The sequence below is a fragment of the Sparus aurata genome, chromosome 23 (genome assembly GCF_900880675.1).
Source record: "Sparus aurata chromosome 23, fSpaAur1.1, whole genome shotgun sequence".
Lineage (NCBI taxonomy): Eukaryota > Metazoa > Chordata > Actinopteri > Spariformes > Sparidae > Sparus > Sparus aurata.
In genome coordinates this window covers 20133298-20194245 of record NC_044209.1, presented here as the reverse complement: position 1 = coordinate 20194245, position 60948 = coordinate 20133298, and the positions used below count along the sequence as shown (strand labels likewise).

At 44.1% G+C, this 60948-nt stretch overlaps 1 protein-coding gene across 1 annotated transcript; it reads left to right on the top strand.

Moving 5' to 3' along the window:
• The first annotated feature begins 2131 nt into the window (after positions 1–2131).
• ngfra (nerve growth factor receptor a (TNFR superfamily, member 16)) lies at positions 2132–29672 on the top strand. The gene is made up of 6 exons (XM_030408330.1): positions 2132–2612; positions 5841–6003; positions 13284–13646; positions 21414–21645; positions 23237–23439; positions 29524–29672. Exons 1-6 carry the CDS (start codon positions 2571–2573, stop codon positions 29574–29576), a joined length of 1056 nt encoding a protein of 351 aa, XP_030264190.1. The 5' UTR covers positions 2132–2570; the 3' UTR covers positions 29577–29672.
• The last annotated feature ends 31276 nt before the right edge of the window (positions 29673–60948 follow it).

Below are 60948 nucleotides of genomic sequence, written 5' to 3'. Positions count from 1 at the left end.
AATGTAGAAACGAAGTCTTGAACTGTGGTCGCTGGCCTGGCCAACTCCACCACCATCCCCTCCGCCTCCTGATGTGATAGTCCTGGTGACTGGGCTGCACTTGACAAGCAATACAGGAGTAACCACCAGACTCCAGAGCAGCTTCTCTCCTTTTCATCCTCTGCACCCAACCTTTTATAATTAATTTTGAATTTTTTTAAAATCATTTGATCATCCATTTATATAATTTTTTGTTGTACAGTCTTAGTATGATAAAGTAACACTGAACCTCAGTAAAAATGAAGCCTTTTCTTTCATGATGAAGTGAGTCCTCTTTAGAGAGGAACAACCTCATCCTTCATTGTTAAGCTCGGGATCATCACACACAACCTGAGTGTGCTGCTGCTGCTCTGAGCTCAGCCGAGGCGCCCTCCTGTGGCACATGATGATAATGCACCTCGTAGTGTGTAATGTGTTTGGACTTTGCTGCAGCTTGGTAATTAGCTCAGACACACAGGCTTTTGTGTCGTAAAGTCACAGAGCTAATTCAAGCAGCATGAAGCGTCTTACATCAGACATAGGAGAATAAAAAAAAGCAGATCAATAGAAAAATAGAAAACACCTGTTATCCCTGCAGTCCCTGAGGTTTCTTCAGATGTGTGTGTGTCGACCCAGTTCTCAGGGTAGGTTCTATGGCTCTGCCTTGCGGTGGTCTCTTTTGTTTATGAAAAGGTGTTTCTAATGTTTTGACCTTCTCATTTGCATATGTGAAGAATAAAACAATATTAGAAACACACGTAGATAAAAATGCACTCGGAACAGCTTTTGGCAAAGTCTCAAGAACAATTAATTTAGATTAGGTGTCAGAGCTGGACGCCATATTGCCAAATATATGTTGACACGCTAACATTACACTCATATGTGATTGTTAGACATGTAGTTCTTGTTATCTGCTGCTGTAACAACCTCAGCTCCACTGGCTGCAGGATGTCCACCAGATTGCAGGGATTAGTGAGGTCAGCCTCTGATGTTCGGGGATAAGACCGAGCTCAGAGTCCAAGTTTCAGTTCTTCCCAAAGGTGTTGGATCAGGTGGAGGTGAAGAGCACTGTACAGACAAGTCCAGGTCGCCCACATAGAACAATGGACTGTCGTATGGAGGCACATTTCTGACAGTAAAAGAAAAAAAAAAGGTGAAAACTAAGCTTGATGAACACATATTCCCATGGTAACTCTAAACAAAGAGATTGGAAGTCACGATTAGGAGATAAAAAGTCAAACTTTCTGAAAAACAGAAGTCATAAATGTGAGCTACAAAGTGATGATTATGAGATAAACAGTCGGAATTATGAGTCACAATTATGTGATACAAAAGAAAAATGATAAAATAGCAAGTAAAGTTTATGAGATAAAAACAGTCATGAATATGAGCAAAAAAAATTATAATTATGAGATAAAAAAAGTCATCATTATGAGATAAAAGTAATAATTATGGGAAGAAAATGTAGAAGTTATAACATAGAGAGTCAATTTTGAACTGAAAATAGATAATTACGAGATAAAATGTAATAATTATCAAAACTGTCGAATCAAAAATCATAACCATGAGAAAAAAAATTTAATTATGAGATTTAAAAAAAAAACATAATTATGAGAAAAAAAGTCGAAATTATATATAAAAAAGTCGTGATCTAAGATAAATATCTAAATTCTTAAACAAAAAGTCAAAATTCTGAAATATAAAGTCAAAATGATTTTAAAAAACGATATTAAAAATGATAGTCAACATTTATCTCACGACTTAACTTTTCATGTGATGATTTATTAATTTCTTTCTATGACTCACCACAAGAAGACGTTTGTGTGTCGAGTCTTTGAGTTTTTCATCTCCGGAGTGCGCAGGAGTGCACGAACACGGAGTGTTTGTTTTTAAATACACAGAAGTGGAGCTGATGTGACGCTGCCGCGTGTGTCGGACATTGATGTAGAACAATACATTGTATAAATCATGTTTATGTCACTTCTTCTGGACCGGACCGGACCTCACGTGAGTCCGGCGCACGAGCGAGAGAGAGAGAGAGAGAGAGAGAGAGAGAGAGAGAGAGAGGAGCAGGTTGTATGGTGTCACTGCGGGAGTATCAGGGGTAATAAACCGGAGGGTGGACGTGCCCCCTCTTCTTCCTCTTCTTCTTCGCTCCTCACGCCTCCTCCTCCTCCTCCTCCTCCTCCGCAGTGCACTTGCAGCTGAGCAGCACTCCGGACAGGACGGTCTCCTCCTCCTCTTCTTCTTCTTCTTCTTCTTTCTCCTCCTCCTCCTCTCTGTGAGCTGGTGCGTGGTGGTGCTGCTGAAGCTGCACCGACAGTCGCATCTGACTTCAGTCCAGAGGGTCCCGGCCGGGCTGCGACGCGTGATGGTGCGTACTCATTGATAAAATAAAATAAAAAATAAAACAAATAAAATAAAAAAACATCGCTGGGATTAAAATGAGCACTCCTGCTGAGCGGCTCTCCTCCTCCACCTCCTCCACCTCCTCCACATAGCGCTGCCTTCTCCGCACAAGATTTGTTTTATGCGACTCCAGCAGGCGACGCATGATGACTTCTACCTTACCTCTGGTGATTCTGTGCGCTCTGGTGAGTAGTCTGCACTGTACTGAGTGTGCACGCTGCTCCATTAGACCTTTTTACACTTTGTGGTGTTAATTTAATTTCCCTGATGTTTTCTATGTGCTGCCTTTAATGTCCCCAGTTGAGCTCACTCTGTCATATTGCTGACTGATAATCTTTCCAGGACTTTTGTGTTTGAGTTCTCGACTACAGAGCTTCTTCGTGCCATTTATGATGCCTGTGATATCATGAGCAGGGGGAAATGCAGAATGTGTCAGCTCTGTGGTGTTTCCCTCTAAAAAAAAAAAGAAAAAAAAAAAGTCCCATTAAAGGACCAATGCACCACTTTTCCCCTGCTGTATTTAAAAATGCATGTTCCACTCGCCTCCTTTCTTGGTTCTCATCCAGGGAGGAAAAGTTAACACCGTCATGCTCGGATTAGTTTCTGGAAAAAAAAAAAAAATCCTCGCTTCACTGTGTCCAGCTGATAGGGCGCCTGGGCTCAAGACTTTTAACAGCATTAACATTTAAATCAGGGAGATAAAGATGCTGCGGCTTACAGGAAAGTTAATTGATTCATTAAGTTCTTATCCAGTGTTGTTTGGCTGTTTTATTGTAAACACGGACGAGGCTCTTCACTGATCTGATGATGTTGAAAAAAAGTTGATTTATGGTTGAGCGGAGGGCTCCGGTATGTCCACAGCAGCTGGTCTAATTGGGCCGTGCACAGCTCAGTCGTCACGTGAACAGCCCTGGATGTGAGGGGACACCCTGTTATGACAGCTGGTTGGAAGGGTGGCGATGGTCGGGTGCACTTTGGTTAGAATTAAATTTAGAAATAAACTCACAAATTGACCATGAAATTGGGGGAGAATACAAAGCAAGCATATCACAGCTGGGTCACTGTATGTCTTTTTTTTGTTTTTTGCGAGTGTGTGTGTGTGTGGATGCCTCCTCCTGCTGCTGCTGATCTCGCCGTTCATCTGTGTTTGAGCTGAGTGATATTCCAGGGAGATGTCACAGGAAAAGGGAGTTGGCGCAGGAGTCAGGGACATGAATCCTCCTGCTGCAGTTTGGAGAGGGAACCCTCTCGAGGTTCTGGGCTGCGTCCAAAGTTCACTTTTGCAGACGACATACGTGACTTTAAGGCTGATAAAATGCTTGGAGAGTTGTGCAGAAATGCGAGGAGAACAGGTTGAAGGGAGTCAGGAGAAAATGGAAAAAAAAAAAAAAAAACCCACACCGAGAGCTGAAAAGTGGAAGGACGAGAGGAGGGAAGTGGTGAGCAGGACAAATGAGAGTGAGAGTGAGAGCTTGCTGCTCAGTACATCTGTTTCTGAATGAAAGCAGGGACGGCGAAGAGGAGAGGGGGGGGAGGGAGGGGAGGGGAGCGACGGACGCGGGGGGAGGACAGACAGACAAGATTGAATTGACGCCTCAGCAAATGTGAATCAAAGTGGAAATGAGTGTTTTTCTGTCGTTGCATAATAAAAGCCACAGGACATGAAAGTGTTTCAGTAGAATGATTTTCTTTGTTCTGAAACGTCAGCGCACAAATTCCTTTTTTTAATTCAACGCTGTTGTATACAAAAAACCAGTGGAACAAGCCTCAGTTCTTTCGCCAGTGGCTCTGCGATCAGAGAGGACCGAGAAAATGCAACAAGAGGAAGAAGGGTGAGGGAGATAACTGGAGTAGATTAGAGCGATTAGAGGGGACGAGGGAGGAGCAAACTGTGAATGATCTGACCATCTAATGTTATGTTATTACTTAAGTGTCGGGCAGAAATGAAAACATGCGGCAGAGTAATTAACAATACAGTAGCTGCAAGATAAAAACATGTGATTGACATGCAAAGTAGGAGTCAGACTCCCGAACAACTTGATTACCTCAGAAGTGAGAGTGAAGAAAGTCCCTACAAATTAAAACATTAAGTTGTACTATTTAGACTAAAGTTAGGATAGGTCAAGTCGTCACTACTTTGAGAGCCGGACTGATATATAAGTGTATACGTCGACGATATTGGCCTTTATGAAAGAACACCGTAGAGATAACGATGCTTGGGGTCATTTCTAAGTATTAGATTCTGGGCAAGGTTTATTGTTTCAGTGCACTTATGTCATCTGAGATAATAACGTTTATTGTTAAACTATAAAATATCATGCCCCTATAACATATTGTTGTCTGACAAAAGATGTGTGCTTACAAGCCAATCAATCAATATCGGGATTTCTTGCTACCTTATATCGCCATCGGCCACAAAAACTACGTATCGGTTGTGTTCTTTGTATTGCTGTGAGTTATTGCCGTATGTTCACACCCTTTAATGATCAAAAACAAAGTATTTTTTTCATAATTTTCCCTCCTCAAAAGCCAAGTCTGCTCTGATTGGCCAGCTCTCACAGGCCTGAGCAGATCACTTTGTTTCTGTGTCAGCTCTGTTGGTGGTTTTGCAACCACAGCCTTGTGAGGGCGGTGACTGTATAGTTGTGACATCACAAACTGGGGGAAGTCCCGACGGCTCGTTTGAATAAAGAGTTTCTGAATACAAACTGTTTGGATCGAGCGCTTCGATTTTTTCACAGATTTTATGTAGCGCCTAGCCCTACTTTATAATCAAAAAAGATGTGGACAATGTTACTTTATACAACATGCGACCCTTTAAGATTTTCTGTTATCATTTAGGCTTACAGTTCCACTTAGATTTAGGCTCAGGTGTGGATTTAAACATCAGAAAAGTCAGGAATTAGGTTGTAACGAATGCACAAATTCCTCACAAGTATAGAAGAAAGGGTGTGTGTGTGTGTGTCGCTCTGTGTGTGTGTGTGTGTATGTGTGTCAGCGCAGGTCAGAAGCAGAGGTAGATGTTCACAGCCTGTCTCACCTTTAGACGCTAATTAGGAGAGGCATGTGTATAATGTCGTGCACACATGATTTTATGGTTACTGCCTCGACTGGAGCGTGTCATGAGTTTACTATTAGAGCTGATGTGCCTTCAGGGGAGCTATTAGGGCAGTTTAGACGACTGCCCCTTTCAAAGTGTGTCTAATGTAGATGGAGACAACATGATTTATGATGAATCCCGATAGTGCTTGGATTTAAGGAACAGGTTAGACACCTGGCAGCAATTTTCATCAATTTGTTTTGCTGTGTATGTTCGAGTCACAGCGGCACTGCAAATGTGTGTGTGTGTGTTTGTGCATGTGTGAAAGTTTGCTCTCTGTCTCATGTACTCTCCTGCTGTCCCGGTGTGCCAGGTGGCCTTAGCGTCGGCGTCGAAGACGGAGCGGGCCGTGGAGCTCCCCTGTGAGACCGGCCAGTACACCTCCAGCGGAGAGTGCTGCCGGGAGTGTCCACCTGGAGAGGGAGTGGTGAAGAAATGTGGCGCCACGCAGACCGTCTGTGCCCAGTGTTTGGACAGTGAGTAGACATTTTATATTGTTTTTATCATCTAACCCTCGCAGCAAACGACTTAATAAAAAGTTTATAAATCATGAAGTGATGCTTTACAGGTCAGAGAATAAAAAAACAGCTTCTGGGTTGCCAGTTAATGAAAAATGCCATAGGATTCCCTCTTAAACAGGCCTGTAAAGTGTCTGGAACACAATCCATGTGTATCCATGAGTAACAACTGGTATAATATGTTATTTAAATAGTCGCAATGTGACATTATAGTTTCTTTGCCAAAATCATTCGAAGGAAACACATCAGTTTTGTCATGCTGTCCAGTTCTGCGGCTCTACTCTGTTTTAGCTCCTTTAAGCCTTTCAAGATCTTTTACATTGAGCGGGACATAACACACTCAAGTTCTTTAACCTCATTGTCAGCTCAAAATACGTATTTTGTTATCCACACTTTAGCGTAAGAGTATAAAACAGTAGAAACCTCGCTGAGTAAAAATCTTGGAAACAAGATCATCTATTTTGGAAATAAGTAAAATGTTATCACCTCTGTTTCCCACTTTTCATACGGACAGGCAAGATTTTGGGCTTAATACTTGGCATGTTACAACTTATAACAGGTCCCATATTAGAATTAGGAGGCAAAACATTTTCCATTTCCTTACATCAGTTTTATGCTCTGAGGTTTTGAGATTACCGTCTAGAAAGTTTCCACTGCCCTCTCCGTTTGTGGTGTTCAGAACGCTGAACAACAGGTTTTTCTACAAGCGTAACAAATGCCAACAAACCAAACTTTTCATCCTTGGCGGTTCAGACGTGGTTCCTGCTGCCTTCAATCTGTTCTCCATCAGGTCGAAATGTGTTTTTATTTAATGCGTTGGAAAAGGCTTCAACACTAGGATGCTAAAACTTTGCAAAAATGACAAAAAAATCCACTTCCTGTCAAATGTAAGAGGATTAAGATCAATCTGGAGACAATCAAATACAGTATAAACACATGTGAGTGATGCACAGCTGCAAACTCCATGTCATCATCCGCATTACACACACTCCCAACCCCCGATTAGTGCAGCGTCTCCGCACTTACATCATCCTTATTTATAAATTCACTTCAATTTGGGTGCTTTTAATGGTAGCGCGGGCGCTGAACTCCAAACAGAAAGGACGCTAAAGCCAAAACAAACTCCCACTGTCCAATTTCCTCATTTGTATGAAGTGTCTGCTTTGCCTTTATCAATTTTCCTGAGAAATAAGGCAGGGCTCCGCATGTTTGATGGTGTAAGTGGGTCCAAATGTGTTGCAGCTCGGCTCAGGCTGTGAACCATTAGCACTCGATCTACAGACCAGAGCTGGGAGGGGTGCCAACACCGCAACATCACGGAGAAGAAGGAGAAGAGGAAGAGGAAGAGGAAGAAGAGGAGGAAGAAGAAGAAGAAGAGGCAATGCTGCAAACTAATGTGTTGCCCTTGATTCGGGGTGGGGGGGGGGGGTCTTTCTGCGTCACGCTCCTGCAGCTCTTTTTGCCCTTTAAAGATGTCAGGGTGCTAAGTAACCGCCGAAGTATAGGTCACAAGCAACCGCTGCAGAGTTCAGGAGGAGCTGAGGATTACATCGCACTCTGCAGCGTTACCTTTTAAAAAGCACATTCACATGCTCATTGTGGCAGTGACAGAGCGACGCACACCAGAAACCATCTGTCGAACACTGACTGATTGCATTAATTCATCAAGACGACGCGTGTCAACGCCGGCAAAACGGTGGATGCAAACAAGGACTGAAATTATTAGATTCTGGAGGAGCACTCTGGTTGAGGAGAGAACCGATCCTCCTTGATTATCCTCGAACTCGTGGAACTCCGTTGCTCGACAGATGCTAATCTCCGTGTTGTGTTGTGTTGTGTTGTGTTGTGTTGTTAAGAAAACCTCAAGTCTGGCTAATTTCACCCTCCTTTTGAAGTTTTTGATTCTCCGCCTCGAGGAAACTCAAGAGCTGCAGCAATGGGTACGGGGGCAGGGAGCCAATTCTACACATGGCGAGCGCGACAGTGCCACAGGGCAAAAAAACAACAAAAAAAAAGCATAAAGGTACCGTGAGTCAGTTTCTCTCCGTCAAACAAAGTCAACGTGACAAAAGGTGGAGCGTGAAATTGCAAAAAAAAAAAAGGGTTTTCGTGCGCAATGAAATAAAAGAAATTAAGAGAACTAAATTTGACTTCTGGTGACGTAGGTGAGGAGCGAAGGAGCGGGGTAATTAATAGTCGCCATCAAACGTTGGCGCAGGAAGCAGGCTGAGTGGAGTACTGGTGTCTGGAGTCTGCAGAGGAGCACATCGCAGCTCCACGAGCGTCTGGACTTTATCTTGGGTTTGACGTCAGGTTCCTCTTCATATTGCTGCCGTAAACAGTGGCAGACAATGCGAGGATGGTATAACCGCTTTAATGTGGGCCAGGCCCTCAGGACTGCACTTCTGATGAGTATTTATTTTTCTCCTCGCTCGCCCCTCCGCCCGAGTGAATCCCACCAACTCTTGTCGTGTCTCCTCTCTTCCTCACGCAGCATCCCCCCCTCCTCCCTGTTGCTACAGTATGACTCATCGTCTGTATTAGCAGATAAAATGGTATTAGAGAGCCAGGCACCAAAGGGCACGATCTGCTCATTCATCATGCATACTGTTACATCAGTGCATCTTTACTCATTTGATCCAGCTAATTAAACCATATTGAAAAGCCTATTGTGCGTCTAACAGCGAACAATTATCTCAGCTCAGCAGCACGGGAACTGTATTCACCGCTGATAAACACTCGACGATTAAGCTCAAATACCCCGGGAGGTTGCGCTTAATTTCCGGCGTGGATGCATTTTCATCGGTCTCAATATTGTTTCTCGTTTCGCCGGATAAAATCTTAACGTACCCGAGGCTCAAGGGAGCACGCAGCGCTAAAATAAGGCTGAGCTGGGATTTATATGGAAAAACACTGAGCTCACCTGGAAGAACTACAGCTATAAATACATTTTTTCTTAAGTGCAGAAATGAATAATTGAAGAGTCAAATTCAACACATGCATTTCCTGTTTCATGGTAAATATGGGTGAATCTTTAGTTACCATGACCCCACTTCCTGTCAGTGCACCCCCCCCACCTTCACGGCCTCCCGATCCCGACTTGGGACGACTGCCAGCGTCAGCAGCCCTGAAATATTTATCAGTCTCCTCCACTTTTCTCTGCTGTCGTGGGAGACGAGACCGGCCTCACTTAGTGAACCATTCAGAAAAACCTGCTCTGCAAACCCACTGAAGATCTGAGAGAGAAAAAGAAGAAAAAAACAAATGGCACAGGAGTCAACGTAGCGTTTAAGGAGAGCCCCGCTGGCCGACTGGAACCGCGGCTCACTGGGGATTTGAAGGAGGGAGGAAAGTGGAATCACAGCCTCGTCTGGTGGAGGCTGAAACAAGAGCATCGAGAGTCGCTTCCAACGCTGGATCACGAGGGATGAGGAGAGGGGAAATGGAGATTTGTTTTCCCTCTGTGGCAGTGTAGGAAGCTTCTTCACCTTAGCACGGCTTGAAAAAAAAAGCACGGGATGCAAGACAAACTGTTGATTGTTAAATTATAGCTCACCTCCGTTGGTCCCTTTTAATAAAAGCGTTGAACACCTGTTTCAAATCAGGAGGGGAAGCTAAGTGGACCAATGAAGCGGGGCGATAATTACACACAAAAATGTTTCATGGTCTAAAACGCAAATAAATCTGTCTCGCAGCGTTTCAAACGTTGGGTAATTTATCCACAGTCAGCGAAAGGTCAGGGGGAAAACGGTGTCTCTTCACTGAAACGTGGACCCGGACACGCCACCACCCTCGCTAAAAGCTTACACCTAAAGTGCTGATTGTGGAGATCATCGGGCAGTTTCAAGGCCATCCAGAGCTACATTATTGATGACACTAATGGGGCAGTGTTTGGAGGGGGGTCTTCACGGGCTGATGTGGCACATTTTAAGTGCATCATCCCCCCCGCGGTACACAGCCACGCCTCCCTTTAGCAATGTTCCTTTTTACTGCCGGACATGAAAAAAAAAAAAACGACTTTAGAGATGCTCCGATCATCGCTCAAGTGGGGACAATTAGACTAAAGATCATATTTTATTAAAGAGGACACTCTCCAGCTGATTCCTGATGGCCTTTTTAACTTTCTTTTTTTAGCTCCCAAAAGACTACACACATGCACACTTCCTCCAGTGCATCTGGTCGCGTTTAGGTGTGTTTACACACAAGGAGTGGAGAAGGGGGCTCATGCATGCGAGTTAAAATTAGCGGGGAAGCCTGCGCCGCTGTGGGATAATTGAAATGAATGAGGAGAGCTTTTCCCGGTTGAGCCTGACTGCAAAGAAAAACAAGGGCTTCGAGCTCACAAATTCAAATGATCGTTCAGCTCAGAGGTCTGTTACTCGTCGGGCTCTGGATCGCTCAGTCAGTGTCGCTCTCTTCCCAATGCTCCTGCCTCGGGACGGTAATGAGAGCGAAGGGTTATGACAGATAGATCAAGGAAAGATCTGATTGTGTGTTTGTCACCCCAAGAAGGAAACTTCAACCTCATTTCCGCTCACGCTTCCCCTTCCAGCCGTCAACACTTTGATCCCTCTATCATGTTCTCAGGACTCAGGCCGGACTTACGAGACCACCCTCAGAGCTTCCCTCAAGTGAATCAAGCGACACACTCCTGCCCGATCACTCTTTCCGCCTCCCTCCCTACCTGTCTCTGAATCATTACCTCCGTCTGCTCCGCCCGCTCGTATAATGTGACAGCCTTCATCTCACGGCTGCGTAGCGGTGCGGCTGTTTACAAGGTGTTTAGAGCTTCAGTCTGTGCCAGTGTTTACTTACAGAGCAAAGCCAGCGCCGGGACATTGCTGAAGGGCCTTTTTCACACCGACAATATGCTGTTGCTCAACGCGACACCCACTAAGCACTTCTCAAGAAAACACACACACACACACACACACACACACACACACACTCAGACATATGCATATGCAGATAAGAGTTGCGCAAGAGTCCCACACATCCATGTGGCTCTGTTTACAGTCACACCCAGTCTCGAAGATTAATATCACTGTATGGAGCATTTAACCACTGAGGGGAGTTTTAAAAAGTGTTCACTTGCTGCGTGCTTCATTTTTTGTCGAGAGTGAAACATGCAGCCTCTGGTGTTGATTTCAGAGTTTACAAAGCTGTGTGGTCATGCATTCTTGTCTCATAATCTCATTGTGCGAAGTGTTTGTTCTGGATGGATGGATGCTAAACTTCCTGCTGCACTCCGCCAGCCCTGTACTGCTGTTTATATGTGGCGTTGAGTAAACTGCTCAGCGTTTTTTGGACAATGGCGCTCATTCCTAAGGAAGACACTAGATCAGACAATATGATGTACATACGACCATTTTCTGTTTTAGTGTTCCTTTCCTCTCCTTCCGTGTGTTATTTTGCATGTAAAAGGTCTTTAAAGTTAAAAAGACCAAACTCCATATCAACTGGAGCTCTTTTCTCCCACAGAAAACACTGCTCCTGAAATGCCTCGTTAGGAGAAGTCTGTGACTTCTTGACATCACAAGTCATCACCAGGTTATGTATTTGCATAATTAATGCCTATTTTCACAGTAGAAGTGAAGTTTACCGCAAGCTGAAAACACGGTGAGCGGTTCTGGCTCAGGCGTGTCGGAGCTGACCAATCAGAACAGACTGGGTTTAAAGTAGGTGGAGCCTTAAAGAGACAGGAGCTAAAACAGAGCGTTTCAGACAGACAGAGGGATTTCACATGGACTCATCATTCCTTCCTCTTCTAGAATCCATCGCTTCATCTCTGTTTTTCATAAACGCTGAGAAAAAATTGTTATTGCAGCCTGAAAATCCACGAAAAGTAGCTGGCCACCGACAAGATTTCCTCCTCGCTGCAGTTAATAGCATTAAAGGGGGTGCGTTATCATCTCAAGACAAGCACGTCATCAGTTAAAGATGTGACGTCATGTGGGCAGCTCTCTCGCTGATATGCAGAGTCAACTGAGTCGAGTCGAGCCAGTGCATGTCGGAAAAAAGGGGCCATTGTGTCGCTTCTGTCTGAACCGCAGCTCTCGCAAGGTGACCTCTGGTGTTAAGTACAGCACAAAAAAAAAGTAAAATGGGATTTGGAGAACAGTGAAGCTGCGAGTCTGAGCTTTTTTTTTTGTTTCAGCCGCCCTACTCCACTCCCATCTAATTCAACCACTAAAACACACTCGTACGAAACACACACACACACACACACACACTTACAGACGGCCCTCCTCTCTCTCTGTATGCATAATTCAGCAGGCGTCCAATTATATCTGAAAATAATTCTATATAACCATGCAATATTAATAGATTACTTTGTGCCCCTAGGAACTCTCAGTGTACGAACAAGCTAATTTGAGGTCATCACTTCCTCAGTGATGAACTCTCTGCCGAATCCTCCTGATGGAAGCGTTCCTGAGAGCAAATCCGAAATGTTTGAAGTAATTGAAAAGCAGCAGGCAATTAGTCAGCACAGCTTTTAGCTCATTATGTTCGACACCGTAGTCTGCTATCTCTCTCGCTGAAAAAAATCAATTTAATGCAGCGGAGTTGTTCTTTAAAATGCATTGATTTGTGAGTCAATTTTGCTGAGTGACACGCGTCCAGGTCCAAAGCAGCGTCGCAGAAGGATCATCACATTTTTAAAATTCTGTTTAATTCATGTTTTACTCATCAGAACTTTTGGGTAGGAAGTAATGAAGTAAATTAGATAAAAAAAACGTAAAAGAAAGAAGTAAAAGCCCCTCTGACAGAATGACTCGTTAAATCCCTCTAAAGCCTTTAAATATGCCCCAAGTGATCGCCTGTTCGCGTTCAAACACAGCTTTTTTTCATCATCTCTTCATCAGTGTGAGGGTGTCGATGCACCTGCACCTCACTCTCAGATTAAAGCAGTTTACTCGGCGCAGCACAAACACACTGGGATCGATATCGTAATGAGCACAGCAGCTTTTGACTCGCTCCCCAACAAGAGCACCTTTCTTGTCCCGGAGCACAAATCACTAAGAGCCCGGCGGATCAATGTGTCCTCCCTTCTAATGAATGTGCAGTAAACATGATTAATGTCATTAGACTCACTGTTTATCCTCCTGTTTATCTCCTCTTATTTTCTTGCTCCCACCATCTTCTAACCTCCTTCTACTCTTTGCCCCTTCTCCCGTTTCCCCCCCCCGCTCTCGCTTTTCTGTCTCGTCTCCTTCGACCTGTCCTCCTGTCTGCAGGTGAGACCTTCTCAGAGAGCTACAGTCTGACGGAGCAGTGTCAGCCCTGCACCGAGTGCACCGGACTCATGCGGATGGAAATGCCCTGCACCGACTCCAACAACGCTGTCTGCTTTTGCAACTACAACCATTACTTCGACACCGTGTCAGGCCAGTGCACGCCATGTACGGTGTGCCCGGCAGGTCAGGGCGTGTACGCGCACTGCGAACACAATCACGACACGGTGTGTGAGGAGTGTGAGGACGATACCTACTCTGACCGAGAGAGCTCCCTCGACCCCTGCCTGCCCTGCACCATCTGTGAAGACGACATCGAGACGTTGGTTGCTGAGTGCACGCCGACCAGTGACTCTGTCTGCCACAGTAAGTCCACCACATGCACAGGTCACTATCACACCTTCACTCCAGGTAACTTGGTCCGGAAGTAAAGAGAAGAGATACATCCGTGTTTTAGCTTTGGTCCGTTTCGTTTCAGACCAACTGCCAACAAACAAAGAGTTACGACTGGACAGGTAAATCATTCGTTGGACAGTTTTGGTATCCTCAGCGTTGTATGTAGACTCATCGTGTAGGGGAAATCTAGAGCTGTTATTTTGTTTTTAAACAGCTGGTTGAACAGAAATAATCATTTGAAGATGTCACGTCAGGTTACCAATTGAACTTCTAAAAGATCATTTCCTTTACGGTTTGCCACAGTCAGCACATGGATCAAATAAATGTGGTTTAGCTTTTGTAAATCATGCTAAAATCACAAATATCCCAAAGTCGTGCTACAAACAAACCCCGTTTACTTGGGTTGTTTGCATAGCTGTGTTGGTTGTTCCGGTTGCATCAGACTCTCTGGTTCATTTCCCCCCTTCGCACTGTTTGTTCAAGAAATATGGACACATAATCATACTCAGGTGCATCTACAAGCCGCGCTCTGCAGTCTGGTATTCGTCCTGTGCCTGCTTTGACGTCTAACCAAATGAACATTCTCACGTGGCTTTTTGGGATGTATTTAGGTTCCTTTTAATGTTTTTTTTTTACATGTGAAAAGTAGCCCAAACAACGGGAAAACAAGTGTACCAATATATCCACTATTTCGGACAGACTATGGGTTTGAAAAGTGTGAATGCGCTATTTGTGTGGCCATCACATACGTCTCGATCACAGTCAGAGATTGTCGCTGACCCGGTCTTTAAATGGCAGGAGGTTGAAAAGTGTGAGCATAAAAAAGGTCAAAGACTACTACAGGGTCAATGAATAGCCTACTCTCCCACAAAGCAGAGGGCGGACTGCGAGGAGCAGAGTGGAGGCAGCTTGTAACTAAGGAAGCTGTAAATTTTCTCCGGCCGGATGAGGCATGAAATCGAGCTCATCAGGGGAGCAGCAGAGCTCAAATCTGGGAGGTCAAATGCCTGAGATGGCTTTGCTTTTAGTTTCCTTGATAGAAATCAGCTATCGGTCATTAAAGCATTATCAGAACGGCGAGGACTGTGGAGTGAGCTCGCCGTCCTCAGCACTCAGATGAAGTTTGTGGTCGCTGTCTGTTTCAGGGAAATGCTCTTTTCCTTCCACTCGGGTTATTTTAATGCAAACTTTGACCAAAGAGGCACTTACGTTGTGGAGTGATTAAATGCGTCTAAGAAAGCACTTAATAGCAGGGGCACTTGCTACAGTAATGCAGGGCCTTTTCATCGATCTCCTGTGTGCATTAGAATTTTCAAATGAACAGTTTAATGACGGCTTTTGATCTGAATGTTGGGATTTAGCTCCGAGTGGTAATATTTCCTTTTGTGAGGCTGGCACGTTTGACACGGCCTCAGACGCTGGCAGGCTTTTCGATTTACTATGTTAAAGTAGTCAGATACACCTTGTTGATGCGGCAGCACTGCATGGAGGGTGTAAAGTCCTCTTTTAATAAACTCTTAGAGCGATGACGGGCAGTGGAGAAATAAACTGGGGATAGGATAAGAGCAGAAAAGGTAGATGAGGTCAGAGAAGGGCTAATAACATAGACGACTTTATGAACTTTACCTCCGCAAGCACCAAAACGCATCCAATCGACTACATTTTGATTATTTTTTCATCAATCAATCATTTCCATCCAACACAAAAGAAGGCCGTTCAACAGTGACCTCTGCCTGGCTCGGCTAAATTGCGTGCCACCGGGTCACTTTTATTAAGAAATCTGACAGATTTATTTACAACAGGAAGATGGCACGAAGAGGCAAGAAGGCTATGTTCTTTCTAATGAGCGGTGTGGTTCTAATGTCAGTCTGTCGGTCGGTCTACCCTGCGATATCGGAACAATTATTGGATGCACAGCCATGACATTTTGCCCAGATGGTGACGATGAATCCCTCTGACACTGGTGATCCCATGATTCCCCTGATGCCACTGTGAGTTTGACATTTGTGGTGTAGAGGTGAATTTGGTACACGCAGTCAGGATGACCACTAATAATTTAGGTGATCCTAACATTTAATCTAGCACCAATAATTGGTGCTGAAGTGGCAAAAGTTGAATTGGTCCAGTACTTTGGTTTCTGACGAGACGAGTCGGACTTGCTGGATGTAGACTGTTGTGATGAAGCTAGCTTTTGGCCCTATGATTTCAGTCTGCATTGTCCTGCCCTTTCCGCTAGCTGTGTATTGGCGTTTAATCCCCATTTCTACCAAAAATGGCGAGTTACCCTAACCCTAACTGCTAACGGCACAAAGAGGAACAAGTTAGCAACTGTTACCAAAAGAAAACCCTAACCCGTAAGCCTCATCTGTACTTTTAGCCAATTAGCGTGTGAGCACGCCATTACTGTCAGCTTAGACAATACGACTTTCAGGAGTTAAAAAATTAGCCTCATGTGAGCATTTAGCTCATAGGACCACTGTGGCTACTTTTCTGCCACGCAGCTGCTGACGTGGCAGAAGAGCCTTTGTTTACAGCAACAGAAACAGAGAGATTATTATATTTGTTATCTTCCATCCTTCTTCCCCTGCGGAGTACGAGCCAGTGTCCACATCTGTGCCAGCTGGAGCTAAGATCAGAGCTACGCCAAATTGATTTTCTTCTGTAATGCAAAATAGAAACAAGGACACGAGAAGAGAAACATCCCAGACTCATTTGGAGGAGTCTGTGGGAGTCATGCGCATATCAAATCCCACGTGGCGAGAAGCTAGAAAGGGCTGTTGTCCAGATTCCACGTGTGTCTCACCACGATTTACTCAGACAGAGCCGCTGTGAGGCTTTAATATGGCCGAACTGACAGCCGTCAAAACAAACTGCACGCCGTGACCCTGAAACACACCGTATCTACTGTATTCTCCGCATGTCTGATGCACAGTAGACCACAATGAAGCCTTTCGCCGCCCCTCCAGTGCCCACCCATGCAGCCGTTCTCACCTTTGACCCGCCTTGTCCTGAGTAATAGTTTCATAACGGCGGCGACGGCAGCGACTGGAGATGGCACGATAAGTGACCTTGTGGGACGTCTGTTTGAAAGGAGAGCCCTGTCACGCAGCACCGCTGAGCCTGTGGGTAACAGTCACATGTGGCGGTGATGATGTTTCCTGGCCCCTCCGAGGTGGTCTACGATGACTCTGCATGCAGATATGTTTTCTGCAGAAAACAGGATGCCGGCTCACTGGGACTCTCATCCCGTCTGTGAGAAGAAATATTTTTTTAATTCCTGCCCTGCTGTCGCTCTCTTTGCTTTCACGTGGGTTAAAATATATATATATATATATATATATATATATGTATGTATATATATATATATATATATATATATATATATATATGTTAGGGGGGTATTTTCAAGCCCCTAAGTCCCCGGCTCATATCCAGCTGTCACCAAGTGTCAATTACACGATACAATGACAGGGACAGAGAGAGAGAGAGGGAGGGGGGGAAATAGAGATGAAAACAGACAGAGAGAGCTGCAGCATATGTGCTGTGCTGGTATTCTACGGTGAGTGGTCGATATGAGTCCTGGGATTTCTGCTGCTCGTGCTCAGGTTTCGCTGAATGACCTCTATGAGCACCCACACTCGACTGCAGGAAACACACACACACACACACGCACACACTCAAGCTTCCGACACACAAACACCCGCGCGAGCATTCTAAAATCAATACCGCTGATAGCAGCCTAACGCAGGCACGTGCACGCTCTTCCTCCTGGCCGAGTGCCCTTTAACTTTCTACGTTTTTCATTAAACTCTGGACATGTGCAAAGGTCTTTGATCCGAGATTCGAAACGACTCCCGCGTCTTTTTATCGAAGGTCCCTTCCTGCTCAGCCTCCGGTGGAGGAGATCTGCATTAAACGTGAAGTGACGATTGGAGTGTTTGTCCTCGAGAAACAAGGGGAGGGTAAGATTAGAAAAACAGATAAAAGCAGACTTCTTCTCCTCTTTATTAGCCCCGCTCATCACTCTTTCTCCCTCACTCCCCTCCTCCTTCTGCTCTATCTCTTCCCACAGTGGCCCTCGAGTGGCGGGGCTCGCCGGGCGGTGGAAGGTGGCCAGCGTGCATTCAGCGCCTTCACCGCCGCAGTATAATTACTCCTGCTAATCAGAGCACTTTACAGCAGCGTCTCTGTTCATCTGCGCCCCCTCCCCGCTCCCCTCTAACACTCTGCCTCTCTGTCTGCCCTCCCCTCCGCTCTTCCTATTAACCCCTCCCGACACAGAAGACAGAGCGCTCACTTGAATTACCCGCGGTACGTGTGTGCTTGATGGATGTGTGCGCGCCAGGCCACAAACACAGATTGAGATAGAGGCCGGGCTGAGACAGAGGGAGAGTGTTCGGGGGCTGATAAAGAGGTCATTGTGCATGTGCTGCGCCTGATAGCTGCTCATCTCCACCCCGAGCTGGCAGCGGCCGAGACGCCAACCTCAGCACAGGACCCCGGGGTTAACTTCACCATAAAGACCTCGATGGCTCATAAAAATTAAATCTTTTTTTTTTTTTTCTCTCCCCCCTCTCGTCCACACCCCGCTAATAAACACATCTCCCTGCGCACACAGCCCCGCGCTCATAAGAATCCCGGGCTACTTTTATTTGTTTCATGAGTGTTTTAAACCCACAAAGCCAAAAATGAAATTGTTAAAGCTCCACCGCCGCCGCCGCTGCCTTTAAGCGCCCATTCTTGTTCCAAGCAGAGGTATGCAGCCTCTGGAGCACCAGGTTTATCATTTTGGTCCACAGCCATGCGTGTTCCAGAGAAATAGAGAGAAATGGGTGGGAGTTACGATAAAGATGTAGTATACTGTACTTAAGCTGGAGCCGCTCTGTGTTGAGTCAGTGTTATGTGAAGCAGACTCCCGGGGGAGCTGTCATTTCAGCTCGGAGTGAGAAAGACAATTTGCAGAGAGTCGTGAGGTGCGACTGCTGCATGTGTTCGTCTGCACGGAGAGAACACTGATTGCATCAAAGATATGGCTCTTACAGTAGCAGTGCCGGACGACTGAAAGGAAATGCCGTAAAGATTACAGCTTCTCTGACAGACCGTATATAAAGCCGGACCGACGGCACGCTTTCGCTCACTTTCACACCTTCCATTCACAATTTATTCCATTTGCGAGCTCGTGTTGCATTGCTAATACCATTAGCCGGCCCTGCATTAGCCGGATGATGTATGGCGGGGCTGAGGAAACCTGACTACATCCCAGCAAAGGTCAAGAAACGCTTGTAACGCGCACACACACACCCAGAACGCTCCCTCCTTTTAGAGGGATCCGAATCAATAGCGCGGCTTTAAATAGGCCTCTGCATTATTTCTGTGTTTCTAAGTATGGCACGCACATGTGCTATGTTTCTTCTGCCCGCGAAAGATATTTTCTTCCATTTCAGTAAACTAATCCCCCTCCCGCGGGAGACAGGAATGCCCCATCATCACCATGCAGACAGACAGACAGACCAATGTGGACTCATAACGACCAACAGAAGTTTTTATTCTAATATGTCCACATAAGTTGCCCATCAAGGTCCCAGCGGACTATTAGAGCGAGTAACCCTGCGTAAATTATGCAACAGATCAATGAGGAGAAACTTGACTATCTGCCATGTCAGAGAAAAGAGAATATATGTGTGGACAGCCTTTAGCCTTTCTGATGGTCCACTGGATGTCTGGTTTTTATTCTTGACTACAACACTGGTCGAACCGATCAGTTAATCAGTGTTCACTCACAAAATTGCTTATTATATTTTTGGGGAACTATATACTTTCTTGTCCCTGTAGGCAAATTTGTCATAGACACATTTGTGCTGTTCTATCACATCATTTAATCAACAACATCCCCTGCTACTCCAAATGATCCACAGAGAGCTACGGACTATTCATACGGACTGGTTCCTCGGTTCGTAGCTCCGATGGAAACTGTGATGGACAGCGAGCTCTGCGGATTATCCACAGTCACAAGGAACATTGTTTCTGGAAAGACTCACTGCTGTTGAATTTTTAAAATGTAATTTTTCAACGCTGCGAGCAGCACAAATGAACCTTCATTCTCCTCCAGTGAGCTGGGGTAAAGGCCCAAATCTAAGAGGTGGATGTCTCCAACCCAGGACAAATAAAGTAAAAGAGAAAATGTACAGATAATGTGAGACATTCGGATACAGTAAGTAAAGCATAATGCAAGGTGTCCGTTTAGCAGGAATTCAAGATTACGGACACCTCGAAGGGCATTATCCCACGGTCACTTGCGAAAGACAAAACATTGAGACCATTACCGTTTATTTTCATGTGTTTTGCGATCAAAATATAATGGCATTTTCTGTGAGTGTTCAAGTTAGAATACATGACTCCCGGTTAGCCATCTGATTTCTGTCAGTGTAATCACCATGTTGGGTGTAACCATCAAAGACAGAACAATTGTAAACTAGGACGACCCCTGAAGTATTTGGGATGGAGCATCCCCAGCCTCAGGGGTCTCTGCGGGGTTAATCCTGTGAGTGCCAGGACCAAGCTAATGAGGAGCAGTCCAGGGTTCTGCTGGGAATTACAGGCTCAGATCTGAACCAGGCTGCACACTCTCCATCCCCACCAGGCTGCTGCACTCAGAGGAGTTTTTTTTTTTTTTTTTGGCTGGACGGGCCCTCTCCTCAGCCTTCTGTACTGTACCCTGAGGGAGGGAATTATGTGCAGGCAACTCTCTGAGCTTCTCCGCCGTCTGACGATCACTGCAGCACAGCCCCTTTCTCTACAAACAGAAGCATAATGTGACGGGGCTGTAGGAGACATTTGATGGATGAACTGTGTTGTCAGGACAAGCTATGCCCGTCATCGTGGGCACGCTGCTGCTGCAATATGGAGAATTACACTGAATCATTAATGGGGCTCACAAAAGAAGGAAGAAACAGGACAATTTATGAAAATGACTCTTCTCTCCAGGCTGTGCTATGATAGAAACCAGACCCATCCAGTAGCACAGAGCCTTCCTGCCTCTCTGGCCTCAGCAAAGGCTACACTCAAAGTGATGACCTCCCTAAAGCCCCCGACTTTGTTCTACATACGTCCATATGGCCTTAATGTCATGCAATGAGCAGAGATCTCATAGACGGGGACGTGGTGAAAAGAGACCTGGTGTGCAAGACCGAGGCTTGGTGTGGGGCGGGCTGGTGGGTGACAGATATTCGCCCCCCTCACTGAAGAACATTTCTTTTCATTCTGCGCACAGCAACTCAGCCAGAACCCCATCTGTCTATCAGAAACAGCTGCCACATGTGTGCAGTGTATCAGACATCTGGTTGGGGACCTTGTGACTACGTCCCAGAAAACAAGCTCTCAGAGATTAGACATGGAAGTGTCTCGTCAAGATAGGATTTTCTATCAGCCATGCTAGCGTCACGATGCCCCGAAGATGAATCTGAAGAACTTTAGCGATCCACTAATGTTTCCTCTAGCCAGGGCACGAGGATGACGTCTGAGGTTTTGAGCTATTGGATGAACTTCCATAAAACAGGGTTGGGCGACATGTTGATGTTATTATCATGATGTGAAACTTATCTATCCAAATTTTGTTATATTGTGATCACAGCCTCACAGAGCCGCTAGCATGGCCGCAGACTAATTGTTTGGTTTCTGTCTCAGGCGTTTCTAGTTGTGTTTCTTTTCTCACAGATCCTCATTTTTTCTCCCATACAGATCCTCTCCTCCCAACATATTTCACTCCCATGTTTGATATGACTCCACCCTCCTTCACCAATTACTTCCTCCCTGAGGGCTCAGAGAGCCCGTTGCCAGGAGAGACGACCACGTCCAGCTCCGGCTCTCCTCGCTTCCTCGGTCACGGCCTCAACGAAAACCTCATTCCCATCTACTGCTCCATCCTGGCCGCCGTGGTGGTGGGCCTGGTGGCCTACATCGTTTTTAAAAGGTCAGTTACTAGAAAAGGAATCGTGTGAAAGCTGCTTCTCGGTTAAAGACATTATCACAATTGGGTTTTGCACCTCGGCCACGATAATCTAGGACAAAGAGGGTGATGGAGATGATGGTCTAGTGGGTGGTGTTGGGTAAAGTGACAGATGTGGCCCCGGGCTAAAACATGATGGTAAGGTCGCTTGTAAAATATTCAGGCCTGCTATGGTTAAAAGAGGTTTTTGACCCAGTTCTAGAGAATCACTCAGTACCACAATGAGTTTTTACAAAAAGGTCCCAACACATAATTCCTTACAGAGGTTACGCACACGCACAAACACATTAGCGAGGACACGCAACCACACATGCAAGCCCTCATACGAGACTCAGGAACAACACATTTGAAACAAGTAAACAAGCTCATTAGAGGCATTGATTGTTTGAAGAGTGCCGACCAGGGGAAATTCAAGTGCCAGATTTATCAGCAGAGTCACGCACACATCTGCGTAGAGCTCCTCGTGTGCTTATCGTCAACCATGAACTGACTCCTTCAACACACAATATGTTATATGTCAACACTTGGAAGTGTTAACTGTAGCACTCAACACATCATGAATATTAAAGTCGTTCATTTGCGAGTTCTTCTATCTCCTTGCTTTCTGAATGTTTTATGAGGATCTTCTTTAAGTTTTTATTGTATTCATTGGCAAATATGTAGCACATATTCAGTTTGCCATGATCTCAAATGCTGTTGTAGCCAGCCAGCTAATTAAGCTAACGTTGGCTCCAAGTGCTGTTTGAAAAATGCTGTCTCAACTTAAAAAAGCTTGTTATAAAAAGTCTTATATGCTAAATAGGTGTCATGATATTGTGCTAACAGACTTGGGCAACGGTGCTTTTCTCAGGCTACAAGATAATCATGGAAATAACAGAAAAAAACATTGTCTTGCAGAGCAAGTTAGTCCTAGTATTTGAAAGTCACGCTGCCATTTTGTTCTGCTAACTAAGTAAGCAGCTATTTTGGAAGCACCTGGTCACTATGGCTGTTAAGCTAATTAGCTGGACATGTTAACAATTGCAGCTTTTATCAGAGCAGACAGACTTGTTTCATTGCGTAAGTGGCTGATCAAAACACACAACTCAGAACTCGTAGGGCTGGTCCAACACATTAGCTAGCTCACAAGCTCAACTGGCTAACTCTTCCTTTTGCTAACTGCAGCTGTCAATATGCCCATTTAATAGTGTTATCTGTGCTAAGTTGACAGCCAAGGTGGTCTTGGCGACAAAATTGTCTTTAAATTCAAAAACATATGTGTAATTCTTGGCACAGATCAAATGGGATCAAAACATTATTTGTAGGAATCAGACTCTATTTCTTAATCCTCTTGTGTTTTTTGGTTTTAGAAAAGACAAAAGATGTGATTCAGTTTAGGAAATCGCTTACCCACTGAGATTTTTTTTTTTTTTACCACTACACGTCCTCTGAATATCTGACATCCATTTTCTGTTTTGCTTCATAGCCCGTAACTGCTGTGAAATCCAAACGTCTATAAATCAGGTATTACATCGAGCGGATCCTTATCTTCCTTTAACATGCCCCTTCTCCACAGGTGGAATAGCTGCAAGCAGAACAAGCAGGCAGCTAATAACCGCGCAGCTACAAACAACCAGATGGTGACGCCGGAGGGAGAGAAGCTGCACAGCGACAGCGGTATCTCGGTGGACAGTCAGAGTCTGCAGGAGCAGCAGCAGCAGCAGCAGCAGGCCCAGGCTGAAGTCCAGGCTCAGCCCTCACACTCACAGGAACAGATAGGTACGCGTAAAACTCACTCTTATTAAATGGAAGTATGCACATTTTTTTCAGGACGGAACCAGGAAGGGCGACAGTCAAATGCAGTTGTAGTGCATCAGGTATTGAAGGAGTTATATTGTAAAATCGGAAACAGCCTTTTTTCAGTTTGTCAGATGGAATTTCTGCCATCATTTTTTATGGATATATTACACTGGATATCTTATTGTGATAAACAAAGGACAAAAAATTAGAAACTACGACTAGGACTTAACGATGATGATGATGATCAGCTTCGTCATACGGGCGAGTCCTAGCATCAGTTAGCCAAACCATGAGATGCGGTAATGGGGAATTCTAGTATTAAAATGCGTTAGTGATTAAAACCTACGAAAGGTTTTGCCAGTAGCAACAGGGCTGGACTAAAATCTTGCGAGAGATGAGTTGTTGTAGGAATACGATTGGGGAAAGGTGAGTCACAGTTGGACAGAAGAGCTCGGAGTATTTATTTCCAGAGTCGCGTCTGTATATTTTACTGATTCGGACGCTCTAGATGAGGCAACAGCTATAGCAACTCACGTCATGAGGTTTCAGAGCCAGACATCATCTTGAGTGAGACACTTCTAGTTACAAAAACGATTTTATCATTTGACAGATGTTATTTTCTTAGCAACTGGTTCCGTAATGCTGTCAGATACTTAGAGATCAACCTCAAAATAAGCACTTTTTAGTGGACGTACTTTGACTGTCACAGTTGCCCCAGAGGATTACGTTGCAGCCAAGTGATCTACAGGACAGATTCACATGAATCAACACAACAAAATATGTACATATAGGGAGCTGGTTTAAGAACACCTGAATTCCCATTAACCTATTTGCGTCTAACATCTGTCAGATATGAATATTTGATCCGTCTTAACCTACAGCTTTAAACTCTGAGCCACTCATCCAAGTCAGAACCTGTCCTGCTTCACACCCTGGCATGCTAGCTGCCAGAGACAGTCACTGTCGATTACATCAAGATACTCTGCTCGAACATGTGCGGTGGTTTTTCCCAGCACTGTGCGAACCTTTTATCTCACAGCACAGATAGAAAATTTTTTTTTGCGGTCGAGATCAAAAACAATATATCACCTCGGCGCGGGACAAACACCTCGCTGCCAAGAACAGATAGGTGAGGCCAAATCTTATATGCACTGATGATGTATTAGACTCCAGGAATGTAGAAAATATTGATTTTGAGGCCCTGCAGCAGCAGCAGCAGGACTGTGAGGCAAGTTGATATATAGATTTGATTCAGTGCTTCATGTATTAGTTCGGCTGTATGCCTCCTGATAACAAATGTTTAGGAATAGCATCAGAGTGAGGATAAACTATTCAGTGCTGACAGACATATGACACAGTTTCTTTTTTTACAGCACATGTAAGACTTGTGTTGTATAAGCAAAGTATGTAACTGCATCTGATTGATCTATCTTTGCCTTTACTACTCTTACTACTCCTCTATCTGTATTTGTCTCCGCCTGAAACATGAAGTAGTTTGAATTTACGCCTGTTGGAACGACTTACATGTGTGGACTTGCAAGCTGGACGAAACCTAAAAGGTTTTGTGAGATTAACTCAGTAGATCATATCTGGCTTGGAGAGATAACGACAACATTAGGCACTCTACTGATCTATTATAAAGCAATTTACCAGGAGCTTAATTTACTCCTTTCAGTCTGGTGCTCCGAGGGAGTGTTGAGTCCATGACTGGGCAGCGTGTACAGTAGTTTGCACATTTTCCTTTCTCTTGTAATCAATAATAACAGGTATGTTTTGTAAATGAACCCTACGTTCACTGGTTCCAACTTAAGGAATAAGTCTTTTAAAACAGGTGAGAAACATTTTGTTGGGTCTTTTAAAACAGTGCTACAAAGCTTCTAAAAAATAATGGGCATGGTTTTTTTGCGAGTGTGACTCAAAGCAGAGGAAATGTGTGTTTCTTGGGGACTCTTTTTAGCCACGGATTAATACAAATTTGATGCTCTATCAAGTATTTATGAGCCCAGAATGCGTGAGTGGGTTTGACTCAGTTTTCTAGACAACAGACGAGGTCTACAGCACAGAGGAGTAAGCCGTAACAAAGAGAATACCTGTAAGTTTGATCAATGTGCTGTTATTTTAACGGGATTTTTTTCCGTTTGTCGACTTTCAACTCTCAAAATGTACCGATGGGATGTGAGGCTTTGACTCGCCGCTGGGTACTGACGCACAAAAACGAGGCTCGTTGCACACGGCGAGGAATCTGCACAAAGTGGCAGCAAAAATAGGATAACCTTTAAACGGCTCGGGAAAAAAAATAGAGGGAAGTGCTGCAGGATGAGATGTGACCTCTGTGGAGCAGTCTGCCTTCCCTTTATACTCAAATAGCACTCACATTAAAGAGATGAAACCAGCATTCTCACCCGATCTATACTCAAAAAGCGGAGAGGCTTTTTACCTGCAGAAGATGTCTCGTGTTCAGTCATGATCTTGTTATTCATTCAGTCATTCATGCCCCCCCCCCCCCAAACTTTTTCTCTCTAAGGATCTCATATGTTTCCTTCTTAGTATTATTGCAAATAAGCCTTAAAATTGGTTATACAGGGACGATAATGCGCTAACAAACCACACAGCTGATAAATCCTCCCTCGAAAAACAATCCCCCACCACTGTGTCTTCTCTGGGATAGCCATTACATTCTAATGAGGCTTGGGAAAAAGCTCATTTTGTTTTTGTGTTTTGTTGGAGTCCCTTCCATTCTTCCGCTCAACAAATGCAAAGCCTGCTGCATGTCGAAGAAAGGAAGGAATTTCTTTTGGAGGAACGGCTCGGCATTGGTTCATTGAGAAGATGGCTGTCCCGCTAACCCCGTCGCCTCTTTAACTGATTGGCTCATTAGCAGGTGTTACGAGATGGGACCCAGGCCCACTCGAGCTGCCTTTCAAAACCCGATCCGGCATCAGCGTTTAGCACCTGCTAATTGGCATTAGCGCTGACTGCGGGTGCGGAAGCCATTAAAAAAAGCAAGCAAAAGCTCTCGTGCTGGGGGCGGCTGGTTCCTCCACAGCCTACTGGGTTTGTTAAAATACACGAGAGGGTGAGAATATGCGCCATAAATCCACGATAATCGCAGGGGGTTTCCTGTTTCCAATGAACCATATTTTACTGGCGGCTGAAATAATGGGAACACCTCCAGTCAAAACAAGTCAAATAAGCCTTTAAAGGGGGAAATAGAGCAATGAAAGTGTCCCGTGTTTTGACTGACAACAATCAGAGAAAGGTATTCCCTGCATGAGTCACCGGTGAGGGGCGAGAGCTGCTACGTGAGGGATGCTCGGCCTCGTTTCGTTCCGCTCATCTCCATTAAAAGGAAACGACTATCTGTGCAGCACCTCCCCAACACAATCTCTTTTGCTGCCTGCCCGCCTCCCCCTCCTCCAAATCATGTGTTTAAAATTTTAACAAAACTCTTAAGCCCTCTCTCACATCGCCCATTCCTGAATCTCTGTCCTGTGTTTGACCTCACAGTCCGCACAAAGTGGCGTCAAGGCGAAACGCTGGTCCAGAAGAACAATTGCAATTTGTGCAGCAGTCGGCAAATTGATATTCAACAGATTAAAGAGTACAATCAGTAGACTGGTAGACCTTCAACTGAAGGCCAAAGGGAAATAATGATCAAAATAAGCCCTTTATTGCGGCAATTATTCAACAACTATCGAGGGGTCGCAGCGTAGTTTTGCTGAACGTTTGTGATCCTGTGTGTGAGCCCGAGGGAACTGCAGCAGCTGAACCGCACAACTTTGAGCGTGTAACATCATCCTGCAGCAGATTACAGTAATAACGTGATGCAAATTCAATAACAGCAAAATGGATGACTCATAATGTGTTGTCATTCTCCCACATGAAGGAGTTTCAATTAAACTTGTCTATGTGGAAGTATTCCCACCATTATTCGATGACTGCAACGTTAGTCACAGGCAATATCAGTTTGCGAGGTGATGATTTGTTCTTCTTTCGAACCGGTATCCGGTGCGCACACCCTTTTTTAAGGCTCAAGGGTCCCACAGAGCTTTGTGACAAGAAATATGGAGCGCATAAAACAAAAAAAACCCTTGCAAACAACAAAACAAACATTCCCGTGAAATCTGAAGAACCATGAAAATGAACAATCTGATGCGGTATCATTTGTGTTTATTTTGCCCCAAACAGTCAGACTACTTTACTACACAAGCTAGCAAGCAACGTCACACGCCGAGGGTGCATGTGTGAGTGTTTGAATTAAGGTCAACCTCTAACTGAATTCAGCACTCACCTGAGTTCTCTGTCTTCATCTTCCCCCTCTTCTCCCTGTAATGTCATCTGTGCAGGAAAGTAGAATTTCCTGTCCATCTGTAGTCGGAAGGCGACATTAAAGATAACAGAGGTGACTTCTGTGGACCGCTGCTACACTTAGGTTGATAAAGGGGAATGAAGATAAATCCAAAAAGTAATCACTGAGCTCTCCTCCTGTCGGTAAACAGTGTCAAATAAGAGCAAAGTCTGGTGTGACTCTGGGTGTTTATTCCTCCTGAAGATCTGGCTCTGAACCTGACTCTCTCCTACAGAGCTGGCCGGCTCTGACCAGCTGTTCTGTTTTAATAGAAGTTAAACATTGTGCATTTTTAAGCATCGAACATGCAACCTGAAAAGGTGCAAAATGACTGTACGGAAGGGGCTTTTACATGTCTCTGCCCAGGGATCTATTGACTAACAAGAGGTTCAACTGAGGATTTAAATGAAAAACTAATAAAATAAGTTATGCAATGAACCACTGCCCTCAGAGAGACATCAGTTCAGCAAGCAACATGGAAACAAGAAGTTTGTTTCAAATTAGTGAAACAGTCCCGATGTTTTCCTGGGAGTTCTTTTGATTATCGTGAAGCCATCTCAAATTTCTCCACATTTTTAACGCTTTATCACATCTAAGGGTCCAATCAGGATTGCCTGTATGTGCTGATTAAAGAAAGACGGCGGACCAGTCATACAAGGTCCTGCCAAGATTTAGAGTTCACATTTCAGAAAAGATTGAAAACTGGTTTTGCTGAAAGACAGCTTGTATTGATTCCTGGAATGAGGTTGGACTCCATAAAACATCGGACAGCCATGTGGCCGTCATTATCAAACGCTGCCTCCAAAAATGAGCTGTGATGCCAGTTTGGAGCCAGCTGCACTGAGGTAGAAGCGTAGGTGCGAGCCACTGTGGGGGTGTGTGTGTGTGTCTGCGTTACAGATGGCTTTGCGCTGGCCATCATCAATGTCTCCCTGCTCATTGTCACTGATGATGCCTGTAGAGTGTCTGTTTAAACAGGAAGGAAGAGAGAAGAGTGCCATGCATTTCGGCCGTCACTGGACAGAATCAATGCGGATAAAAGCGGTGAACAGAGAAGCACGGCATGGCTGTCCAAGTGTATCTTATATCACTAAAATATGTTGAGAATTATTAGTTTTTAGAAAGGAAAGGGAGTGAAAACAAGGGGAGGGGATGACGCTATAGGCAGACAAAAGACTTCCCCCTCTTTTGAAGCTTTAAAATAAACCCTCTTGTACGACACTTCCCTGGCACAAGGATGCATTTATAAAGACGAGAATACACCCACCGGACTCGGAGGTCCTCTCAGGAACGCCTCTACATTCCCGAGGCATCACCATGGCTTCCCACAATTGACAGCAGGTTAAGAGGTTTGTGGGAAAAGAGAGTATTTGTCTCCCATCCTCATCCGGCTAATGACTCCGGTTTAACAGGTTCGGGATGAGTGAGTGACACCACAGGGCCCCCTGCAGGGAAAAGTGCGATTATCAGGGGCTTTTAGAGTTTTTTTCCATGCAGGAGGGCTTACAGTATGTGGGCGTTTCGGCGGATAGGGAGGGAATTTAAACGAAAAACCTTGGCCCATGAATCAGAAAGGATTCACCTTAATCATAGGATTTTCCTCCTCTTACTTTGTGAATATGAAAAAGGTTAAAAAATGAACCATGGCTGATTTAAATATCAACCAGGAATCACCTGTCATCGTGACTTATTCCTTCTCGCTTTTCTGTCTGCAGTGGTGAGGGTCGATGGCGGCCCCCAGTCCGACACGCCTCCCCCCGAAGTCTGAGGAAAAGGAGAACGAAGAGAAGGCGTCAGAGCTGAAGACAGGGAGAAGGAGAGCGGGGACTTGGAAATGGTGGACCAAAAAGAAAGAGAAAGCGGGGGGGGGGGGGGGGGGGGGGGTTGGGTGAGGCCCACATGGGAATGTAAAACTGACTCTGATTCATATGTGAAGTAGCCACAGAGCAAAAGACTTGACTTGGACCTCTCAGCACCTTTGGGCCACAGTTTCGACTCTTCATCCCTGCATATGGAGTCCAACTCTATCTATCAGTGTGCCTGGACACGACCTCTAACGGCAATATCAACCACTATCTGTACCGATGTCACTGCAGATACATAATCATAGATATATGCCAGTGCATCTCGTATTAACAGACTACTCCAGTATTTAACATTGACATAATTCTCACTAACTGCCAACTTAGTATCCTCTGCCCCCCTTTTTTTTCCCAAGCTTTTCCATTTTCTCCTCCTGTTCCATGATCACTAGCCATGAAATGTTATGTGCCTGAAAGGTAAATAGGCAGAGAGGTTCTCCATTATCTCCCGCTCTCTCTTCCTCGTGCATCAAAGGGAACTTTTCTCCTCTCACATCTTTCCTCCGTGGTGTCCCACTCGCAGATAATCCTCCGTCTCTCTCTCTCTCCGTAGGATTCACTCTATTAGACCCCCGTCGTCATCAGCGATACAAAAAGCAGCGGGGGAGCCGTGAGTCACTCCCAGCTCCCATCTGAAGTTTTCTTGTTCTTTTATCATTAACCGGAGACGAGTTTCATGGCATGTTGTCTTGTTGGATGTTTGCGCCATTGTTTCGAAAATTGGGCTGCATCGACTGAGTCATATTTGGGAAGAAAGGTCAATTGCCGGCACTCTCTCTATCTACCCCGCTCCCCCTCGCTCCGGCTCCCTCCAGGGGATTGCGTTTCAGTAATTTCATGCTTATAAAGCAACACACCCCGAATGTTTGTCTACTGTTTGTGGTGCATTACTTTCGTTTCTGTGGCTTGAGTTACACGGCTGATTCAGCAGGGTGCCTCCGCGGTCCTCGAGATGCACAACGTCAGAGAAACATCTCCGGACCGTGAGCTCTGCTGACTCACTGCGACGCGTTGACACGTCTGAGGGGGAAGCCGGGGACGGGGCGAAAAAACAAGACGCTGTGACGTCTCGAGTGACCCAGTGTACAGAACTGCTCATTAAAACGGATGCTGAAATGAATTTTTTTGGTACTGAACAAATGCGTGAAAAAGGAATCCCATCTGTCATTTCTTCACACTTCACTGGGTGGAAAATTGGGACACCCCTCGGAGGCAAGCCAATCCTCAGCCCGCTCCCTCACCACCCTCCACGTTCCCATCTCACAGTCGTACATATAGCTGTGTCTGCGTGATCGGGTCTGATAAACAGGGTTGAGGTGCTAATGCATCAGCAGCGGCGGCGCTCACGCCAACACGAGGCCCATTAGAGAGACGTCCTGACTGGCAGGTAGTAATTACCTCAGGGTTTCAGCTTCATTTACCCTCTGCTCCGCTCGGCTCAGCCACCACTCATCGGGATTAACTCTGTGGACGACGGAGGGGCGACACGGCTCTCTCTGAAGCCTCAGCGTGACATTACAGACCCCTCATCCAAGTCCAAGGTCCGCTGACATTTACTATATCGCCATGGTGATATGAAAGCACTTAGCGGAAAAGGCTGGATGGCATCTTTTAAAAACACTTGACGTTGGCCCCCCTGCTGCTTTAACTGTAAGAGCGGTCGACATAGATATAGAGTAAAAGATGTATACCGGAACTGAGCTTGACTGCACTGCTTTAGTCTTCATTCCTACAGGGGCACACACTTTCTCAGGGTCCCTCTTGTTGTGGTGTGACTAAAAAAGTTACCAAGAGATCTGTAGTGGATTTCTGTGAACAGTCTGTAGATGTATGATAGAGTAGATAGGTAGACAGGTGCAGATGTTAAAGAAGAAAAAAGAGAGAAGAAGAAAGAGCAGAAGGATACGGGTTGATGTGCATACTAGCTCACTACAACGTAAATAAGACAGTGATGGATTTTGGGATATACAGTAGTTTGATTCATTTTTGAAAATACGCTCATCACTTTCTTGCAGAGACTAAGACGAGAAGATGGATACCACTCTCATGCCTCCGCGGTAGATATAGAGCTAAGCTAACCACCAGCAGCTGGTTGGCTTAGCTTAGCATAAAGACTGGAAAGGGGGGAAACAGCTAGCCAGGCTCTGTCCTCCCTGCACCATAAAAGCCATGTTTTAAAGGTGTTATTGATAATAATTGAACCTCTCAAGTGGTTGCCAGTTTGTTGCACTACCACTAGCTAGCTTATGGTAGCCAACAATAGTGTTGCTAATGGAAACTAACCTTAATGTTGCTCAAGATGGCTAGCATTAATGTTGCTAACAGAAGCCAGCATTAATGTTGCTAACGGTAGTTAGCAATAATGTTGCTAATGGTAGCTATCTAATGTTAAAGTTAGTACTTAGCTGTGGTTTGGGCAGCATACTTGTCCAGGGAACACACTGTAGAGTCGAACCATTTTAAATGTTTTCTTCCACAAACTGGCAACTACCAAGACTCCTTGTTAGGAATTCTTACAAAGAGTTGACAAAACATCATTTTTAATTTACAATCATAATAATGCTTTTAAGGAAAAGAGATTATGCTGCATCTTTCTACAAGCTCTGTAGATGTATTTTGTATCAATGTGACATACGTACGTACGATTTAAGTGTAAAACACGACATGTTATGGCAAACAAGTGGTGTCAATCTTCTCATGTAACTCTTGCAGAGAAAGTAAGGACCTAAATCCATTAAACGATAAACAAGACATTTTAACTTGTCGGCAGAGTTGGTTCGAGTTCGAGTTTAGTGAGCAGCAGATTGATAAGAAAAGAAACAAACTGAGTCATTGTATCCTGTGTGATGCTGTGTGGATCGGTCACACGGTCGCCGACATCTCAAGACAATTAAACTTCCTGCTCTCCTCGCGCGTGATTCATATTGTATCACAGCCGGCTTATGAATGGAGAGAAAAACTAAAGGAAAAAAAAGCTGCTGGGCTTTTTGCTCACAGCTCTACAGTTGAGCTCTCCACATGCGATCTGGACATGTGACCACACACACACAAACACACACACACACACCGAGCGACAGTGTATGATTCACTCATCTATATAGAGAGCCGGCATGATTCATCCAGATCCTGGCTGTGGCAGAGACATTAAAGCGGACGCTGCTACAGTATGAGTGACCAGAGTGTTGATTGTAAGAGAAAAAAACTTCCTCGACTCTCTCTCCTCCCCTGAGGCCCAATCAGCCCTCCAGCAGTGCGCTCATCTACCCTGAACCGACTTATTCTCTTCCTCTCACAGCGTGAGCGGTGACACACACACACACACAACGTAAGAATGTACAACCCGAATAAATACAGAAATATGCAAGACACATTCAACGATAAGGATTACATTCGCCCGCATTCTGTTGCTGTAAATTGTTTTTTGTCTTTCCCTGTTGGTTTGTTTTATGAATGGTGTTACACTTTTGGAAGCAGTATTTTTTCTAACTGATATGTTATTTTGTAGCACTTATTAGATACGAATGCACTCAAAGAGTGTACCACAGTTCAAGTGCCTGTGTACAGTGTCAGGTGTCTTGAGTTCGGACGTTTGACTCTATTTTTTTGCCGTTTTTTTCCACTTATGTTATGATTTTATTGTGCATTTCTTTGATATGTTGAGTGCAAATGGAGGTTTTTAGTAACCAGACGTCAGAGCTGTAGATGAACTCGGAGACTCAAGCAAACTGTATAAACCTGGCGCCGATAATAGAGAGACTGACAGTACGAATAGGTTGCCAGTGATCACATTCTGTACTTTAACATGCTATAAATATGGGCAACTAATAAAGTCATGTAGCATTGCGGACACACACGTAACCCAAGACTTCTACTCCAAAAACTCACATATGCTATAAGACAATAGAGATCAGCTCTACTGTGCAGAGGTTTTGCATGTACAGTAAGTGTCATCGTGTACCTCCATTTCAGAGGGCGACAGGACATGTAATGCGCCGTGACGTGGAATCAATGGGTCTGCGATGTCGTTACGAACGCGACACAGACAGATCAGGACCTGCTCCCCGAGGAAAAAAAGCTGAATGTCACCTGTACTTACCTACTAATGTAAAATGCATTGTGTAAATGTGAATTTCTTAGAGTTGATACAAGATACAAAAAATTACACAACAAAATGTAAAAAAAAAATAAATAAAAAAATGTGTGCAAACGAAATGAGCATCTATAACACAATAAACAAAGATGTCATTGCATTGTGTGTCCAGTTTGTCTTTGACGCCCACGGATAACTCTGAGGTTGAATGTCTTAAAGGAATAGTTCCCCCATTTTTTGAGGGGGGAAAAAGCTGCACAGTGTTGTTAAACATACCCAAAAGTCACACCAGAGTAAAAGTAAAGATATTGTGTTAAAACATCATTAAGTGTGTAAGTCAGCAAAACAAATATTACTTTAAGTTGTTACTCAATGGTAATGGCCTGACCAATTATTCGATCCAATATTCAGCATTTTTCCTGACATCAGAAGAGGGTTTGGGAAACATCAGAGAGCTTTTGCTCTGATAGAGAAACATTTTAAGATGGTCAAATTATTACTAAAGTTGACTGTATATCCCAGACTCTCTGAGGAAATTTCAACAACACACAGACAGGCACTTTGTCCCCCCCCCCTTTTTACAAAACACCCAAGTGCATTTGTGAAAATTACCTCTAGCAAATGAAAATAAAATGCTGCAAAACCAGAAAGTATGGAGTATGGAGTGGCAGACCAGCAGCCAAACCACACTCGGAAAGCAGGACCATATGTGTGTGTCAGCCGGACCTGCAGCGTGGTTCCCTGCAGTCTTATCACCACTTAAACATTCTGGGGTCCGACTAGGGATTTTTTTTTTCCCTTCCTGCTACGTGTCAGAGATGAATCCTCAGTGATAAATTCTCCGCAGAAGCATAAAGGACAGTGAGAGGAGGAAGTCACAGACAAGAAAACACCAGTTTCAACAGCAGCACTTCAGTTTTTACTCGGCTGATCCCGCAGACAGGTTTGTCTGGAAAAGCAAAACAAAACAAGCGGTACGGAGTGTTTTCTTTACGGCGTTCTCCCTCCCTGTCTGGTTTCGATATGACGGCCTCAATGCAGCAAACCCGGGCTGAGATGGGGTTGACAGATAGACTGCAGAATTTTAATTTGATCAGCAGGGAGCACTTATATGGAGACACTAATCAAACGACGTCAAGATTAATCAAGACTGCAAGTCAGCTGAAATAGCAGAAAAAAAAGAAAATCTCAAGATTAAAGGGAACAGACGTGCCCATTGTAGGATAAAGGCAAAAGATATATACTGAAACATGCAGCAGGCGATAAAACTCCAACGCGACGTCGTCGTCACCGACTCGACTCGTGAAAACATGCACACAGTCACCTTCAGCTGTGAGAGAAAGAAATCCTTTGTTCACAGCCACTTTTATTAGCAGTTTTAAAAATCAATAAATTATCGCTGCATTCACTTTAACGCATTAGGGCTAATCAAAATATGGCTCAGAGGACTGACAGCCTCCACCAGCACCTGCTGCGCTGAAATTTACAAGGTGTGTGATCGTTTTACAGCCTGAGGACAGAAAAACAATAACAGCTGTAAAACACGAGCTGCACGTTCTTATGACTGAAATAATAGTGTTTCTCTGTAAACTTTATTAAAGGTGTTTGATAGTAATAATTTAGCAAAAATCTGTAAAATAACAGTGTTTCACTTTAACTCTATTAGTGTCTTCACTTCATTGAAGGCGTTTTGGTTTGGCAGCCGTCATTTGACCATTTCTTATGTTTTCTCTTCTGTTTGAGTGCAGGAAGTCATTTTTTTTTTTTTTCGTCTTTCGAGTGTCAAATATCCACCGGTCTGAATGTTGCCTTGAAAGGATTTTTGGGCTTACCTCTGTATAGAGGATGGCGGATGTACTGGGCTTACACCAAAGCAAGAAAAGAGATTGTCTTGCACATAAAAACCACATCATCAGTCATTGTTCAACGGGCTAAGATCACAATGTTTACGTTCACCTGACTCTTTTCTGGTTGTGCAGAGACTGAAGTAGGGCGGCTGTGGCTCAGGTGTTACAGCCAGGGTCTTCTTATTGGAAGGTTGCTGGTTCGATTCCCCCAGTCTGCATGTCAAATTGTCCTTGTGCAAGATACTGAACCCCAAACTGCTCCCGATGTGCTGGTTGTCATCTTGCATGACAGCCACTGCCATCAGTGTATGAATTACTGTAGATGCTTTGGACAAAAAGCTTCTGCTAAATCCTCTAAATGTAAGTAACACAATGCTGTTATAACAAAACCATTCAGGCGTTAACAAAGTGTTTGACTTGACCCTGATCCTCAAATTAGAGGGTTTCTTCTCTAAAACAATACACTGCATTCAGCAAACATGACCGTACCGTCACCCTGTCGAGGATACAAACATTTATAAAGAAATAATGGTCCATAAATAACAACTTTTAAACCATCTTCTTAAAATGTTCTCTTGCAAATACACTCTTTCATCTTAACCAACAAAACAGTGAAAAAAGGTTCTTTTCTGTGTCTTCTCATTTTTGTTCTCATTTTTCAAAAACACCGTAAACTCAAATAATTTCCACCAAGTAAAACAGTCAAATTAAGTCATTCTGTCGTGACCTCAACACATCAGATCCCTCAGATAAATCTCCAGTTCTTCTGTTGTCTGACAAAAAATTATCCATTAGTATTTGCAAAAAAATCGATGTTGGTTTGTTTCTAATAGCAACTCTGATCATTTCCAAGCCTCAACCAGAGTAGCATTTGTTCCCTGACAAAACCAAACCCCGACCACAGTGGTGAAAGTCATACTGACATTTTTTGCAATGATGACAAAAGGCTTATTTTGTCATTTACTTGTTACACAAAATATTACATGAAATGAAAGCCACATTTAACAAAAAGTATCAAATCCCATCAGGCTGACTGTGGATCTGAGGGACTCCACGTCTGTGGATTGTGGGCTTTTATCATTGGTTTGTAAAAAAAAACCCTTTTTAACCATTATTTCTATTTGTTTTTACATGTTTTATTGACTCGTATTTATTGTTTTACTGTTGTTATTCCAAGGTCTCTTAAAATTATATATTTTGTTGTCTACTTTTTGTTTTTCCTTTATTGTTATCCGTGCTGGCTTTTATTTGCTCTGTGAGGCACTTCTGGGAAGATATCTACATAATAATGCCGTATAAATAATGCTGAGTTGAAAAAACGTGCATAAAAATGATTAAATATGATGCCAACGAAGAGCTAATTGGTGGGGTATTGTCTCAGCAGTACTTTCTTCAAGCGAGCTACATTGTGGATTATGCTGCCACAGTGGTTTTTGAAATATCTACAGACACGTTTATACACGTTGACAACCTTTTCTCCCCTTTTTTCTCTTGGCTGCAATCAAAATCCATCCTAAGTTCTATAAATTTAAACTGACAAGAGCGGCCATCCTCTGGAGCGAGCTCTTCTTCGTAATGCTCCATACTTGCTCCTCCAAAAGACGGATTGTCGGTGAGGTATTCTTTTAAACAACCCGACTTCATCCGGTTGGAATATTACAGCTGCATATCGGCAACCTCATGCCGTCTAGTCTTACAGTACCTGGATGAATGCGGGGCTGTTATTAATTCATAACTTATCCTGGCTTTTCCTCTTTCAAAATTACCCAAGCGACAACAGGGAGGAGACAGGAAGCACCAGGATTTATGGCCAATGTGGCTCTCATTGTGATAACATAAAACATTACATGTAACACCTCTAACTTCTCTCAGTACACTCGGAGCAGCAGGTTGCAGAGTAATCAAAACTCTTAAAACCGCCGAAACACATCTGTACTGACAATCTTGGACTGCGACTGCATCATCTGCACACAACGTGGGCTGACGTCCTGGGGGAGGATATTTTTGGAAAACGGAACAAAAAGGGCTCCGCGAAGGTCTTTCAGTTTGCTCCAAATCGCCGAACTCTTTGTTGTGACGCCGAAACGCCCGATGGATAAATATACAAGGCGCACAACGATTAAAAATAAACACAGCGCACACATGCAAACATCTGCAGAACAAACTGAACGGGGAGGCATTTCTATCAGGTTCTCAATCATGTTTTCCGTGTTTGTATATCTAGTTTATCCGCGGTTTGACACAAGTCCCTGCAGGGTGAGAAATCAGGCTGCCAGCTCCGGATCATGTGTGGGGCACATGAGGAAACCATCCGGCACAGCAGCAGTTAACGCGAAAGCAAATCAACCAGTCCACCCCCCCGGCCTCTCCCATCCGCCTGTATCCCACGTAGGAAGGAGGGGGACCACCCTGTCCCAGCTCACTTGGCTTCACATATCAAGACAGACGAAGAAGAGAAGTAAAAGATAAAGCTGGAGCTGGAAAATAAGGAGCGTTAGAGTTGAGAGTGATGGTGGCCAGCTGCGGGAGCCTCTTTCCTCTAACACCTCGCGCCGGTGGGTCAAACACACCCTCATCAGTCAGACTTATTTGAATTTATCACGCTGCACTTGTTGCCGGCGGACTTCTGAGGCGCGTCAGCTGGAACCAAAAGTTTAAAAAAAGAAGTGTTTTGTCTCCGTCTAGAAATACGACCCTCCAGGTATCACACAGAAACACTTTGTCTTGCGCTCCGTACAAATTCATAAATCAAATCCACGTGTATACAAACCCTCTCGACTAGTTACACCTCCGCAGAAGGAAAGGTAAACATAAAGTCAGCTCATTCCTTTGATGACAGGTAATGAACCACACTAATCACTTCTTAAATAAACGTTTCTTTCCCTCTATAATTAGATACAATAAAAAACCCCAGAATGCCTACGTTCTGCGCCGATTCAGCAACACAATGGAATTCCATGCATGGATATGGTTTAACCCGGTTATTTCCTGCTTTTCCTATAAAGCAGTGTGGACAACATAGTTGACTAATGAAATGTTAGAGTGAGACTCAGCGGGATTCAGTTTGCCCACATCTATAACTTGACTGTCGCCTCGCATCAGGATGGAGATGAATTATTTTTGGGCCGAGCGAGATTTTATTTTTTCTTTCCTCGGTTCAGCCTCTCCGAGAGGCAGAAATGGAATGTTGGCACCCTCCACTTTACGTCCAGAACAATTTGTATTTTCACATTTAGAAGACTGCATTGTTGCCTGCAAACAAGGCAGAAAGTGACACAGAATTTCAAAGGGAAACTCAAGACTGAAGGAAATGCAGTGTGGGTAAAACAAACAGCATACTCTGCAGCAAGAGTTACAAATATAGACAGCCACCTTTTTGGATGATGGCATCATTTTGCACATTTACATTTCAAAGAATACTTTTCATCATAGAAGCATTTAATAAGATAATAGTGTTTTTGCCAAATGGACATAAAGTAGACTGGAAAAGTACTTCTGACACTATCACATTTGAGATGTTAACCAAGGCATCGTTCCAGAAGAATGTCTTTACTGGTTCTCAAAAGTTAGCTTTCAAAGGAAAATTGGCTGTAGCTCAGTGGGTAGAGCTGGTGAACCAGTGATCGGAAGGTTGCTGGTTCAAATCCCCTGCTCCCTTGGGGTGGGACTGAGCTACATGCCTGCAATGAGCTGGCGACTCGTTCAGGGTGTACCCTGGACTTCGCCCATGAGTCAAACTGGATTTGGCCCCAGTAAGCCCCGCAATCCCCCAAGGGGGATAACATCCCGCAACCCTGACGGAAAAAGCGGAAAAAAAAGAGAACGAATGAACAAAACCTGAACTCATGGCTGCTTCCTATCATATTTCAGACCTTGTGTCCTAAGTAGAACTGAATTATCAATTATTTAATTGGCACTTGTCTTGTCATGCCTGTTTGCAATGTAACCTATCCAACAGGCTAACATCAGTGTTAGCATCTCCAGCAGACTAAAACCAACGTTAGCATCTCCAACAGGCTGAAACCAGTCCTAACTTTTCCAACAACAACAGTTTGAGAAGCCTTTCACTCATAATATTTCGGTTTTCATGATGTCCCCCATTTTCGCTGTCATTGCTCTTACAGACCAAATAACAGTTAGTATCAGAATTATTTTGAATTCCAAAGCTAAATTGTCATCCTAAGCTCAGTCAAGAAACATGATTCTGTACTGCCAAACAACATAAATGTCATTCTGACCTGATATGAAAATAGGATTTCATACTTTGGAAGTTTCTATAAAACCTGTGGCCAGTTACTGACTCTTTATACATTCATGCCTTCATTCTGTCTCCCTGCCTGTTTCATAGCAACTCATGACGCACATAAAACTTGAACAGTCAGAGAGTGAAAGAGGGACATTTCATTATGAATTGCATTTAAAAATAGCAACCTAACCTGTATCTAATGTGCGCCTAAAGCTTCATGCAACAACTCAGCACCAGCTGCTGCAACTTTTTCATTTGACTCAAGTCAGTGGAGCTGTTCCTTTGACTTATTGTACTAGCAGTTCTTAAAATTGGATTCAGAGGCATCGGGCTTATTATATTAATCCTATTGTTGGACTGCAATTACATTTTTGCATTTTGTAATTCTGTTGCGTTGGCTGTCTCCCTCAGTTTGGGCCGGGTTGTGAGCCTGAAACGCTCAAGCCATTTTATATAACACTGAGCGATTCCAATAAACATGAGCTGACTTACTGCATACACCCAACAGATGATGAATCTACCCTATAACTCTTTCTTTGATACGGAGCAGCATTCTACCAAACCACAACAGCTACAACATATGTTTATCTGTGACACCCACATGAGGCAAAATGAAACATGAAACCACTACTTCTATAAAGATCTGCAGACCACTTACTGCCAACAGTAAAAATTTGTGAATAATTAGTTTTTTTTCCACTGGCGTTCTCTGATATGAGTTCTTGCCACGTTTGTTTCATGTGTTCAGAACTTGTCTTTTAATAGAAAGCAGACTGAAATGATCTGACGAAACATACAGACTGTGTTTATTTTCGAGCGGCACACCTTCCCCTCTGTCCTTTGGTTTTGAGACAAGGAACGATTTCTCCTCTCTAATCATCTTCGCTTTTCATCCTGACACACACATGCACACGCAAACATGCAGTTAAGCACTTGCATGGACAAATTAAGCCTCTCCGCCGTCGTAACAACCGGCGCGCAGACGGTCGTATCGACCAGACTTGGCAGACGTGGTTGATGGCCGATGATGAGTAAACTACCTCGGGGTACTGGGGCTGATCAGAGGCGTCGCACCAGCTTTTCGACGTTCCTGTTGATGCACAAAAAAACAGGGCAAGGTAAAGTGATCTGACATCATTCCACTGCGTTGAGCTTCGGCACATTGTTGATATCAGTTACACGAAGCGAAACTCCTCGTCACCAATCAAGCGCCGACAGGGGGACAAACGCAATCTGACTTTCAAGCCAAGCGCATTTAACAATCAGCTCTTCCTAATTACTTCGCCGTTTCTCACCTTGTAACGGACCCTCTTTCTGTCAACAGCAATACATTCAGGGATGTTGTGTTGTGTTTTTTCGCTGGGTTGAATGCATCGCCCGGACGCTTCCAGCTCTACGCCACATGAATACTGAACAACCGGTGCGCTGGTGAGAAGTGAATCGGCGGCATCCCCTGTGTGTTTGCTAACTCACTAGGTGTGTAAAGAGGATGTGTGGGCAAGTCAGCACCTGGAGTGTTTCTGATGACTAAGGTGTTGTATATATGCAGGAGAGTGCATGATAAGAGAAAAGGAAGGGGATGAATTTGAAGATTAAAAAGATAGATGGCAGCCAGCGGGGAGCCTCCTCCTCCTCCTCCTCCTCCTCCTTCTCCTCTCCTCCTCCTCCTCTCCTCCTCCTCCTCCTCCTCCTCCTTGGGGGAACCCACAGCACGTCTGGCTGCATCTGCACCAAGAAAGCTCGCTGTACGGGTGACAGTAAGCAGAAAGCTCGATCTGCTCCACAGCACAGCTCGGTCCAAGCAGATGGACCTGGAAATAATTTTTTTATGATAACGCATTATCTCCTGCATGTGTTAGGGAAGAAACTATTACACCGGGACAATAAAGTGAGGCCGCCGCACACTGAACAGAGTTATTCCCATTTCTCTTTGCTCTTCTGTGAATAAATTCTATTTGGAGAAGTCATCATTTATGAAGACACAGAAGAGGAGATCGCCTGAAGCGACGTGCCTTTCTCAACCTAGTTCTAACACCTGAAAGCCAAACATAGCCGGCTTTCTATAAAAATCTGCATTGGCGGATAAAAAAGAAAGGAATTAATAAGCCTAATGGAATGTTGGATCGGGACCGAAGAGGACGGCTATTCATTTTGATTTCTTGCACCTTTTTTCTCATCCTATAGCCCTCATTCATCCAACTCTCTAACAGTTTGTTTAGCTGAAATGCTAAATGTATCTAGAAGTGCTGTCATCTACTGGTTGGATTGCCATAAATGATGTTCAGGCATTTATGGTCCCCAGAGGATGAATCCAACTTTGGAGATCATCTGATGTTTTCCTCTTGCAGTCGATGATGATTTAACTTTTTGGGCTTTTGTTAAAATCTAGTATTAGAAGGTTTGTCCTGACGTTTGATCCACCACATACCCATGCTTTCCAGAGCAGAAACCCCTGGGTGATCACCGGACTTCCGCTCAGCACCACCAATAGACGGGTGTGTGGTTTTGAGTGTAAATATTTAAGAACTATTGGATGATGACGTTTGGTACACACACATACTGTATCACTGGAATAAAGCAGAGTAGAGAACGTGGTCTATGGTGATCTAGAACCCAAACTTCTCATAAAGCCATTACTTACATCCTCCAAGCTGAGCATCTGAAGTGTGTGCACAAGCTTGATCATGCCTAGCTGACGTAAATCATGTCTTTTGAGGCTTCAAAATACTTGGATTATGCCGAATGAGCCTACTGGGAGCCATTTTGTGGGATTGTTTCCCATCTACTTCGTTTGTTTAGGAGAATGCTCCAACGTTGTTTTGCTGTGAAGTTCCAGAAATTTGATTATGAAACTTTCCATCCGTGTGGGGGTGAGTAATGACTGAATTTACATTTTTGGGTGAACTGTTCCTTTGAGGATTCATGTTTGTCAGTGCTGCTGTCTTTTGGGTCATTATGTAACTTTTCAGCTCATAACATTATTATGATGTAATGGGTTTTGTTTATAGTGACCACCTACATCACATCTGACAAACTGTTACAGAACTTGGATTTGTATTTAAGACAGTGGTGTTGCACTCAGAAACTACAGTGTTTCCCCTAGGATGGAGTTGTAGCAGTGGAGGTGAGTGTTCGCCCGCGTGCAAAAGCAAAGCGCAAAGTGCACCCTGCCAGGAGGTTTCTATGTGTCTGCCGGCACCAGAGGGGCTCTTTAGGCCCAAGTACATTACAGTACATTTGTGCGCAGTAATGAGCAGGGGAAATGTCTGTCTGGCTTACATATGAGGTGTCTCAAGCTTTAGGAAAATACAGTGAACACAATAAAAGTATAATCTTTAAAACAATTATTGACAATAAGTTAACAAAAAATATATTACGGCACGGCACGGAATAGCGGAGTTTAGCGCGGCGCTTCACCTGCATCAACCGGTGACAGCATAGAGACAATGACAATGATAGTTGCCAAGCATAATATGACAATAGAACCATGGATACTCGCAGCCGAAATTGTTATATTAAAGTTCATTATTCTAACAGCTGTAAGAAATAGCGTAACAGGCTAAATAGACTCTATAGGTGGCCCACTGTTGTTCGGGATTCATTTTCATAAATCTTTTAAAACAGTTGTGCGATTGACCTGGATATGAAGCGTCCATAGCGCAAAATGATATAACATTAGTTACTAAAGAGACCAGACTGAGCCCACTCTCCACCTCTCCTCTCTCCTCGTAAAAAAAAAAAAAAAAAAAATCAGCAGCGACAGTCATATTTCAGCAGTGGCAGTCCGCCGCTGCTAGGTGCATATAGGGGAAACACTGAACTATGGAGGGCACCAGATCGCACAAAACGCCAATTTCTAAATATTGTTGTTTTAATTTTTTTTCTTTTAGAAAATATAAAATACAAATGCTTGCAATGTTCTCAGTTGTAATAACGTAATAAGTGCTCTTTAGGAAATAGGCAATAGAAGTGATTAATCACTTCTAATACTTTCCTCCACTTGCACTTTCAGGACCAGCTTTTCATTTTCAGGACCAGCCGTAAAAACTTTTGAACTGCAAGTAATTCGACTCTTGAAAGTGTGTTTCTTAGTTCCCACAGATCTCTGTGACGACTTTCTAGTTGCATTTCTGTAATAAATGACATTTGGACTGTCCACATGTGGATGAGCAAAATATGAGAGAAGAATGTGTGTCGCCCATATTTGTGGCTTTGTTCATTTACTAGTAAAAGAGCAGCTTCTCCTGCTGCTGTTCGGCTAAACAGGAACGCATGGAAAGATGTAATAGAGGAAAAAAAACAAACACGAGTATGAGCAAAGTGTGATGCTGGGAATGAAAATCACAATAGCTTGTAAAAACTAGAATTACTAGTCTGGCGAAATGTGTTTGTCTAGATGCAACCATACAAACATATGTATAGCAAAACTGAGAGACATATGACATAAGTTGCACATATATAATTAATGAAAAACTGCTGGGGGAGAAAGCTGAGTTCATTGATTTTGCATTACTTCTCCCCGGTCATGTATGAGAGCCTATCACCTGTCATTACGAAAAAAAAAAAAAATCCCAGACATGCATTTTAGCTGACCATCCAGAGAGCCTCGAATACATCTGACACGTCTAATGGATAATTACTCCTCCTGTGATGAACCACACGCCGACCACAGTGGCTTTTTATTGTTCCGAAAAAGCCGCGCTGAAACAATGCCGGATCTCACAGCGCGCCTTGCACGTCAACATATTGCCATAAAATAAGCTTTATTTTCCCACTAGAACCCTCCCCTGACCAATCTCTGGTTGCTGACTCTTTCTAAATGAGAGATAAAGTGGCGATTAAAAAAACAAAGAGAGGCTGAACGATCCATTACGGGGAGAAAGTAGACACTGTAAAGATGAGATGAAAACTGTCTCAAGACTTAGTGGAAAGTCTTTTACGGAAAGGAAAACACCTCCGTACTCATCACCCGTGTGTCTTTGCAGGAAATGAGAAGTTGCACTCAGAGGACACCCACATACTGTAGAGGGAAAAACCCAGAGCGGCGGTTGAGAACGTGCAGTCATCAATCAGAGCTCTGCAGCTTCATCAACACCTTGTGAGGGTGTGGGTGTGCTGCAAAGCCACGGGACTGCCTCTCCCTCACTGAAGTCTCCCCGGTCAAACATGGGACTTCTTGCATCTGACAGTATTTATAACCCGCTCTCGTGGCCTAAAGGATTAAGCGCCTGCGTCTGGTCACCACATGCTGCGTGACAGAAGGTCGAGGTTTTGAGAGATCAGGTAACAATAAGCGGCGTTTGGCGGCAAAGTCGCGAACGGTTCAATGTATTGACAATACAGAACACGAGCGCGCCAGGCAGAGAAGTTGACACAAAGTGTGTCAGGTTAACTCCCAGATGAGGTCATCAATCAGCGTCACAGAGCGAGGAGGTCTGACGGCTGCTAATATAGAAGGGAGAGTCTGAAAAAGAATATGACTGAGCTGCAAAAAAGAATGAGTTTTTTTTTTAACAATCCTCATCGTTCTCTTGTATTTGTTCTTTTTTCGCCACTTTCTCTTCCCTCCAGTGTTGCCTCTTGCCTCTCACAGCATCATGCTGAAGCCTTTCCTTGCGAGGGCTTATCAACACATCTGTCCGGAGGAGTTAGTGTTCCCATCCATTTTTTTTACAGCGTGTTTTCCTAAAACGTTACTGGATCCCCGAACGGCTCCGCTAGCTCTCCGTTTCCCCTCAGGCCCCCCTGGAGCAGAAAAACCAGGGTGTGAAACTAAAGACCCCCGACTGACCACCCTCTCAAATTAACCTGCAGAAACTCCCTGAACCGCCCGGTACGATCAGAAAAAGCTTGTGTTGTTGCGGCTCTGGGAACTAATGAAGCAGCGACACGGTGCAGCGGGTTTCATTCTAGCATACTGGCTTTGCATGAGCAGGTTGATTTATAAACGGAGTCGGTGAACATCTGTTAAGTCACAGTGCCTTGTTAAAGTGTGTCACTCGTTAGAGGCCCTCTTAAACATAAATGTTCCTTCATAGATGGAAAGCTAATGGTTTCCAAATGGCATGATGTCATCACGTTTATTTGTAATCGTACTAGTAAACTGTGAAGCATTGATAAACTTACCAATTGATTTTTGTGTCATAACACATTCATAATCCATGCGTCAACTGACGGCCTCTGGACCACATCCGGCCTGCAGAGTATTAATGAATTAACAAAATGTTTGCGTCTAATGTTACTCACTAGTGAAAGAGGAGGCCTAATCCATCAGGAAAGTGAACGTTAATTAGCTCGCCAACCCCTGGCAAAGCGCCAAATGGTTTCCAAATCATAGTCTACTCAGAGTTGGATCACCCCCTTCTTCTCCACAGTGTGTTTTGCTTGTTTCCTGGGATACAGAAGATGAGAACTGTGCATTTTGTACTGAGTGCTGACAACCTCCTTGGACTGAGCATTTTCATCTTTTAGTCCAAGTCCAGGTTTCATCAGCGGTCAAATACGGTGCACTCCCTACCGCTGTGGCATCTGTTTTTCATGTGAATGACTCTGCAGTACAGCTAGCATGCACATGCGGCTAGACATTGAAAGTAAATCCGGCTGACAAACACATACATATATATTCATGCTTTCTATTACTGTCATGCTAGAGCAGAGGAGGCCGACCCGAACACACAAGATGGCAGGCAGGAATATCAAAGCGTGAAGTTTATTCAGGATTAAGGGCAGGAACAGGCAAACATCGCAGGATCAGGGAAACACAACGTCAGGACTGAAAAAACACAACAGCAGGAGCAGGCTGGACATAAATAGAAACTGAACTAATGAGGGGATGAGGTGCAGGTGGAGTGAGGCGGAGAAACACAGGTGAGGGTAAGAGTGGGAAAACAAGAGGAGCTGATAGGTTGGAAAAACACTAGGAACAGAGCGGGGCTAGTGAAGGCGATGCAGTGCAGGTATGTAGGGAAAGCAGACTGGTGGGGGAACAGACGGATGGGCTTACTAGACAGATGCAAGACAGGTGTGGAGGGAACATCACGCTGGTGAGGAGAACAAGAGGGAAGCAGAGCAGAAGACACCACACAAATCCAGTCTTGACTCTTGGTCAAAATCGGGACATGAACTCCACTTTCCAAGGAGAGGCTTGTGTATGACCTATCCAACAACCCTGACCAGCCCTTAACTTGCACTAAAAGCCTCAAGAAATGACACGAGGGTAATGACAGCGTCAAACGTAGTGAAGTGCAACTGGGCTGGCTGTCTAGTTATCATCATGAATAACCTATGTTTTTAAGGAGTCTGTTCACATGGATATACAATAATAAACCAAACACGAACTTTGTAAAAAAAACTGAATACTAAGCAAGTCTGAACTAAGTAAATATTTCTTTTTTTTTTTTTTGAAGTCCATCCCTCACAGTGTTTGCTCAAATCCTGGCCTTTGGACAAACACAGCTGATGACTCCGACTGTATGCTGCCCCACAGAAATATCTCACCACACTTTCCTTGGAAAAACCTGTTTTCCATCTCAAACCGACGCCTCAGACGCTGGTTGAATATATTACTCGGCTATTGACATGCAGATGCCAAATGTCATCTGAAAATGACGATGAATAGATGCAGTGTTTTTCTGCCCCGAAAAAGAAAAACAGAGAATCTGCAAGCTAAAGGGGGCACCTCCAGAGGATCCGGACCTGAGGAGCGCCAACTGACATACAATCATATTCTACTGAGCTTGAGGGATCGGACAAATTTGCACATGCAGCTGCGTTTGTCGTTAGTCAGCCCACGTGGATCCACTCACCATCTTTATGGAAGTGCTCCGTCTAAATTGTGTTATATTAGACTCAAGCGTTCCTCCCCTCCCTGCCTCTCCAGTCTCACACTCCTTCTCTCTCAGCAGCACTCAGCAGAGAAACTTTGTCTTTGGCCACAATGTCAGAACACAACATTTGGTGATGGCATGGGAGCAGGACTTCTGGACAAACCCTGTGTCTGCATCTGATTAATGGATGGGAGATTTTTATAAGGACGATAAGGCAGCTCTCCTTCGTAACAGTAAATATGCCAAAATACCCAGAGGTCTTGTTCACAGCCCGACACATATACAGTTAAGTTGCGCTGGCAGAGTCATTAAAACTGCATTATTGCACTAAGTGCTGTGAGGAGAGTAACTAAATGAGCACTTGTTAGCTTTATGGTGCTGGCGTTATTGGGAGAGAGTCTGAAACTGACAACAACATCGTGTGCCACAGGAATTTATTTCAACCAAGTTCATCGAGGTCACACGGAGCCAGGCCCTGAGTGAAATCATGCGATATCAGCAGTAATTACATTTAAACTTGGATTAATGAGTAAAGGGCTCTGGAGGTTGAAGGACGACATTTCCTTCAACTCTGATTAAAATACGTAGAAACTAAATTTTGTGTTGACTTAAAGGAGCCCTAGTAAGTTTTTTTTCTCTCCTTAAAGCCCCTGTACAGACTTTTCATTTAGTGTTGATTTTGGCGGCCCTGCTGGACGAAAGCGGTAGTGTTTTGCCGGAATGAAGACTGCATTTCCCATGAGCTCTAGCGCCCACTGTCGTGAAGATGTTTGTCTGGCCGGCGCGTGTAGATTTGTTTTGGAAACGTCGGAAAGACGACGGGACTAGCTTTGAAAACTTTTTTTTTTTAGCAGCTATCTGCAGCGTGCATATGGACGAAGTAATGTGTGTATTTGTATTTCTACTTAATATAATATGCCGCCGGTGAAACAAAGTAATGCTGCTGTTGCACTGCAATTTCCCAGCTATAAGTATTACCCACGGTGCTACAGAGCTAGCGTTACAGCAAAGTCACAGTGATTGTGATGGATGTTTTGTTCTAAGTAAGAAACTGAATCATTTATAATGACAGAGGATATTACCGATGCATCGTTGCAGGTCGGCTGGGCTGAAGCATACACACAGCTGAAATGGATGCGTGATCTAAGACGTTTGTTGTCGTTTTCGCGAGTGTAGTATCTAAAGCTAATCTAGTGGTAACGTTAGCCAGCTTTGTTGTAACAACATAAATTCATGTATTGCTGTAAACTACGTCCCGCATTACATTTCATAAATGAAATAAAATTTACAAACCTGTCTAGGAGGAATCGGGCGAATTCTGGATCCGACCCTCCCTTCAAGCCCCGTAACTCTCTCCATCTCTGGAAGGAATCGCCAATGTTTATCCGTGTTTTAGCCCTAGCTCGATCGGATTCCCTCTTGGCCTTTCGTTGGTCTTCGGTTCGAATTCCTTTTCTTTTCTTTGTCTCATTATCAGCCATAACAAAAGTTTTAGCTCGGTTAGCACTGGCTAGCGTAGCAAAAAAACAGCTATGCCGTATCCTGAATGTCGTCAGTTACGATCTGACTGCCGTAAATCGTTTCGTCAGTGGTCCGACCCGACCAATGCCTTTCAGAGGTACAGAATTAGACTACTTAGAAATAGCGTATCTTCACGCTGATGGGCTCATTTGCTGTTGTAGGTAACAGAGACACATCAGCAGAAACCAGAGACTTTTCTATATCCAGTTAAAAACTCCGTACAGGGGCTTTAAGTGTTTTATCCACATAAAACCACAGACGCTCCTCTCTCCCACAGAAAACACTGTTCCTGAACACCTCGTCAGCAGTACAAAACTTTGCTGATCGGTGCTGGGTCAGGCGTGTGAAATCTGACCAATCAGAGCAGACTGTGTGTTCCAGGCCTTAAAGAGACAGGCTTCAGACACAGGGGGGAATACAGAGCTGCAGCACTGAACAGTAAGAGAAAACTGATGTGTTTTTATGAGCACTGAAGCATGTAAACATATTCTAGTAGTAAAAAGTCATGAACCTGAAAATGAGCATAATGTGTCTCCTTTAAGCCATCTTGACTATGTGATTTTGAGCTGCACAAGCAGAGTAGGGATTTCATGCCCGCTCTCACATGTTTCAAAGGTGCATGGAGACGGAAAAAAAAAGCCTCGAGGGGCAAAACTCAAGCAACTTTTGTAGCATAAAACTATTTAATTGTTGGACCAGCTTTGCTTGGCTTGTGGTCTTCATAAGATGTAAGAAAAATGAAGTAAAATTGTTGGTCAGAGCAGTCTATGGTCAGAACTGTGTAGCATCAACACTCTTATCCAAACCTGAAAGTAATGCAGTTCCCTCCTGACGTGGATAATGTTTGGTTCACGTGGAGTTGATCGACGATGTCAGAGGATGGAGCATCTGCTGTCTGTGAGCTACAGAATACATCAGCTGTGACGACAGCTGTATACAGAAACTATTGAACCGCAGAATATGGTGCACACCTGCAACACTGGCTGCATGTAAGAGGATGGATGTCGCAGGAAAACGTCAGAGAGAAGCCCTGAATATGTTACAGCAAAGTTTTTCGTGCATGCACATCGTTTGTATAGCTCTGGCTTTGACTTTCAATAGTTTCGAAGTTATTACTCTGACTTCTCTGTGACCTTTTACTTTCACAAATCAAATGTCGGCACCATCCTAATTACAGACCCGCAGTAATATCAACAGCTGAGCGAGGCCAGTTTACATAACTAACATTCCCAACTTTGCCATCATCGAACTCATTACAGACAGAAATAGGGCGCTTGGCACTGTACAGATGCTTTCATCCGAACCCATTAATGCACTTTATGCATTCTTATCCAAGCTCGCTAAAGCGACGGCGGGCTATCTGAAGTCATGATGTGTTCGAGTGACATCTTGAGTGTGGTGTTTATGATAAGCATGTCCACTCTCCCATTCTGCCCCGCAGGCAGAACCCGGGTCTTTGTTCCTGATTTTCCCCACCGGCTGTCCGGTGCATTCACTCATTTCTTTCAGCAGATGCACTCACAGATGAGTCACTTCATTTTTCACATCGAGGAGCGGCTCTTTGAGACCCGTTGTCAAATGCGGCCCTGCAGACCTCACTGCACAATATGACTCTTCAGTGCATTAAGCCAACCATCTCCATGCAGGCACATTTAAAACCAGACGGTGCCATTTTACTGTTCTCATGATGGTGTGCATTAGCGGTGCATTATGTTGCTCTCAGCACGTAATGTTATTGTAGTTTGCACTGAATACAAATTAAGTTTGAATGGTCTGAAGCGTGAGGTGGGCAGCTTTTGAAGCCGCTGGAAAAATAATTTCCTCCATGTTTAAAGGTCCCTACACGCCGTGAAATAACAGCAGCCTCACAGCACAGGTTCAACGCACGTCACTCTGTGCAAGACGAGTCAAATAAAATGCATGCTCGCCACACGTGTCAGAGTGTTGAGTAACAGTCTCGAGGCACGTCTGGGTGAGATGAATCTGCAGCAAAACAAAAAACAAGCTTTAGCCATTGTGCGGGTTCACTTCTGATGGTTTGGTCTGTAGATGCAGTTGTCACATTGTGAGATTCTGGTTCTTTATTTCTGAAACTTTGAAATGTTGACGCAGGCCATCTCTGGGCTCCAGAGCTGTGAATCATACCGGCTTCAGCATTAGTTAATGCTTGGTTCTGGAGTATTCAAACCTTAAAGAGTTATTTCTTGTTGCAGTTTGATGCATCAATGCTTAAGAGTTGTACAAAATGCAAATGAATGGGGTGCGAATAGCAACCTGACAGCACAAATTGCTACTTTATGCACATTTCCTCTGACTGACTTCTATTTGGTTTGATTGGTTTACTGCGCTAAAATCATACAAAGAGTGGGTGTCTAAAATTGTTTGATTTCACAGATTTGGAGTCAGTATTTTGCTCTGTATGTCAGAGTCAAATGCACATGGAGATTTTATAGGTGGTGCTAAAGAAAAAAAAAACTTGGTTGAATGTTACAAGGAAACAAAAATCACACATTACCTGCAATGAGCTGTGTTGTTAAAGGTGAGGGGTTTGTTTCGAATTCACAGCCCTGTGGAGGTCTTTAATCCAACCATGGTAACAAGCAATAATGTGTTCAAACCCAAACGTGAAAATAAGCTTTTAGTCATCTGTAATTGTTTCATTATTGGCTTAGTTTAACACCATATTATGCACAGTAAAAATCTCCCGACCCTTCTCTTCAAAGGTGCGACGCTCCCGACCTGCCTGGATGCAATTTCAATGAAATAGTTTCCGAATCGTAAAAACAGACTTCTGGGTTGAGAACATTTGCGGCATTGGATTAGCATTAGCGGCAATCAAAGCTATCGGCTAACCACAGGCCTTTCAACTGGTCTGGAGGTAGATTCCTCTTTTTACTGCCGATCAGGGAACAGTCCGTGACACCACAAACAGCTGCGAGGAGAAGTATTTACCGTAAGAGCCTAATTGGAAGAGCAGAGACGCCAGAATCAAGATGTTATCTTTGCTTTTTTTCAGATCTGTGGTGAATCCTCTCTCTCATCGATTTATGTCTTGTTCTCTCTAACTTGCTGCACTCTTATCTCTTTTTTTTTCTCTTCAGCCACACCTGTTCCTCCCTTCTTTGAAGCCTCCCAGTGGGTGAGGCAACTACATTTTCTGAGGAGGCTCCACATGAGCTTAAAGTGGCCTTCGGGTTCCCCTGATTAGCTCATCAAAGGTCTGGGCTTTTAAAAGGGATCCAGACTCATTCTACTGTTTGGAATGTCTTGATAAAGGTTGTAGGTGTTAATGATGAGTCTAAGCTAGAGCCCACAGCTGCGCTACCAGCTCGATGGGGCTGCTTTAAGGCATACACAATGTTAATCATGTCAGTGTTAATCACCGCCCTATTCAACATGCTAGCATGCTACCTTCTGCTCATTAGCACGAAACACAACTTGCAGCCAAGGAACGTCATTAGTTCTGGGAGAGATTGGAGACCAAAGTGTTGGAAATGTTAAAGTTTTAAAGATGAAGGGCGCTAAATGAAAAGTCAGGGGCTTATCAAAGTCGTTACACTCATCCTGAGAGGGACATGGATGTGTTTACCAGATTTAACATCAATCCTCTCAGTAATTGTTGATGTGTGACTTAAAAGCACAAATTCAAACCTCCTGTTTGAGCTACTTTCTCAGTCTTCACCTAGTTTGCATCAACAGATGTAGACAGATCTCCTCCCCTCTCCTATCTGCACGTCAAGGTTTTCAAAGTCTCCATTGCTGCCACAAAAAAAACCACAACCTCCGAGCACGCAACCTTTATGCTAAAAATGGCAAGTTACGTTAACCCTAACCCAGCGGGGGACTGCACAACATCCCTGCCAGCACTCCTGATTTTCGTGGGGAGCTCCCTGTTTGAAACCCTTTCACCTACTGTGCTCTTGATTGCTAATTTCTCCTGATTTCACAGTGATACAAATCAAGTTTGCTCCTGAAAATGGACATAGCAGGTCCCAAGAAAAAGAAATACGCTCGTCAAATTTCACTCAACTTGATGCGAGACACTCCCGCTCAATTGACATTTTCCTCCTGCTCATACGCTGGAATACGTCTCTCTTTCTCACCACCACAGTGTTGGCAGGTATGCTGTAGAAAGCTAAACATACTAGCAGCTGTTACCATTTCTTTTGCTGGGAATTAGCCATTTTATTGCCTCTCCACGTGTAAAACAAGTTCCACCGATGCTAACGTGCAGGAGCACCATCGCAGAATCTGGGTTTAGACCTGTCTTTTAAATTCCATTTCAAGAATTTGGGACTTTTATAGTGCTATTTAAATAAACGTGCCTTGCCAAGACGATTGTGAGGTTTAAATAAATATAAACAAGACAGAATGTTTTTTCCCCCTTATAACCAGACAGAGATTTGGAGCAGCGAGGCCTTTATCCAGTGCTGACACAGTGCCCTTGGAAAATAGATCTTGCTGTGCTTGACTAGTCTTGACTGAAGTTAAGTTTTTTCTTTTGGAAGATATAGTTAGATAACAAAATTGTGTGGGGTCCAGTTTCCTTCCATTCTAAAGTTGAAAAAGTGAAAAAAGTAGTAAGATTAGATAAACACAGCAGAGTACAGACGTATCTGAACACTCACAGACGAAAGGTTGTGCCCTCGTGGAACTTACTTGACATGAAATTAGTAGACAGGACCTCAGTCTCTGCTGTGTTGTGACAGTCGAAACAGCAGTGGGTGTCTGGATGGACTGACATGTGAACAAAACTCCCCAGAAGTCACGGCAGGTGTTTCAGCTCCAGTTGGAGGAAGGGGATAAAAAAAAAGAAAACCCCAAACCATGTCAGGTGTCGGGCACAGACAGGCCCAGAATTACCTCCACTTTTATTCCCAATGGGGCCAATTCCTCCTGTACCAGACTGTGAGGTCTGCACCAGGTCCTGCTCCCACTGCTGTTACTTTGCAGCTGTCCAAATTGATTACAGAGTAGTTGTAAATAGACACCAGCTGTCAGGAGAAATAAGGACATAATCAAGGTTTTAAAGGTAGTTATTGGGAATGTGTCTTTTTTCTGAAGTGAAGAGTTTCCAGCTTCATTTTCAGTTCCTGGTAAGCTTTTTCATCTTTGTTGTCTTTCTTTTCACTTCACCGGAATAAAAAGCACACACCAGCATGAGTTGATGAACCTCTCGTGCCTCTCTAAATTGGATATACGCTGTAACTCATTGAGCCCTTTCGAGCAGGGAGCAGCAGCACACACGATGCTGGTTTGTTTGTGAGGCGGCGTGGAGGCTGGAGGTTATTTTCTCAGAGCAGACGGGCTCTCAGCTCTGCGGAGAGGGAAATGCAGTGGTGTGGAATAGAGAGCTTTCTAAAAGCCAGTGAATAAAAGCTTTGACATCCCCTCTGCCCCGCGTCCCCGCCGCCGTTCCCATCTTCTATTTCCCTCCAGCCGCCCGCACGCCACTGTTTCCACCAGAGCACGTCGAGGTGCAGCGAACACAATTAAGCCCGATGTAATGAAATCACACTGCGCTCTGGTTAATGGAGACGGTTGGTGAACAGGGTCAGTGAGTGGACTCTGTGAGTGTGTCAGCAGACAATGGAGGCAGCTGTCAGACGCTTTTTTTTTTTTACGATTCACGAGCAGACCACCGGCCGTACCTTTCTCTTTAAAAACATAGTCAACAAATCAAAGATTCAGGTTAAGGATCTACTACTACGGAAGTGTATAAAAATCCACTTAGATATGAAGTATTTATTTGACAGAGATATTAAGGTGGATCAGAGTGTCCCCGTACCGCATTTTCTCGTAAAAATCAGTGGAGTGTTTAGTCTGGCTGATGGACAAAGTGAAGTGTTATCTCAACCTCGTCCATGCTGCCAAGAAAGGCGGCTTACAAATCTTAATAAATGCAAAAATAATGTCCCGACCCGCACGTTGAATAATAAATATAGCAAGAACAGCCCACTAAAAACACATTACGCCGAACGTAACAACACTTCATTACACTCCTGCGACCTTCTCCTGCGCAGAATTCTGAGAGCTTAAATGCTTACTGACATTTAATTCCTGGATCACATCACGACGAGCTGGTGACCTCCGATCGCTGCAGAATGAGACGGACTGATGTCTCATTATACACTGCACTGTAGATGTCAAGTCCTCACATGCACGGGGGCCGAGCAGCGCTCTGAACCAGAAATCAAACTCCTTCCTCGACCTCCAACGTACAAGTGGCTCTCGAAACGCGGTGATTCTGAGCAGTAAATCAACCAGATAATGAAAAATGTCCACACGGAACGGCGGCAGAAGCGCAAGACCACATTAATGGAGCTAATGAGGTGGAGATGTAGCACAGCAGCTCTGGGCGTGTAGCTGCCGGGGATAATAAGTACATAAGGTCGTTCAGCATGTTCCAGTCTCTGATGAGACAAGCATTCACGTGTTACAGACTTCACGATACCATCAAAAGATAATTTGTTTCGGCACCTGCTGTAGTCGTCATTAAAGTTTGAAAACTAATAGTACAAAGTTGACTTCTGTGGAGGAGTTTTGTTCAGTCTTGAGGAAGTGAATCATCCATAATAGATGCAGTTTCTATTATAGATGGATTCAAAGACTCCAAGGTCCAGTGAAGGCTGAAATAAGGAGCGAGCCTCTGAGGCCTTCACTGGAAGCAAATGCGAGATCGAACCCGGTCTTGGAGCGTCCCGGTTCTTTTTCATGTTTAGATGTTTCCCAGCTCCAGCACACCTAATTCAAATGAGGCGGTCATCATGAGCAGACAGGACCACCTCTTTCTGGACTTCTCTGTCCTGATTGGATAAAGTGAGCAGGGATACCAGAAAATGTAAATTTCGCTTTTACTGCATGAGCAGGGGAAGGAGAGACATGCGTAACTGAGCAAACACTCTGTTGGTGATTACTGTGGGAATGTAGAGCTATTTTTACGCTCATAAAAAAAAAATTAATAAAAAAAGCTTGCGATGATTACTGCTCTCTTTCGAAACGTTTGTCAGAATCAATCTATGGTGGGTCAACTTTGGAGAGCCATGGTATAAAAGATGAACAATATTTAGGACGAGACATTCTCTTCCCTGGCCGCTCATTGTTTACTAATCACAATGAACAGATATCTGCAGAAAAATGCAATTTCCAAAAAGCTAATAAAAAAGCCAAATCGTCATCAAACAATAGCTTCCAAGGTTGCATTTCCCCCCGGTGCTGTTTACCTGCAGAGCCTGCACAAATGTGATTGGTCAGTACTACTCAAGAGTACAAATCGACTACAAACAGCAACCAGAACACTTCCAATCCATCAAATCTTGTCTGCGGCCTCCAGATTCGGAGTTCACATACAGTTATCTGTCTCTAGAGATCAGACTGAAGGTGTTGTAAATGTTCAAACAAAGATATCATTTGGCAAATTGAGTTGCAAAGTTGCAAATAATCACACAGGTTGTTTGTGTTTTGGCTTCGTCTTAAGCGTCTTGACGTGGTGGTGGAGTTTGGAGTGCCATTATAAGACTACCGCTAATGTGGAGGAGGCGCATCTATATTTGTTCTTACTTTTAATCTGACGCGTTGAAAACCCAGTTCCCAGCAGTGTCTTGCACAAGTTATGGTTTATGTTTAAGTGGTTGTTGTTGTTGTGTGTGTGTGTGTGTGTGTGTGTGTGTGTGTGTGTGTGTGTTTGTGCTTGTGATTTATCGCAGCTCACTGTTTCAGGTCTCTCTCTGCCTCTCCCCTCTCTCAGGCAGCAGTGCAGCAGCAGTAATGGGCCCGGCCGTGGTTTACCGGGTCCTCTGGGGTATTAATCAGCTAACTGGCTGCCGTGGAGGTGGGTAAGGCTCCTTACACTGATGCACAAGCTTTTTAATCAAAACTTCCTGCACAAATTGCCGTGTGTTTGAAAGAGTGATTAAATTACCGCTTTGATCTCTTCAAGCCAATTTGGCTCTTCCTGCCGGATCACGCATGTCAGTATATGTGCAAACAAACACATGTACGAGGTGGATGCATGTGAAAAATGCATCATCGGGCATGTTGACTCACTTACAAGCCCCTGTAAAACTAGTGCGCACTTCAGATTTATGATTCAGGAGTATTAATGCGGCATGAAAACAGAGCCTGAGAATATTCTCTCATGGGTTCATGAGGTGCACTGAAATCCCTGTTGGAAGCAATGCACCATTTTCATCTGCTTACTGAAACTCACTCAGGTGCATAATGCATCCATCTAACAGCCCCTCTGTAGAAACCGATGCTGGCTCCAGACCAATAATGTTATTGCCGCCTTTATATTTAAAGCCTCACATATGGCTGCAACCGCCGGTGATTTGTGCGCCCGGTGTTTCACACTTCGGAGCTCCCGACTGCTTCGGCAAAATGATTCCAGGAGATTTTCAGCAACACTCACCTGCGATCACATGACACCTGATAGAGGGTAATCGCGCAATAGGCGATAGGAGGAGGAAACTGTATCGGAGAGTGCTGGCATCGTGCATTTGTTTCTGTCGGCTTTTTGTTTGTTGTTGCATTGAACAGTTCCTGAAGACTTTTCTTGGAACACCAGATACCATAAGGTAAGGCGACAATAACAGAAAAGAAAGAACATAAATTTACTTTTTTGCTCGACACATATCTGGCACCGAAGCGAGCTCATACGCAAAACGTATTTGCAAACACAATGTCACCCAGCTCTTGTGTGTGCTGTTGAATCTCATCTGTAGTCCATTAAACAGCCCGTTCAGGAGTACTTCAGTTTCAAGGAGAGCTTTTCTGTCAGAACTTATTTGCTGTAAAACAAAGAATTATACAGATTTAAAAAAAAAAAAAGTATAGCCAGTACATTTCAGATATCAACAACGAAGACGGCGGCCGCAAATGACGCAGATAAAAAGGATCAGAAACCAAATTACGGGTGAATTCAATCTCTCCAGCAGAAGTGATTTGTACTGCAGGAATCCAGGAAGCACAACACTTAAACAGCGAGTGAGTGAGAGGGTGGAAAAAGAGAGGGGCTGATGGAGAGGTAATAGAGGAGGGAGTACAGGGCAGGAGGGTCCGGAGGAGATGGCACAGAGAAGAGAGAGGACTTCTTTCTCCGTCTGGATGAATCATGGGGTGGACCGAACGCTGTCCAGTTTAAACTAATGGGGAGGGAATTTATGGTAACACTTAAAGAATGAGATCAATAGGAGCACTGCTTCCAGTAGTTAGGAGAAGGAGGAGAGCGCTGGCCCAACAGAGGGGCTATATCGTCCAAACAGGATCAGTTACAGTTCTGTTACATCAGGCCGGCAGTGAGAGAGGAAGAAACAGAGGTCAGTGAAGTTGACGTGGCCTTGTAACAGACTCACAAAGTCACTTAACTCAAAGTGGCAGAGTCTCGCAGTCTTCATGTGCAGCATATTCAGCCTGATTCGACTGGATTGTGAAAGTGGCTCTGGAATCAATTATGCATTCATATACTGGTTATTTTGTTTTGCACATTACGTTTTTTTCAAATCTGAATCATTATGTTCACAGGCAGCGCAGGAAGTGCTACGTTGGTGGACCGCACACAAGTTGGAAGGAGGTGGTCAGGATTAAGCTGAGGAATCTGACACGAGGGACGCGGGGTTTTGCATCTCGGGTCCTGTGTGTGGTTCGGTGTAGGCAACAAAGGCACTTTGGTAAAAGTGAGGGAGAGATCCTGATTCTGATTAAATGCTGAATAAAAGTGAACACATGCTTTGAGTCACTGGAGGCTTTTTCAATAAGCAAGACCGCAGTTGTTCCTTTCCCTTATTTGAGGACACTAAGTGCCTGAACACAATGGTTCTGATGAAGCTTTGATACGAGCGCATATTGTTTTGCAACAGTGGATTTTATGAAAATAAATGAAATGTTGTCAGTGATATTTTAATGGTATATTGAGTATTAACATTTTGCCACTTAAGTATCAAAAGATTCAAAGATTTAAAAAAAAAATGCCAGCAGTCAAATGCATCCTTTAACTTTGTCTTTAACTTTGGTTACTGTATGTTTTGTCTTTTTTTTTTGGCGTAGTGCAAGTGTAGGAAGGTGGAGACAGAATCTGTAAAAAAAAAAAAAAATTATTTCAACATTTTTAACATTTAACATTTAAAACAAGAAACATTAGATTTTCCTTTTAAAATGTATTTGATATTACAGTGTAACAGTATATGAGCATACTTTGTAGGAAACAGGGTTGCCAGTTCCTCCAAAATCAGTGTTTTGTGATTATCACTGCAAAAAAAGTTGTTTTTTTTTGGTTAGATTTGCTTGTAAAAGTGCTTTTATCTGCCAGAACAATGCTTTGTTTTAGCTCCCGTCTCTGTCCTCCTCTCTCGCCGTACTGTCAGCCTCACTAACTGAAAGAAAAGCTATTTCCTAACCTGCTTTGTGTCAGATTCACACCTCCCCCCCCTCCTGAGGAGACCTTTCCTTTCCCAATCTCATGTTCATCTGACCCAGAACGGTGTTAAGGTGGTGCCGCAGGACGCTCTCTGTGGGGCTGAGGAATAAATTCTGTCGGGGCTTTACGTCCATTAAAACCAGTTGCACAGGAAAGGAGTCACTGCCTCGCCCCACAGTAGGATATTCTCTGGTTTTCAACATTATTTACCCAAGGTGTTTTGTTTGATATTCACAGTAAAATGCCTTTCTGTTTATGCTTGGCTGCAGCTGATATTGCATTTACTCCGGCAGTGGGTGGATGTTATTGAAGACATCAGACTGTGACATTTAAGCGGCGGGCTAAATGAATGAGCAGTCCTGCTTTTTATTTTCCTTCTCTACTCTTTCCCACGTTATTTTTTTTTTCTCTCTTCTTGCCTCGTCTCTTTTACTTCACTCGCTGAAGCAAAACACGGAGCTTATTGGCACAATGGCTCAAATCTCAGTCCAACATGAAGCACTGATCAGGGGGATCTGCAGGATCTACATCCAAAACAAACTGGACTTCAGCCTCCTCAGATATGAAGTTATGACACAAGCTTCAATCCAAAATCTGTCCCTTTTTGTTTGACTTGACTCAGATGTCTCCTTTGTCAGCCAGCGGCAACTTTTCTGAATAGTTTCTGGGTTCAGTGTGAGAAAATCAGAGCTCGGTATAAGAATCCAAACAGTGCAGACAAAACATGACCAGGAGTTGAGAGCGAAACCTGAAGAGGGCGAGATTTCAGACAGCTGTCAGACGTTTTATTTTATGATTTCAAGTGGACCACCAGCCCGGGTGGTACCTAAGGATTCCGGGTCCCAGACCCCGCGAAATACCCCTGCTTTTAACTAAAGTAATCCTCCTGGAATTTTTGTGGTTGATCTCCAGCTGTGGGCACCGAGAGTCATGACCACCTTCATGCCACTGCCACCAGCAGTGTGTGTGTGTGTGTGCGCTGCACTCAGCTGGATTTGTTTGCAGAAAGTACTTTCTCAGTAGGACACAGTAGAAAAATTGCTTTTGAAATACAAATTAATGTAAAAATGTGTATTGAATCCAGCGCGGTCGCCTGAATAAAATGTTGTCATCATACGTCTCTGCAAACAATATGTTGACTACATTTTCATTTTAACATCTCAGGGGGAGGGTGGTAGTGGCGAGCATACTTAACCTTAACCTTAACAATTATTTTAGTGGTCTTCCCCATTAAAATCGTGGTGACTTTTAAAGAATGAAAATATAATATAAACTTAACCTGCCTTTTAATTCTCAGGAAATAATGCAGAATAATTCAACTTTCTGGCATCAAC

Coding starts and splice junctions, on each gene's coding strand:
- ngfra (XM_030408330.1), top strand. CDS start 2,571: ATGATGACTTCTACCTTACCTCTGGTGATTCTGTGCGCTCTG. Junction 13,647..21,413: donor CAGTGACTCTGTCTGCCACA/GTAAGTCCACCA, acceptor TCTCCCATACAG/ATCCTCTCCTCCCAACATAT. Junction 21,646..23,236: donor GCCTACATCGTTTTTAAAAG/GTCAGTTACTAG, acceptor CCTTCTCCACAG/GTGGAATAGCTGCAAGCAGA.